Source organism: Rosa chinensis, chromosome 1 (genome assembly GCF_002994745.2).
Source record: "Rosa chinensis cultivar Old Blush chromosome 1, RchiOBHm-V2, whole genome shotgun sequence".
In the NCBI taxonomy this organism is placed as follows: domain Eukaryota; kingdom Viridiplantae; phylum Streptophyta; class Magnoliopsida; order Rosales; family Rosaceae; genus Rosa; species Rosa chinensis.
Genome location: NC_037088.1, coordinates 6089855 through 6161943, shown reverse-complemented (window position 1 = coordinate 6161943; position 72089 = coordinate 6089855). Strand labels below are relative to the sequence as shown.

General features: G+C 37.5%; 2 protein-coding genes and 4 long non-coding RNA genes across 7 annotated transcripts; 1 reads left to right on the top strand and 5 right to left on the bottom strand.

Moving 5' to 3' along the window:
- Positions 1 to 24141: 24141 nt before the first annotated feature.
- On the bottom strand, positions 24142 to 24966 carry LOC121050273. Its single transcript, XR_005802540.1, has 3 exons — positions 24895 to 24966; positions 24696 to 24809; positions 24142 to 24426 (listed from the first exon to the last, which is right to left on the bottom strand). It is a non-coding gene; the product is annotated as an uncharacterized LOC121050273 (long non-coding RNA).
- Positions 24967 to 24988: 22 nt separating this feature from the next.
- LOC121050279 lies at positions 24989 to 25847 on the bottom strand. Its single transcript, XR_005802543.1, has 3 exons — positions 25703 to 25847; positions 25231 to 25271; positions 24989 to 25130 (listed from the first exon to the last, which is right to left on the bottom strand). It is a non-coding gene; the product is annotated as an uncharacterized LOC121050279 (long non-coding RNA).
- An 8580-nt stretch (positions 25848 to 34427) lies between these two features.
- On the top strand, positions 34428 to 35448 carry LOC121051956. The gene is made up of 3 exons (XR_005807591.1): positions 34428 to 34559; positions 34686 to 34737; positions 35164 to 35448. It is a non-coding gene; the product is annotated as an uncharacterized LOC121051956 (long non-coding RNA).
- Positions 35449 to 35956: 508 nt separating this feature from the next.
- LOC112181797 (acyl-CoA--sterol O-acyltransferase 1) lies at positions 35957 to 37535 on the bottom strand. The gene has a single exon (XM_024320198.2). The coding sequence runs from the start codon at positions 37235 to 37237 to the stop codon at positions 36116 to 36118; it is 1122 nt and encodes a 373-aa protein (XP_024175966.1). The 5' UTR covers positions 37238 to 37535; the 3' UTR covers positions 35957 to 36115.
- A 2634-nt stretch (positions 37536 to 40169) lies between these two features.
- Positions 40170 to 53111, bottom strand: LOC112199131 (acyl-CoA--sterol O-acyltransferase 1). Its single transcript, XM_024340185.1, has 4 exons — positions 53105 to 53111; positions 52464 to 52694; positions 51733 to 52409; positions 40170 to 40247 (listed from the first exon to the last, which is right to left on the bottom strand). The coding sequence occupies exons 1-4, from the start codon at positions 53109 to 53111 to the stop codon at positions 40170 to 40172; spliced, it is 993 nt and encodes a 330-aa protein (XP_024195953.1).
- A 1475-nt stretch (positions 53112 to 54586) lies between these two features.
- On the bottom strand, positions 54587 to 57193 carry LOC112182276. Of its 2 annotated transcripts, none has more exons than XR_002929375.2 (4): positions 56868 to 57193; positions 55662 to 55750; positions 55349 to 55561; positions 54587 to 54928 (listed from the first exon to the last, which is right to left on the bottom strand). It is a non-coding gene; the product is annotated as an uncharacterized LOC112182276 (long non-coding RNA). The 2 variants fall into 2 exon arrangements; XR_005804363.1 differs by having other exon boundaries at positions 55419 to 55561.
- Between the last annotated feature and the right edge of the window lie 14896 nt (positions 57194 to 72089).

Genomic DNA, 72089 nt, shown 5'->3' with positions numbered 1-72089 from the left:
CACAAAACACCAAAACGACGTCGTTTTGGTGTCTGTAAAAAAAAAAAAAAAAATTCCCAGGCGTGCGCGCAGAACGCCTTGACGCACGCTTCCTCCGCCTTTTGCGCCTTCTTCTTCGGCTTCAATGCCTCTGCACCTCATCTGCAAAACAGGGGGAATTTCTCTAACGCCTCACGCCTTTTAAGCATTAAGGCGCGCCTGACGCGCGCTTTTTAAAACATTGGCTCATGAACAAGTTCTCCACAATGTATTGACATCGACCTTAAATGGTGATCCTTTCCGGGAACTTTGGAGAGAAAAAGTCCCGAGAAAGGTCCGAGTATGCATTTGGAGAGCCTACCATAATCTACTGCCAACTAGAGAAAGATTGCTTCTCAAGGGATATCATGGTGAAGTGACATGTGTGTTATGTAGTCACAGAGTGGAAGACACCGCACATTTATTCTGTAAGTGTTCAATGACTGAATCTATCGTATCTGCTCCTCCCTTTAATCTGCAACATACTCTTCTCCCATCGATTAATTTTAGAGAGTGGATGCTGGAGAGGGCGATGCAGTTACAACATGAGTTGTTTACAAAACTGTTAATGATCATTCGTGGGGTCTGGAGGAACAAGAATAGTACATTATGGCAGAACAAAACTCAATCAACTCAAGATTTGGTGTTGAGTAGCTTTACATGACTGGAGGAGTTTACTCATATCCATGCTATTAGTAACAAATCAAACAGACTGCAGCAGAAAACGTGGAAACCTACTACACAATGAAGCCTCACATTGAATGTGGATTCTGCTTTCCTACCGGATCGTCATCAAGGGGGCATTGATGGAGTGCTCAGGGACTACCAGGGACGATTCAAAGCAGCCTTTGCGTGTCCCATCCCCTATACTGCATCTCTAAAACAGTGTGAAATGTTGGCAATCCGTAAAGGGCTTGACCTATTACATTCCCTTCAAGTACACAAAGTGGTTGTTCAAAGTGACTGCTCAGAAGCTATTGCAGAAATTCAAGTGGAAGATCATAATTTGGTAGTTAATGGTGGTCCCATTGATGATATTAAAATAGGTTTGGCAGAAACTCAAGGGGATTCAATTAGTTCATACTCCTAGAAATTGCAATCCAGTTGCGCACCGACTTGCTGCAATAGGTTTTGAAGCAACTCATGCTTCTGTATGGCTGCATCGTGCACCTGATTGTATACTTGATGCTCTAAACTATAATTGTAACAAGCTCAATTGAGCAGCTCTTCTATAAAATTTCTTTTAATTCAAAAAAAGAAGAAGAGAAAATATATTGCTATCACAGACATTAGGATCCAATTATCCATTGGTAAATAAAAAAAATAAATTGATACAATAAAACTAAATACTATAATTTATATATGATTTAGCGGTCTGGATCAAGGGACACTATATTTTACACAAAATTTGACACACCTTGTGAGCCATTATATTTTAAAATGTTCAATGGTTCATATTTATTGTTAAATGATATCAATATAACACCAGGTGATGTGAAAATTACATGGCATTGCATATTTCTAATCTAATATAAAACTTTTCTTCAATAAAAGAAAAAAAACAAAATTAAAATTTAGAAAATTAAAATAATCAATGAGTGGTTCTATTCATACCTCCTAATTTAGGATTTAGACCTCCCTAAATTTTTGCACAATTTTAAACCCTGTTATACCCTTCCAGCAAGGAAAAAAAACAAAAAAAAAACAAAATCCGCAGTCACCCGTCTCAATTTCATAGGTCTCTCAGTTCACTTCCCCACCTCTCTTTAATTCTTCTCTATAATTACCATCTCTATTCATTCACTTCTTTCCCAAGTATCTCACACCTCAGGACTCGTCCACTTCCTTTTGCTTTTTTATTTTTTTTCCGTTCTCTCTAGTCATTTTGCATTGCAGCAACAATAGCATTTTTGATTTTGTGAATTAGGAAAACAAGATAACGATAAATCCCCCCTCTTTCTCTCTTCTCATCTCAATCACCTCACCCCCTTTACTCTTTTCCAAAATTGTTTGATTTTTCTCGCTGGTAGATTTATTTTGATATATATATATATATATATATCAAAATGAAAATACTAGATGAAAGCTATAACTCAAAATAAAACGCACGTACACAAGAATTGCTGATGCAGTGTAAACCTCTCCACTAAGGAAACTTCACTTCGAGGCTGTTTACATAGCCTACACGAAGAACAACTTCACTATGAATCAAGATTACAGATCATAGTATACAAGTCGTGGTATGTATTACCACTTTTAATAAGCAACAGTGCTAACTTGATTTACAACTGATTCCTCTATACTAAGCACTACTTGATTCAAACTATGCTAGACAGACGAGACTGAACTCGTCTTCTGAATCAGCATGTCAAGGTAACTCATTGATCTCAACCACTATGCAAATGATAAATGTCGTGAGCAAGAAAAATGAAAAAATCAGATATATCTATGAGGGTTGTTTTTTAAAAAGCAGTTTTGTCATGACTGTGCAACACACATATATTCCTTAACTTCAAAAACCTTAACAAAAATGCAGATTTGAAAACCTTTTATAGAAGATAACAACTCTCCCTCAATCCGATCGTATTGATCATAGATTGAGATAAACATAGAAATCTTTTTCAAAACTGATTTTGATACTCAATCAATCCTCACCAATAGTATGTAAGCAATTACAATCTTTATCTGATATGCAATTAAACAGTTTGAAATCAAATAGGACTTTAAGAGAAAATCCATTCCAATCACTCTGATAAGATTGCAAAACAGTTTAGATCCATTAAATCAACATAACACACATGAAAAATGATATGACATGCATTTACCTTCAGAACGAGATCAGTGAGCTTGATTTGTGCTTTTTATTGCTTGATTTATCAATCTCCTAGGACTGCCGGGAATACAGGTGTGAAGGGCTCTCCTTAATCTTTCAGTACTCAGGTCTCCTGGTACACTTAAGAGATCTATGTATTGAATGGAGACAGACCAATATACTTAGAATCTCCCCCTTTTGGGCATTCCCATTCAACACATAAATTTTTTCTTCTTCTACCTGCAGAATACAACTAAGCATCCAAGATAGATTTAGATCTCACAAGTATCAATGTTCATAAGATTTTACTTAGATCTTTTGGAATCAGTTTCCATCCTTTTCCAAGATCCAAGTGTATCAACAAAACATAATAAGCAAAACAATTATCCAACATAAAAACCAAGCATCCAAATATTATGATCTTATGCACTTATAAAACTAAAAACCAAATAAAAAAAAAATGTTCAAGAAAAATAAAAAGAAGAAGGAAAAAAAAAAAGCAAAATAAATTTAATTCTCTCCCTTTGAAGGGGAAGGCTCATGCTCCTCCATAAGTTTGGCCACCTAGTCCTGAAACTCCTCACTATCGATGGAGTCATCACTATTATCCTGCGCAGCCTCCTTGTGAGCAGCCATGGTGGACGGTCCTGGATCACCTCCAGCAGGAGCCCTGTTTGTCCCAACCTCCTTGCTTGTCACAGCCTCCCTCCTAGGAAAACCTGGGGGGTGGATTTACATGTTCTGGACCTCCATAGCGAGATTGTTGAGTGCAGTGTGACACCGGACCAGCGAGATGTTCATGTCAATCACATAGTCAATGAGGCTGGTGACCTTCCAGTCAGTCACCATGATGCCATTGCAGAGTGTGGAGCGTATCTCTTCAATGGATGTAGTAAGGCAGTCCAGGGAAGCCGGTGGCCGGAGAGCACTAGTAGGCTAGAAGGAGGAGGATTCGCCGGCAGGTAGCCTGAGAGACTGATGAGGAAGAGGAGGAGGACTCCGACTGCTTTCGCGAGAAGGACGATGTTCTCCGGGGTGCGTCAGGTAGGCTCTGGTAATAGCTTGGCGGCCCTCCTCCTCTAAAGAGAGAGGAGGTTGCAGCCAGTGTTTGCCAACGCGGGTGGCATGGTGATCTTGGTGCACACCATGCTTGAGAAGAAGTGGGAAGATTAAAAGACAAAAGTTTGAAACTGCACACTGGGACAAACCCTAGAGAAACAGAGCCTTTGAATAGAATAGAATATTAGGGTTAGGCAACTCAACAGACACTTTTTCAACTAAGAGGCATAGCTTTTCCTAGAAGGAAAGGAGTTATTGCAAGAATAAACGACCTCAATAAATGCAAAGGAACAATAACTCCCCCTAAGAGCATGCCTATTTAGAGACTTAACTACACCAAATTAGATCAATTTAAATAATGAGAAAAATCCGCTCAAGATGTAGAGAATATTCGATGCTAAGATGTTGGATCATAATTCATATACATATTTGTTGCCCTAAAACATGGAAATTACTTGTTCTAAAGTAATGTTGATTAATCCAATTCTATTATTTTTCTAATCTTATACTTTTGCTTAAAATTTTTGTTTATTTATATAAATATTTATTATGTTATCTTTATCATACTAGGAAATGATGGAGAAGCATGGAAATGAAAATTCAACTTTAGCACAATTCCTACTCCGGCTAGGAAAAACCGAGCTAAACAAAGAAGGAGGGGCGGAAGCCTAACCAAACGAACTCCAAATAAGCTGAAACTTTCTAAATCCATTCTATACGTTATAAGGATCATTTCATATGAATAGTTTAAGAGTGATTTAGGAGCGAAAAGCCTTCAAAAGATCAGTCCAAATTTCTGCCTAAAAGACAAAAAAAGCTGCAAAGGAGGACCTGTACGGATTCCTGTAGCAATTCCGGCAAGACCATGGAGCCATAATTTCTGAAATTTTACCAGAATAATATACACTTATCAACGAACATTTGGTATGAAGAAGTTAAAGGCAAAATATGAAATCTTGGTAGAGATTTAATTGAAGGAAGAAATGCGAAGAAAACTGTCATCTTGACTTTGCTGACCCAAAACCACTCCAACACTCTTCATTTTCATGTTTTCCCATGCACAATAAAGAGAGCAGCTGCTCCTCTCTTCTCCTAAGGCATATTTTTATACTCTACACTCTTATAGCTCATCATTATTTCCATCTTTTTCTCCATTTCTCCATAACTCTTTCCCTTAATTTTAGGATCTATTACCACTTTCATACTCCACCTCCATGCTTCTTCAATGCTTGAGCTGCTCCCTTTTGCTTCCATTTATCATTTTACTTCTCTCTCTCTTCTCTATATAAGCATCGCTTCATTACACTCTTGAGACATTACCCATATACCACTCTATTACATCTTTTTCTCTCTATATTCTCTACAATCCACCATCATCTCCTCCACAAAACCTCTATCACCACCACTATCAATCCATAACATTTATTACCACCACTACCACCAAAGTCATCATCTTTTCCATCTACCCATTCTATTTCATATACATAAAGCTTCACCATTCCATCATTTCACAACTTGATCATTTCCACTTCTCATATTCCATCATCAATCTTTGAAGAAGAAGGAGAGGAGTCTAGCATCACTTGAGGAATCATCATCACCATGACAAAACCTCCATGAGTTCATCTACACCATCCTCAATTTGATCATCACTAGTCACATCTCTATCCCTACTTTTTAGTTTGATGTTCATAAACATGTTGGAGCTTATTTATTTGATTATGAGTGACTAGTTAGTCTGTGGGCACTAGGGCTGAAAGCCCTAGCCAATCTTGTATGACTTTGATGTAAAGATTATGTTTGATGCACTTTTCTTTGGCACCTTAACATGCTAGTTCAAGAGTTGAATGTTTATGCTTAAACTTAATCAATTTGGGTATGAATATTTGCCATGACATGAGAAATAATTAAGGCTTGATTAACCTTGGTTGTTTGAAGCATGATAGCATATCATATGTGCATGTTAGGGTTGTGAACTACAATCACTTAGAGATAAGCTTGGTTGGTTTGCATAATTTCTTCATCTCCAAGCTTTATGCACTTAGGTAAATACATTAGATACCTAACCGGATTGAAATGCATGACTTAAGTAGTTAAGTACTACACCCGAGAGGGGTTACTTGATATCATCAAAGGAGCATGTCCCTTGTCATACCCGAGAGGGATGCAAGGAGAGAAATTGATTAATTAAAATGGCATCATTCATTATAGAAGCATCATTGTTTGCAAGAAAGGCTAGTGGTGAAAACCTTAAGTCCTAACTCTCATCCATTTTATTACATCTAATTTAGCTTAGGCTATTTTACATTTCAAGTATTCATTTAGCTATTTCCGAATCAAATCATCTCTAAAACTAAAATCAAAACACTACCCCATCTTGCATATAATCAGCATGAACTTTGGTTCACTTGTGAGCCCTTGTTTATAATTTGTACATTTACATATTCATCTAGCATCCTTTAGGTTTTCCTTAGCTAGAGTGGGTTTTCCAATCCCTTGGGTACGATATCCCCTACTCATAATCCCTACACTATAACTTGGCCCTTATACTTGAGGGTGGCTAGTTGGCTAACATAAGACCAAAGAGAGAAAAATCCACATAGCCATAACACTGAGAAACACATAGCAGATATTAGAAAGACATACTGTTCAAAAATCATGAGTTTGTGTCCATGATGTACTCTATCAATAATATCAATTTGATTCAACAAGGAATTGTGTCAGTCAACTGTGAATAAGTGAGCATACAACACAGATGAGGCTTATGAACTTTGCCTAGTGGAGAGGAGAGTGAAATTAAAACTAAACTAAACTCAGACCACTTGTTCATCCTTCTGTTGATTCCTACTGAGACTAGGAAACATTTTCTGCTTGTAACAACATATAAATTCAACCATTTTGACCTTCCATTTGATCAATGAACCAGTTCAACTCATGTAGCAAGGCACACAACAGTAGCTTCCAGATCAAATGATCTTAGGGTACTAAACATAATAAGAATGTTTAGAAGAAGTGTACCCCGAGTTGCTGGTCTAATTTGTATGGCTTATTTTCTTAACTGTGATCAAGCCATTCGTGTTTCTTGCAAGCCTTGGAAAGTTCACCACAACCAAGACTTGGTTACATTTAAGAATAGCTAGATCAGGCTCCTGTGAACTTTTGGTGCCTTTTTAACCACTAGAGCAAAGGAGACAACTTTGAGAGTCTGTCCAGTTTTTGAAATCACTCTCCCAGACACTAGATAAAGTAAATGCCACCACGTATGTAAATATGTTTAAGAGTGCTAATAGAGTAGAACTGACAGAATACCCAATAGAAGGGTGCGCAATTGCATTATCCAGAATAAGACATGAGCACAAAACATAGCTTAAGAAAAGTATATGGAACCAACGATGATTGAGTTCTCAGCAGGCTAAGATCAAATTATCACCTACAGAATATTGGTCAGAAAGTATGAACACTCAATATTTAGAACATATACCAATGTCATTTCTCAACAATTCGAATCTAGCAGTGTCTAGAGGTTTGGTGAACAAGTTAGCTAATTGACTATTAGTAGGTACAAAGCTCGATTCAAGAATATTCTGTTCAACCAAATCTCTAATAAACTGATACCTCAAGTCAATGTGCTTGGTTCTAGAGTGTTGAACAGGGTTCTTGGTGATGTTGATAGCACTAGTATTGTCATAGAAGATAGACAACTTACCTTGGGATATACCGTAATCCATGAGCATTTGCTTCATCCACAACATTTGAGTGCAACACCTACCATCTGCCATATACTCAGCCTCAGCAGTTGAAATAGAGATACAATATTGCTTCTTGCTGTGCCATGCCACTAGATTATTTCCAACAAAGAAACAACCTCTTGAAGTACTTTTTCTATCTTTTAGATTACCTCCCCAGTCTGCATCAGAATAGTCTGCAACTTTGACATTTGTGTCAAAAGTATAGAAAATGCCACAAGTCAAAGTACCTGAGATGTATCGAATAATTCTCTTGACGGCTTCCAAGTGTGATTCTTTTGGATTAGCTTGAAAGCGAGCACATATACCTGCACTGTAGGAGATGTCCAGTATGTTTGCAGTGAGATACAATAGACTCACAATCATGCTTCTATAGAGAGTTGAATCAACTGGTTTTCCCTCCTTGTCTTCACTAAGCTTGGCAGTTGTGCTCATTGGATTGTTCACCACCTTCTTCGATTCTAGTCTAAATTTCTTGATTAAGTTTTTAGCATATTTTGTTTGAGAGAGGAACATGCCAGTGTCAAGCTGTTTAAGTTGTAGTCCAAGAAAAAACATTAGTTCACCACTCATACTCATTTCAAACTCGTTTTCCATGACACACTGAAACTCATCAACAAGTGCATTAGATGTAGAACTAAACACAATATCATCAACATACTCTTGAGCTATGATAGTATCATTTTTGAATTTCTTGACAAACAAGGTTTTGTCTACAGATCCCCTATTGTACCCTTTGCTCACAAGATAAGTACACAATATTTCATACCATGGTCGTGGAGCCTGTTTTAAGCCATAAATGGCTTTTTTGAGCGTATAGATATGATCCAATTTGTGAGGATCCTTGAACCCTTGAGCTTGCTCTACATACACTTCTTCCTGTAAAATCCCATTCAAGAAGGCACTTTTGACATCCATTTGAAACAGTTTGAACCTTAGGTAACCAGCGATGGACAAGAGTAATCTTACTTAGTTTAACCTAGCAACTGGAGTAAATGTTTCATCAAAATCAAGTGAGTAGCCTTGAGCAACTAATCTAGTCTTGTTTCTAGTCACATTTCCTTTTTCATCACTCTTATTTCTGAAAACCCACTTGGTTCCTATCACATTACAATTACTAGGTCTTGGTACTAGATACCACACATCATTCCTAGTAAATTGATTAAGCTCTTCTTGTATGGCACTAATCCAATCATCATCTCCTAAAGCCTCTTTCACATTCTTAGGTTCTATAAGTGACACAAAACCACACTGAGATATAGCATTGATGTTTATCTGATTTTGTGATATAAAACAAAGAAGTACCTTTTCTTGACTTACTCTGTAGCAGTCTATCCTCGAGTTCTTAGCCCATCTGACACACTACCAATTATATCTTGACTCGAGTGATCCTTTTGAATGCTTGAAACCTCTTCTTATTTGAGGAGCTGGCTCAAAGATATAATCAACTTTTTTTTTTTCTTCATCACCTCCGAGTGCATTTTGTGGAGTTGTGCCTGAAGTTGATGGTGCATCTGCAAAGGAGTCTTTCTGCCTAACAAACTGATCATCGATAGAGATATTAATAGATTCCATAACAACCCTTGTTCTTTTGTTATATACTTTATAAGCCCTTCTGTTTATTGAGTATTCAAGAAAAAATCCATCATCACTTCTTGTTGAGAGAAGGGATTTGTTGTTGCTATTTCCATGTTTCCTGTTACCACAATCAGTAGAAATATGGCCATAGCCACCACATTCATAACATTTAGTTCTACTAGAATTAGTTCCCTTGAAATTACCCTTCCCATTCTTAGCATTGTTATCACTACTACCAATATTGTAGGAGTTTCTCCTGGGAGCATTAGGATTCCAAGAGGAATTCTTACTTTTCAGAAATTTTTTGAACTCTTTTGTTAGAAGAGCAAGATCAAGTGGTTCCTCTTCCTCTTCTGCCCCTTTCACAGCCTTGAAGTCTACACCCTTAGTTTTCTTCTCAGGTTTCAGCCTCATTTCATAGGTTTTGAGATTTCCAATAAGCTTATCTAGAAGATAGACATCAATGTCAAATAAGTCCTTAATACTCGTGACCATAGAATGAAACTTTTCAAGCAAGGCCTGAGTATTTTCTTAACAATCTTATCTTCATCAAAAGGTGCCCTAAAACTACGACACTGACCAATAATTTTTAAAATTCAACCATGAAAATGTTCCATAGTTTCATCATCTCCCATGATCATAGTTTCAAATTCATAAATCAGACCTTGTAGTTTTTGAGCACGTACCTTTTTATTCCCTTCATATGTAGTCTGTAGCAGATCCCATGCCTGCTTGGCAGTGTCACAATGACTAATCCTTAACTTTTCTCGTTCAGAGAGAGCAGTGAATATGTTGTTCTTGGCTTTGAAGTTAGCTTGAAGATCACACACTTCCTCTTCAATTCAATCCTTCCTTGGTTTTGGGGTAGCAGGAGAGGAACTTTCACCTTTGGTTGGAATAATAGGTGTCTTCCAGCCATTTTCAACAATATTCCATACATGCTCATCTAGTGCATAGAGATAAGACTTCATGTATATTTTCCATTGAGTATACTTTTCACAGCCACTATCGAACTATGGAGGACTGTTGACCGATCCGCTAGTAGCTCTACCACGAGAATATTCCATCGTCCCTGCGATCTCCTAGAAAATTCTAGAACCCACTCTGATGCCAATTGAAAATCTAGATGAAACAAATATGAAGACTAGAGGTAGATCTCAAAGCTATAACTCAAAATAAAAAAACACACAGGAATTGCTGAAGCAGTGTAAACATCTCCATTGAGGAAACTTCACTTCGAGGCTGTTTACGTAGCCTACACGAAGAACAACTTCACTATGAATTAAGATTACATATCACAGTATACAAGTAGTGGTATGTATTACCACTTTTAATAAGCAATAGTGGTAACTTGATTTACAACTGATTCCTTTATACTAAGCACTACTTGATTCAAACTATGCTAGGCAGAAGAGGGTGAACTCGTCTTCTGAATCAGTACATCAAGGTAACTCACTGATCTCAACCACTATGCAAATGATGAATGTCGTGAGCAAGCAAAATGAAACAATCAGATATATCTATGAGGATTTTTTTTTTAAAAAAAAAAGCAGTTTTGTGATGACTATGCAACACAAATATGTTAAGGCATCCAAAACTGCAATTTACCATTATAAATACGAACGGTTCTGGTTCGACAGATTCGGTCCGTTCGTGTAAATTGCAGTTTTGGATGCCTTAACGATCACCAAATTAGCTGAAATTTTGCAGAGATGATCTATATGTTAGGACCTAAAAACAGAATGGTTAAGATGTGAAAATGTGATTGGAAAGTGGTCGAAAATAGGAAATCCGTACTGAAATTTCGGTACGGACATCCGCACTTGAGATATATATATATATATATATATATATATATATATATATATACAGAGCTTCTCCATTGCGGATGTCTGCAGTTTTTCTTAGGTACATATTTCCATATCGGACCCACTTTCCGATCACATTTTCACATCTTAACCGTTCAGTTTTTAGGTCATAATGTATAGATCACCCCTGCAAAATTTCAGCCAATTTGGTGATTGTTAAGGCATCCAAAACTGCAATTTACAACAATGTATGCGAACGGTTCCTGTTCCGGTTCCTGTTCCGGTTCGTTCGTGTAACTTGCAATTTTGAATGCCTTAACGATCACCAAATTGGCTGAAATTTTGCAGAGGAGATCTATACATTAGGACCTAAAAACTGAACGGTTAAGATATGAAAATGTGATCGGAAAGTGATCAAATATGGAAATCCGTAGCTTTTTGTTTAGGTGTGGATATCCGCACCTAAGCAAGGTTATATATATATAGGATTTTTCTCAGGTAAGGACGTCCTTACCTAAGGTTTAGGTACGTATTTGGTGTTTTAACCCACTTTCCGATCACATTTTCACATCTTAACCATTTAGTTTTTAGGTCCTAATGTATAGATCACCTCTGTAAAATTTCAACCAAATTGGTGATCGTTAAAGCGTCCAAAACTGCGATTTACACGAACGGACCGAATCTGTCAAACCGGAACCATTCATGTACATTGTTGTAAATTACAGTTTTGGACTCCTTAACGATCACCAATTTGGCTGAAATTTTGCAGAGGTGATCTATACATTAGGACCTAAAAATTGAACGGTTAAGATGTGAAAATGTGATCGGAAAGTTGGTGAAAACCGGAAATCCGTACCTAAGGCTAGGTAAGGACATCCTTAGTGTAGCAGGACTGTGTGTGTGTGTCTATATATGTATATATATATATATATATATATATATATATATATATATATATATACAGATCCTATCCAGAGCGGAGTTCCGCTTTGAAAATCAACGTGTGAAGTTCGAGTTTTGGGTCACTTTTCGGTCGCATATCCACATCTCGACCGTTCAGTTTTTAGGTACTAGTGTATAGATCATCTCTGCAAATTTTCAGCCAAATTGATGATCTTTAAGGTATCTAACTGGCTTAAACCAATGGACGGACTGAATCTGTCAACCTGAACCATACTAGCTTTAAGGAAGTTATCAATGCCTTAACGATCATCATTTTGGCTGAAAATTTGCAGAGATGATCTATACACTAGTACCTAAAAACTGAACGGTCGAGATGTGGATATGCAACCGAAAAGTGACCCAAAACTTGAACTTCACACGTTAATTTCAAAGCGGAGCTCCGCTCTGGATAAGATCTGTATATATATATATATATATATATATATATATATATATATATATAGTGAGTAGAATTGGGAAAACATGAAGGTGAGTGAGTCCAGCAATTTTTTACGAAAGCTCATATTATGGAGATGGAAAATGGAGGAGTCACATTGGTTAAGAAAGAAAAAAAATAAAAGAGAAAAAGAGGTGTAAATGGAGGATTAAAGGGTAAAATAGTAAGTTTAAGCCAACAAATTATGCAGAAACGCAGTGTTACATATTTATGTCCTAATACATCACAACTAGGCCTGGCAACGTGCGGGTATAGTGCGGGTTCTTAACGGGTCGACCCGGTAAGAACCCGTTAGCTTAACAGGTTTCGCGGGCCAAACCCGACGGGTTTGCGGGTTTTCCATTGGAACCCGTTAAAACCCGTAAACTTTTTTTTTTTTTTTTTTAAACTTTTTACCAAAGCAATTAAAACCAATTAAGACTTATGTATATAACCCCTCATTTGCCATTTTCTCTATATGAACTTTTTTTGTTTTCTATTTTGAAATTTCTTATTTTCTACCTTTTTAGATTTTTTTTCATTTCCTTTTTTGACAAAAAATAATTCACAAATCACAATTATACGACGATCCAACGGTCGGACCATCACAGATCACCTAGAGGATCATCTTTACTGATTTATACGATGATCCAACGGTCGGATCCTCTTGGATCTCCCTTAGGTTCTTCTCTCAAAATTATACGAAGATCCAACGGTCGGATCACTTAGAGGATCATTTTTACCGATTTATACCATGATCCAACGGTCAGATCCTCACGGATCGCCCTTAGTTTTATCCTCTCAAAATTATACGACTATCCAACGGTCAGATCCTCACGGATCACCATGATGATCATCTTTACAGATTTATACGATGATCCAACGGTTAGATCCTCACGGATCGCCCTTAGGTTCATCCTCTCAAAATTATACGAAGATCCAACGGTCGGATCACCTAGAGGATCATCTTTACCGATTTATACGATGATCCTCATGAATCGCCTTTAGGTTCATCCTCTCAAAATTGTACGAAGATCCAACGGTTGGATCGTCCCGGATCGCCTTTAGAATCATCCTTACAAAATTATATGACGATCCAACGGTCGGATCATCACGGATCGCCTTTTGAATCATCTTTGCAAAATTATACGAAGATCCAACGGTTGGATCATCTCAGATCGCCTTTAGAATCATCCTCACAATTATACGATGATCCAACGGTCGAATCCTCACGGATCTCCGTTTGAATCGTCTTTTCACAATTATACGAAGATCCAACCATCGGATCCTCATGGGGAATAAGAAAAATTATAAAAATGCCCTAGTTGAAAAAAAAAAAAAAAAAAAAAAAAAGGGGAACCGGTATGGGTAAATGGGAAATGGGTTTTTGGGAAGGATTTTGAGTTAACGGATTTAGCCCGCAAAACCTGTTAATTTGCGGGTGTTTTGCGTGCGGGCTTTTTTTAGCCCGGATTAATAAACGGGCGGGTTTGTGCGGGTTTTTAGCGTGCGGGTTTGCGGGTTACGGGTTTAAATGCCAGGCCTAATCACAACTATAGTCTTTCACGATATCATCTACACTACAGCCGTAGTAAACAACATATGGGTATCTTCGATCAGGAGCCAAGTCTCCAACACGAGGATCATTATTCTCCAGTGCTTTTCTCAAACAACGTTCAGTTAAATTCAATCGGCGCTGAGGCTTACGGACAGAATGTCCAACAGGCTTTGAATTAATATCGATCATATCTGAAATGAATAATAAACGTTTCATTAATTATAATATTGATTACAATCAATTACACTCGCCTTGCATGAAGCAAGGTCTTTATTATAATCATTGATGAACACAACAACTCGTTTATCAAACGACATAAGAAACCTATCAAAATCTATACTTAATACAGAATAATTCTGACCATGATCAGCTCCAGTTGAAGGATCGACTACATTAGCATTAAAATTGTCATCTCTCCAGTCAGTCAATGAAATGGCCGTATTTTTATTCCCAGCAGGATCCCAAGCATGAAAATTCCAGTGCGTTCGATTAACATATTCATCGTCTTCTTCAATATCATCATCAGGAATGGTATCAATAACAGGAACAGCATGAACATAAGGAAGAGACCGGCCATTCGAGATCAAGAAGTCTCTAGATCTCAGAAACTCGATTAATTCCATACGATCAATATTAAATGGAATTAAAACAACGACGAACATGGAACTGAATATTTTAGATATAACATCAGACATCCATACCTTTGAAAACTTCACAACAGAATCAGACGTACCTGCCATCGGAGCTTCTCTCACTAGAATGCAAAGCTTCTCTCACTAAAACTCGATGAAATGGAACGACATACAAGAAATGAAATTATAAGCAAATAAAGCCCGCCAATTTAAATTCCAAATTCATTGGCGGGAACTTACCTGAGAAGGAACAACATCTCATTGGACAGACAGACGCTTCTGTCTTTAATTACTTTAGACAGCTGGCCATACTTTCATAAAGTATACTTCTTCACGCGCGAAGCAAAGCAGCGTACACAGAAAGAAAAGAATCGTATCGGATAAGCATCCAGCAGTGGATGACAGCTGTTTCCGCGTACACCAAAGTCAAAAGTTGCGGAAACCTCCGCTTAGTTTGGGATTGCTGTGTTGTGAGAGGAAACATTTTCGAATTTACTGTGAGAAGAAGCAGCTGAGTGTTTGGTAAACTATTTTTAAAAGTGCTGTGAGAATGAAAAGCAATTTCTTAGTGTTTGGTAAGTTGTAAGGCAAAAGTGTTTTAACTGGGTATAATTACCAAAATAGTCCTGAATGCTACAAATACTTCTAAAATACATGATTTTGTTTTTTATTTTTTTACCGTAGAAGAGCATATGCTCAATTTTTTCTTCTCTATTCTTTAATCCTATGCTTGCACAGAACAATCAATAAAACATAATTAATCCTCTGCTTGCACAGTTTTACATAAATTAATTGCATGTTCAGTTAGGCACAGTCGTAATGCGGCTAAAATAGCCTCACAATTTAATCCTGTAAAATGTAGTTGTCAGTATAGGATAAGCAGGGATCGTACACAAAAAGGTCAATTAACAAATAAAAGAATAAAATGTGGGTTTTGAAATTTGGTTCCTAATCTACTTAAAATAAAAACAAAACAAATAAACCTATATACAATGATTGACTTCCCTAACCTAGACCAATACCACTCGGAAATTACTAAGTGTAAAAACAGAAAATTCATTTCAACATGCTACAAAAACGTGGCCATCTTAAATGCCTAGATAAGAGCCCAAATGAAAAGCCTCAGCGGATCAATCCATTTATCTAATTCGTTCTAATGTAGTATTGAATCGGAAAAGTCCTTACCAAGCCTAATACTACTAATTTTCGAAAACACTTAGCGTAATTCTCTTAACTAGTAGTATTATCTAACCCTCGAATCAACTCACACGTGCAAATTAACCATTACACATAGAATTTAACACATAATTTCCAGAATTGTCTAACCATTGAACATGGTTTTTACCACTTTTTAGAACTAATTGCTACTTGTTTAACTTAGTGCCTTAACAAATAACAATTACTCTTGGCAAATTAAGTAAACACACAAGAACTCTTACCATTCTAGCATGCAAACTTATGAACCTAACTCTAAAAATTACCTAAACACGTAAAAGGGCACAAGATTGTAATATGCATCATAAAAGAATTCTCAAAATTAACTCAATAATAAACTGAAAATCTCAAAAATATTAATAAAAATATTTTGAAAATTTCATGTCTCCAATTACACAACTTGGAAATCCAAACACAAAAACCAGAAATAAAAATTGTAAGTAGAGTCATAGTTACAAGTTGAAGCTTTACTTAGCGGCTTAGCAACAAAGTGATAAACTCGTCTCTGCTATGGTAGTGGAGCGTCCTTGACTCAGCACCTAAGAGCTTCGTAGAATGATGGATGGATGCTGGTCACGGTCTTGTAAGTGTTGGAGGTTTGAAGAGTGAATTGGACAGAGTATTGGAATAGTTTTTCGCCAGGAAGTGATAGGCAAGGAAGTAATCGGCCAGGAAGCGATAAGCAAGAAAGTGATCTTGGCTAGGAAGTGATGATAATTCTGGTATGGACGTTACCTATTTATAGGGGAGCATTGGTTGACTTTTGTCGATCATACCCTTCATCATTTGGACGGATGGGATTGCATCATAATTCCTTTAATTTTTCAGTTGAAACATCTCCTTTATGGTCTTAATTCCTCTCATAATGGGGTTTCTTAACAAGCTGAAACGTCTTTCTCTTATTTATTTTCTAGTTGAAACATCTTTCTCCTTTATTCCCCAACTGAAAAACGTCTTTCTCCTTTATTCCCAAACTGAAAAATTCTTTCTCCTTTATTTTCCTTCTTCATTGCTTGGTCAAACGTCTTAAATGCTTTATTTTTGGATTCCATCATTGCTGTTTCCAAGAGTTCCACCAGGCAAGGTTTCCTACAATAAGCAGGAGAATATCAGATTTTTTTTAGAGAAAATAAAAGGGAATTAAAATGTAAAGATCGCAAAAACGTCAACGGTGAGGAATCCTGATCCAACTAGGATTTTTCATGAATTTTGCATTTTCCCCTTATTTCATGCCAAACACTCTACAAGACTCTGAAAACGACTCGATGACTCAAAACACAAAACTAAGAGAGAAACAAGGCTAAAATGGGGCATATACTCAATAATATTGTCGCACTTTTTGCTCCTATCAAGTCGCATAGATGCTACTTTCCTAAATCACTAAAGAAGTATTTGAACTACTTTATTATGGTTTTCTAGTAGTGGCTATTACTAAGAGCAACTCCAACTGATTCTACATTTCCTCATTTTTATCTCTTTTAGGGATAATTGAGTCCTTTTCAGCTCTAACAGCTTCCCTAAACCCTTTTCTCTAAAATAAAGATTTTGATGAGAGAGAAGATTACATTCCCTAAATCTACAGCAAACATTAAAAATATAGCGATAGCTTCTGGCATTAATTTTTCACGTGCTCCACTCTCCCACAATGACCCAAAATGTTTCAACTTCGACTGAAGCTCAACCAAGAAAGAAGAAGGTAGCGCAGGTGATCCATCTCCTCCACCTCTGTTCATGTCGATTCACTCCAATTCTCCATTAGTTTTCCTTTTTTCCAATGTCGCTTGTTTTAATTGATTAGAGGCCAGTCGAATTTTTGGGTTCTTGATTGTTCTTAATCGAATTTTCAGGTTTTCATTTTCTTAATCGTTCTTGATTGTGCATGTATCTATTTTAGATTGGATTTTTTGTGTTTTCGTTTTCTAAATGGTTCTTGATTGTGTATTTATCTGATCATGAATTGAAGGTGGTTTCTGTTTAGTTCATGAATTGAAGATGGGTTCTAGTTACCTTAAAATTATTGTGGTGTATCAGCCTAGTTGGTGATTATATTTTCCCTTGATTGATTGATTGCAATTTTGATATTTTGAATCTGTAATATTGTATTGACTTATGTGTGTTTTCTAAGAAAATCAAATGTAGCTGAGGCAAACAATCATAGCTAAGCCTGATTAAATTGGATATGATTCAACTATAAGCATCTAATTTAATCATTTAGATGAGGTTAACCTATTCATTTAGCTCAAGAATAATCGAAGGAATTTTTTAATTAATAATAAAAAGAGGAAGAAGATCGAGTGATCAAGCTAACCTCTTGAAGTGCAAAAAGTGAAAGAAAGTCCAAATAGAAGCAGCAATATAGTGAAACTGGTTAAACTGGAGATGGATCTAATGTTTGGAAAGAAAAGGTTTTAAATTGATTGCTTTTTGCTAAGGTTGTTCTGGTATGAGGAGGATGGTGTTGACAAGAATATGTTACTATTGTTGGTATTTAAATATGTAGGAAAGGAAGAATATCAGTAAATTTATTTTGTATCTCTCATTTGCCTTAATAGATCTTGGCGAAATGATTATAGCATTAGATAGTGATAATAATAATATCAATAAATTTAGTGTTAGTTTTCTTGTTCATGGTGATTTTGCTGTGGTTTTGAGATGAACTCATTTAGGTTTCTGCATCCAAAGACTGTGTGGGAGTGTTGCCTGTGCTTTAACTAAAGGCCCCCTATGTAAAATAACAATGTGACAATTACCTGATGCTGTCGAAGCTGCTAGTGGATTAATTCTTGAACCCACATATGCAGGACTGGAAGCAGATAGCTAGATGCCTAGATAGCTGCTAGAGTTTAATTTTAAAGGGTCCTCTCTTACCATCCGCTAAATGCCTTATATTTGTTTTCAAGTTTCCTGTTTTTCTTTTGCATTGTGCAGTCAAGTTTGAAGTTTGACATCTCTTTGTTTTCAAGTTTCTTCTTTTGCTTTTGCATTGTGCAGTCAAGGTTGAAGTTTGTGAAGTTTGCATTGATTGCTTTTGCATTGTACATTCAGGAACAAATTAGTAGATAGAGCTATTGTAGATATATAGCAGAGAGATTGTTTGACTGTTTATAACTTTGTATATACATATCTCTATCAATCTACAGACAATATATAATGTAGCTTACTTTTTTCATTGTTTACTCATGCCAGTATGCAATAGAATGCTTCATACAATTTGTTGTCCATATGGATTGATTCCAAATTGCATTTTTGCAGATGGCTTCGACGCCATTGAATTTCACTGATCTCCTCAACAATGAATCAACCCTCAATGACCTCAATGAACCACATTTGACATACGATTTCCCGGCGAGCCGTTGTAAACTAGCCGTTATTTTAAACTTGTTTTAAATGTAGAATATTTTATTGTTGTAATAAATGCAAAAATCTGTAAAATAGGGAAACTGTTGGAATTAGAGCAGAAAAATTATGGAGATTTTGATTTTTGCTTCCCTATAATACAAAAATTATAGGGAATCTGTTGCAGTTGCTCTAACACAATTGTAAGAATGGAGGGATGTAATCACTGAAGAAAAATATGTTGAAGATTACAGCTAGCTCATCCAAGGTTTTAAATCTCTGCGAAATTTCCAATATATCCCCCGATATCTCCTTTTTTCGACGGACCGATATATCTAGGGGCTAAATATCTTATCTTTTATCGTTTCTGCGAAATTTCTCCGACATCATCAAATATCCCCGATATATTAGATATTTACGATATATCCCCGATAAAGTGAAGAAATATCTGTAAAATTTGAGGTAAAAAAAAAAAACTTGGTAATTCTCTAAATAAAAATCTGTGTGAAGAGAGATCTCCTAAAGGCAAATCTGGCTATCTGAGTGAGGAGAAATCCCTTCAAGGTGAATCTAGGTGAGTAGAAAATCTCCTCAAAGCGAATCTAGGTGAGGAAAAAAATCCCCTCAAGGCGAATCTTTGCCCCGGAGAAATACCCACAAGGCGATTTTGGGTGAGAAGTAATTCTCTAAAAGTCTAAATGCAAATCTGCCTGATGAGATATTTGGTACTATGTAGTCTATGACTATGTCTGTAACTCTGTAGTTGAATAATAGAAAGAAGATAAAGTCATAAAGGTTCAATTATTCAAATGAGGCCAAATGACATTGCAAAAGGAAGTCAAAGAACCATATATGGATAACATGATGAGAAGAGAGTGCAGAGTACGGAGTATTAAATTTTAGCTATGCATCTTGAAAAAGTGAGGAGTAATGAATTTATTGTGTAGTATGTGAGTGTATAGTCTATAGTTGAATAGTATAAAGAAGCTAAAAGTTCAAATGTTAAAGTAACTATCAAATGGAATAAGTGAATAGGTATATAGATCTACTTCATGTTGCAAGCGAGCCGCTTGATAATGGCATTGATCCACTTCATGATTGGATTATGCCTACACACCTCGATGATGAAGCTGGAAGACCTCTTCTACAAGTTGTAGAAACTGCAACTAATGCTGGAATCAACGTAAAGAGAGTCTTATCTGAAGAAGTTGTTAAAAACCCATAAGATAATTCAGATAGTGATGGTGCGTGGGGTGGTACAGCAACTCCAGATAGTTCTGATGATGGTGGAGAGGGTGGAAGCGGAACAGGTGGTGGAGGTGAAAGATATGAATATGGACAATCTTCTGTGGATGGAGGATTCCAATTTACCTGTGAAGGTAATTTTGATCATGCCACCCAAGATGAAGACAACGGAGTGAGAACAGCTGGTCATGGTGCTCAAGAGAAGACCATATATGGGAGGAGGACTAGATGTGCAACTGATGATCAAAGTACCCCATATGATGTTTCTTCAATTGCCTTAAGTTTTGACTCTATCAGTTTAGGCACAGAGCGCAGTGAGATCTCAAATGAATTTCATAAAACAACAATCAATTTGGTTAGATGCTTATGGATATAATTAATATGGAGAAGTACATGATCAGTCATCCAGTTGGGTTCATTCTTATTATCTCCTTATATGGGAAATAGTCGGCAGCTCTAAAGAGATCTATAATTATCATGTTCATCACTACAATTCGCACTATATGGGTCATATATCTTGGTCTGATTATTGCATTTTCGTAGACCAGCGAGCGGCTTTTCAACCACCTAGAGTCTCTTTTTGGATGTAGATGAAGTTGACATTCTTATGTATTTATATGTAGTTCTAAATTTCTAATAAATTGACTTTTTTCAAAAATGATATTTTCGTACCTTGTGTCAGGACCCACCCCGTAATTACCCCCTAACTCCAAGATGGACCTGCGAGGCCCACTTTTCGAGAAAATTTGACAGAACTTCCCCTAAAAGTGGACAACCGAAAACCTATTGAAATACACTTCTAGGTATAAACTCAACTTCAATTCCTGAAGCCACCCTGCTTCCCAGCAACAACCCGCAAATTTCCAAGTATAAACACCGTAATACATAAACATAACCACTTATATAAATTACAACCCAGCAAGTCAAATCTTTCTACTTCCTCCAAATTATACAACTCTGTCACACTCATAATTATACAAATGTTTAAATTAATCCTCCCAAGGTCATCAGAGAAATCTATAGGAAACAAATAAAACGTGATACATAAGGTAGGTTAATAGATAACCTACTGAGGATAGATGGCAGTGTTGGTGCTAGGTCTCAACTCCTAAGCCGGACAGCAACGCTGCAATCTGGGCAATTGAAACCAAAGGGCCCAGGGGAGAGTACATAAAAACGTTAGCGTGAGTGGACAAAATAAATAAGCACAACGGAAAAAAGAGTCTATACTTTCCCACATTTATTTTATTAAAAACCGATGCATGCAATGTGAGTAAAGACAATTATCTCAAAACAAATAAGCATCCTGTAAAACCAAGCCAGCCCCGCTGGTAAAAGTGAAAATTGGACTAGCCCCACTAGTCAAAGATAAATAAAAGGTATGGGGAAAGCGTTTTCACCATACGTATAAAAGGGAGCCTCCCAGGCTCGGGTATGAGTATCCCACACTCTTGAGCATCTCATGCTCTGCTCTACTCACTCACAAACACATAGTAAGTGAGGAGGAGTACTAATAGGCTAGCTAGCAATATAATATAGCGACCCAGGTATGGTGGGTTAAAACCACGAAAATCGAAAACAGAAGGGCTTCCCCAATATTTCACAAGAAGTAAAATAATATTCCAATGACGTGGCCCCGCACGCTAAGACATTCTCGAATTCGTAAACCAATATGCGAGGTTAAAAAATAAATTCCAGAAATTACCTCAACAAAGAAAATATCACAAAATTCGCCACTTCTAATCGAGCATAACAAATTCAATTTGAAATTCCAAATCGATGGTGCAGAATACTCCACTCCAAATATTATATTCAATAACTTAAAAACAATAATTTAATTCACTAATCCATTTCCCAAATCAAAATCAAGATGAACCAATATCAATTGTTCGGAAAGTGAATTATAATGATAATATGATCATTAAATAAAATAAATACTTATTTCGGAAAAACAATTGCAAGCATCATTATTTAGAAAACAAAAGTCCACACACAGTGTACGGCTAAGCCTGTCGTCGATCCAAACCCTCCTCGAGGGAATCCTCCTCACGTCCTGTACAATACAACGTTCGTAAACCAATAATTACCGGATGAAAAATTAAATTACGATAAAGAAAAACCGAACCCCAACATTGTCTTTATATGCCCAAAACCTCCAAAACTTCTCCACTAACGTCATTCCTTTAATTTAAGGGATTTCGATATATTGTTCCAAGGGTGGAATTTGTTAATTTAATTACGAGGAATCCATTCATCGGATTTCCTTGATGCTGCCCTAGAGCCCTTAAATTAAGGGAATGACATTAGTGGAGAAGTTTTGGAGGTTTTGGGCATATAAAGACAATGTTGGGGTTCGGTTTTTATTTATCATAATTTAATTTTCCATCCAGTAATTATTGGTTTGCGAACGTTATATTATACAGGACGTGAGGAGAATTCCCTCGAGGAGGGTTCGGATCGACGGCAGGCTTAGCCGTACACTGTGAGTGGACTTTTGTTTTCTAAATAATGATGCATGCAATTGTTTTTCCGAAATAAGTATTTATTTTATTTAATGATCATATTATCATTATAATTCACTTTCGGAACAATTGATGTTGGTTTATCTTGATTTTGATTTGGGAAATGGATTAGCGAATTAAATTATTGTTTTTAAGTTATCGAATATAATATTTGGAGTGGAGTATTTTGCACCATCGATTTGGAATTTCAAATTGAATTTGTTATGCTCGATTAGAAGTGGCGAATTTTGTGATATTTTCTTTGTTGAGGTAATTTCTAGAATTTACTTTTTAACCTCGCATATTGGTTTACGAATTCGAGAATGTCTTGGCGTGCGGGACCACGTCATTGGAATATTATTTTACTTCTTGTGAAATATTGGGGAAGCCCTTCTGTTTTCGATTTTCGTGGTTTTAACCCACCATACCTGGGTCGCTATATTATATTGCTAGCTAGACTATTAGTACTCCTCCTCACTCACTATGTGTTTGTGGGTGAGTAGAGCAGAGCATGGGATGCTCAAGAGTGTGGGACACTCCGACCCGAGCCTAGGAGGCTCCCTTTTATACGTATGGTGAAAACGCTTTCCCCATACCTTTTATTTATCTTTGACTAGCGGGGCTAGTCCAGTTTTCACTTTTACCAGCGGGCCTGGCTTGGTTTTACAGGATGCTTATTTGTTTTGAGATAATCGTCTTTACTCACATTGCATGCATCGGTTTTTAATGAAATAAATGTGGGAAAGTATAAACTCTTTTTTCCGTTGTGCTTATTTATTTTGTCCACTCACGCTAAGGTTTTTATGTACTTTCCCCTGGGCCCTTTGGTTTCAATTGCCCAGATTGCAGCGTTGCTGTCCGGCTTTGGAGTTTAGGCCTAGCACCAACACTGCCATCTATCCTCAGTATGTTATCTATTAACCTACCTTATGTATCACGTTTTATTTGTTTCCTATAGATTGCTCTGATGACCTTGGGAGGATTGATTTAAACATTTGTATAATTATGAGTGTGATGGAGTTGTATAATTTGGAGGAAGTAGAAAGATTTGACTTGCTGGGTTGTAATTTATATAAGTGGTTATGTTTATGTATTACGGTGTTTATACTTGGAAATTTGCGGGTTGTTGCTGGAAAGCAGGGTGGCATCAGGAATTGAAATTGAGTTATACCTAGAAGTGTATTTCAACAGGTTTTAGGTTGTCCACTTTTAGGAGAAGTTCTGTCTAATTTTCTCAAAAAGTGGGCCCCGCAGGTCCATCTTGGAGTTAGGGGGTAATTCCGAGGTGGGTCCTGACACCCTGTATCTCCGATACTTCCGATATCTCCCTTTTTCGAAGTACCGATAGATATGACGATACCGATATTTAAAACCTTGAGCTCATCCTCTACTACAATGCATGAATATCTTTGTTCTTTATAAGCGGCCTTTGCTTGTCCACAATGAATAATGGATGACTGCAACGACTATAATCGGTATATATCTGCAATTCTTTCATATGGATATCTCTTACGGCCCCAACTTCAGTATTGACATCCACCTACACATGCATGACACTTACATGAGACTTTCACAAGTTGAGAATGGTCTAAATTTGGCGTGCATGCAATTAGGAAGATTGGGACAGTTAAGAACAATGCACAAGAATATGAAGATAGACAAGTGATGAGGAAATGGTGCAACCTATCGAAGCTAAGATAACAATACAGCTAATGTTTTGGGTCTTAATTGTTGAAGTTTAAGTGTTGTTTTGGCACCGTACCTACCTAAATTATATGTTCAAGAAACAAAAACAGAAGGGTCACTCACCCACCTTAGCTTCCTCAATGTTCTCACCAAAATTTCAGGATCACAATGTATGCCAACCCAGCAGCCATTAACAAAAATCTGTGTGGCTTGGGGAATAACAGCAGGGAAAATTTCCTACAATAAAGATACAAATATAAGTGTCAATAGAAAGAATATAGAGCACAGAGAAAGCCAGCATCAACAATATAATAGTGCAGACCTCAAAATTTTCTGTACCTCATTCTTCTAAAATTTCTAAGATTGGATATGCAGCTGATCCCACAGTTATGTAGATCATCAATGCCTGGTGTAACAGATTTAAGTGTCACATACAAAAACAAATCCTTTCACATTCAGAAATTTTAAAGTACAATACTTTCCTGCCCTTCAAGTGTCTCAGCAGGACACATCATTCCCCACTGTGAATTGTGCAACTGCCGGGGTTTGGCCAATTTCCTTAATAAAAGAAAGCTCCATTCAAGGGAAAGAAGACACAATAACAAGCCAAAAAATATAACCATATGTATATCCCAGAAAAACAAGAAAGTATTTTTACCTTCAAAGAGCAAACGTAAACAATAATGCTAAAATTATCCCCTGCAATGAACAAGATATCTGCTAATCAGAGGTGCACAAATTATTGAAAGAGGATATGCCGAATTCTGACATTAACATTGTGTTAAAAGACAAAGCTTTTCTGTCATAACAGTAGTGATCAAGTCTCTTTGGAGATCACTAGCTTACAAATTGATAATAGTACAACAACAGTCAAAGTTCAATAAGCATTTCAATTTTGTAATCTGCAGATGAAGCCTTTGACTGCATAGATATTATTTTCTCTTTCCATGATATACCTCTTATGGTGATCTAAACAATCCCTTTAACTTGTATATTGCTATTAGTTATAGTGATAAGAAATATTGTACTCTCAGATAAACAAGTTAAGAGATTTGTGTCAAAACAGCAAGCCACAATACACATTTCACTTCCTCCACCTACTTCCCAAAACAGAACCAATTTTATGTTACCTTAAAATTGACCTGTTCTTAATATCAGCATTTCCTCCATTTGCTTAACCTTCCAAAGAAACCTAGGGGATGGATCACATCCTCTCCCCTTCTTTGCCTACGGCCTCTGTTGCCTATAAACATCCACTAACATCGCCACTTCATACCTGCTCCTGATATTCGGAAACAAAACAAAATACAAAAATGGCATAGTGTGAGTAACTAGTTATCAACTACCTATACCAATATCCCTTACAACAGTTGCAACATGATTAAAAACCTCCATGAAATTTCATTCTTTCCAGACTCTGCAGAAATCCACCAAGAAAGTATTAAACTCAAATTGTGATTGTATATAATTACCAAAAGGGTATGAATACTAAGAGTTATTAAGCTCAAATTGAAATAAGATTTATATATTTTGCTCTTATAAACTAGTGTGCAAGGCTCTCTAATGCAAATCCTTGAACACATATTTTTCATATACAGCGAGACAATAATAGGCATGTAATTGTAGCAAGTCCTAGGCTTGTAATTTCTTAGCAACCAACAAGAATAACAACACAATAGAATGGCTTCCGTGTCCATTGTATGTAATGTCTGCCATTTGTCATACCCAAGCACAATTGCAGGCTTGCAGCACAGTAGCCCAATAGGTTTTATCAAAACAAAAGAAAAAGCTTGGAGACATGATATCTCCTTTTAACTAGTTTCTCTCCTATCGTCTCTATCCTTCTTCATTTACTCTTGAAGATTTCTTTTCATCTACACCTTGAACATACATGTACCTTACTAAACACACCGAAGACCTGAGACCGAACTGTGTAACTAATTATGACAGAATAGATTATACAATGTAATCCAATTGCTTTCATGAAATATATAAATATAAATACCAAGAACTCAAGAAGTATGAGATTGCGCTATGTCAAAATAGAGTATGAGGACAAACTCATAATAGTTAATTCTCAGCTTATCTTTATTAAAATAAATAGGGACAAATTGATAATGACAGAAATTATACAAACAATTGGAAAACACACACAAGTCCAAGAGCCATTTGCCGGGCCCAGTTTGCAATGGTCAGTCAAGAGCCATACAACTTTTTAGAAGTAATAGACATAAACATGAAGCCGATTTGAGAGCAATCACACTAATGAGAATGACGATTTTTGAGAGATAATAATATACCCAACAAAAAGGAAAGGGAAAAAAGATCATGTAGGATGGGTAGAGAAAAATGCATTGAAGAACCTATGGAGGTAATTCTACAAAAATTCCAATGAACACCAAAACTTCAAAAGAGAAATTGTCAAATAAAAATTGCAAATACATAGAATTAAACGCATTGCCCAACCACCTTTCTATCTAAATCCGCCCCTGAACTAGAATAATCACCATCTGGCTCATCTTGTTTATCGTTGCTTGAAACTTGAAATTGGGGGATGAGGGGTGTGTCCGTGATGACATGGTGATTCAAGAAAAGACTATAACTTGGGGATTAGATTGAGATATGCAGTCATTAGAATCCATGTCAAATCTCGAACAAAATTGCCCCTTTTCAGTGAGATAGAAGAATTGGTGAGAAAGAGAATGGAACAATGTCGAAGAAGGAGGGCGAAAGTGAGATGGGAATAAAGGACTTTCTAATGTAAATTTCAGAAAAGCAAGAGGACAGTTGAGTTAGTTCATTAATTTTCATTAAAGCGTCCGCGTCCTGACTTGATTCCCTCAAAAGCGGAAACCAAAAGCTACAAATTGTGCCTTCCTGATATTTTGCGGTTCAGCAAAGCGCTTCGGCCAAAAGCTACTCTCATAATGGTTTGCCAAAAAGCCCAGATAACTTTGAAAGAGCTTTTGGGTGCAGAAGCAGTTTCAAAAGCTATCCCAAATTGAGCCGACATCGGTTAAAGAATGAATATCAGCCGTTCGTTTCATGTCCCATACCCGCGTCACACCAGATCACAAATCCAACGATTCTCATTGCGCCACGTAGGTGGGCACGAAGTTAAGTGCTACAAGAGGGGGTGGGAAGGAGGTTACATGATCGAAATGGAGGTTAATATTAAATCTCAGTCGTCCATCCAAAAATCCAACGACGATAAGGCATGCCAGGTCAGTGGGTAGGCAGTGGGCAGGAGGTGCTTGGTAATAGAGGGGGATCGCACCTCCTGTTCACTCTCACCCAACTATAAAAACCATAGACTCCACTCATTTCTACACACCAAATCATTCCACCAAAATGGAACACGAACCACTCATCAACGAAAAGTAAAAAGTAAAAAAGAGGAAGTGTTTTAGAGAAACAGAAATTGAGAGAAAATTGCTATGTATTTTCACTGATAATAGGGGCCTCTTTATATATAAGATTACAATGCATAGAATCTGAATTGTACAAGGAAAGGTAATCATACATTGAATGGATATCTCTAAGATTCTCCAAGATTATCTCTAATTAGAACCCTATTACTACTAGCTCAAGTAACATAGAGTTTGGACCAGACATAAAATAGAGATTTACTTGAACACTCCCCTTTGTATCGCGCAAACATGGTGCTCCTCTCATTGCCTAGTCAAAAACTTTGCCGAGTAACAAAAACCCTGTGGGACAAAAATAACCTCGGTCGAAGGAGAAAAAAAGTACAACACACCCTTCACGTTTCGAGATGAACAAGTAGACATCTCTCCCTAATGTCTGCGCCTCCCCTTGATGACTACGATCATGGGAGTTTAGATAACTTTCGGAAGCCAATGCTTGCCACATGTTTCTCGAACGTGGATTTGAGCAATGACTTAGTGAATAAGTCTGCCACATTGTCCTCAGATCGTACCTGATATACTTTGCTCTTGAGGAGCTTCTGTTGTTGCTGATTGTAGAAGAATTTGGGCGATATGTGCTTGGTGTTATCGCTTTTGATGTAGTCTTGCTTTATTTGTTCAATGCAAGCAGCATGATCCTCATAAATGCTTGTTAGCTCATCTGTGGTAGACTTCAGACCACAATTACTTCGAATATGCGTAACTATAGATCGAAGCCATATACATTCATGAGCTGCTTCGTGAAGAGCAATAATCTCTGCATGGTTCAAAGAAGTAGCGACTAAGGTATGTTTTGTAGACGTCCAAGATATCACGGTCTTTCCCGTAGTGAATACATAATCAGTTTGGGAACAACCTTTGTGCGGGTCAGAGAGATACCCAGCATCAGCAAAACCTTCCAAAACAATTATACCGTTTTGAGATGGGAGAGGGAACGTAGACCACTATGTGTGGCGTCCCTAGCATATGATGTGTCAGAATCCATTGTCTCTCTACAGGGATAGAACAATCCGATATCAATCATGCCACTTAGGTATCAAAAGATATCTTTAACACCAGTCCAATGGCGTCGTGTTGGCGCAGAGCTATATCTAGCTAACAAGTTCACAGTGAATGAGATGTCTGGTCTTGTGCATTGTTCTAAGTACAATAATGCGTCTATTGCACTTAAGTAGGGCACTTCTGCCTCTAGCACTTATGATAAGTTTTAAATACACACCCCTAATTACTTAATACACACTCCTTACTCAATACACCTACCATTTAATTACTCATTCTAATATTTTAGTAAAAACACAACCCAAATTACCTAAAATATCCTTAACCTAAAAGACCATGAAATACACTATTATTTAACTACATTAAGGCTACTATTTAATTTGATTAGTATATATTAACATATTAGTACGTATTTTATAATTGACCATATTAATTACTTGTGTTAGTTATTGAGAAATCCATAAGGAATTATTATTGTTCCCTTCAAATAGATCTTAGAAATAGGTTTTGTATTATTTAAGTTCTCATCCCCCAAACACCATATTGATCAAGTATAAAATTTTGAGTCAAACATTCAACCAAGAATGTATCAGTAGTTTCTCCACAATGGCAGAACTACGAAATTGTCATTGGATGGTCAAACAATTAACAATTATAAATTTTTATACCTGTGATTTTTTATATTAGATAATAAATTGACTAATCATAACTTTTAGAAAAGAAAAAAAAAACTAAAAGTGGGAGTAAAGCGATTTGTTTTAAAAACATTTAATGCCATTGATTTTGAAATTTTAAAGGGTGCGGCTGTTGCCACCCTATAATTTTCTTTATTCACTCTATTTGCTCATTACACCGTACATTTTAATTTCAATTATTAAATTTACTTATTTAATCCATTTCTCTTTCCCATAATATCCTTATATGACATATCCAATTAAAAAATAAATATTTTTAACGAAAATCTCTTATTTAATTTATACTCATAAAAGAATTAAAATTTATTAAAGTTTTCAAATAAAATCATAATCTAATTTACTCCATTTTAAAAAAAATTTCTTTCAGTTCCAATGTTCTCTATTTCAATCTATGTAAAAAGATTAGTAAATTTACAACTATGATCAATGAAGAAGAGATTGATTTTTTTTTTCTTCGTGTTTTAAATTTTTACTTTTAGTGTTCACAAAGAATATTGCAAAGATTTTGATCAAATTAAAAGTAATGGTTTTGTGAATTGAATAACGAATTAAAAATGAGGAGGCAACTAAAAGACAAAAAAAAATAGTAATAAATTCAAATTTGGTGGAGAAGATAAAGACTAATATTATCCAATGAGAAATTAAGTAGTGTTTGTATTAATTAATTACTTATTTATTTATTTATTTTTTTCTTACATATTTGAATTTTAGTAAATTATCGTACTTATTAGTCATTTTGCACTTGGGTAATATAGTCTTTCAATAATTTAAATGTTTGTAGGGTGAACTAAGAAAATTGTAGGGTGGCAATAGCCGCACCCAATTCTAAATTATATGATTTCTCACCCCATTTAATTACAATTTATTTAAGGAAAATTTAAATTAGATGGTTTCTAACTTTATTCTTGTTTTAAATGAGGATGCATACATAGAAATTTATTGTGTTTATAATTATAGAATCATATAAAGAAGATATGATTATTATTATTATTTTTCTTCTAATATATAGATGTCTATTTTGGTCATTTAATCTAGTTATAAAATCTGATTTGAAATATAAAATAATAGTGATGTATTTAAAATTTCTCAGCACTTATTTGTCGTCTTCTTTTAGATGGAATGGATCATTCTTTGGATCAAGGCTACGGATGACCATTGGAGTGGTTAAAGGCTTAATTTTATCAGTATTGAAATGCCTAAGCATCTTTTGGGTATAAGCTGATTGATGAATCAGGATACCATCTTCATGGTGCTCAAGTTCCAAACCGAGGCAAAACCATGTTTTCCTAAGATCTTTCATCTCAAACTCGGATTTCAAGTGTTCAGCGGTTTCCCTCAACTCATTAAGGAAATGAAAAGCAAATACAAAGACTTTTAATGTTTTTATTATTTAACAAACAAAATGCAAGGAATTTATGAGTTCTTGGCATTATCTCCAAGCTAAATGCAAGGACTTGTATAATTCTTGGTATTATCAAACCAAATGCAAAGAATTTTGACTCCTTGCATATAAACCTGTTGCATATACCCAAACTTTTTGTAGTGGGGCCTCATGTACTTCCATTACCTTTCATACCACACCCAATCTTGTAAGCCCCAAAAGCATGATTGTGGCTTGAACCCACGTGCGTGGCATGACAATTAATAAGGCAGAATCGAAAGTGAATTGCAAGATCAAGAGTTCTTTCTAGCATAATGGGCTTTAAGCTATTAAAGCCCATAATTTGTAGTTTTGCGCATTTATATTTGTATTTGGGCCTCGATCAACTATTGGGCATAAATATTGATTTCTTGGGTATCAACAATAGTGTATTAATAGGTATTATGTAAAAAAATTAACTCGATCAGCCGTCATTTCGACATGAAATAAACCGGTCAACTCTTTAAAAGCTTATACTTCCCTAAGGGGAGCCGACCCTTAATGAGATACAATTCCATATATTTTTACATTATTTGATATAACTCCTACCCACGAGAGCGTGAGAGCTGACAGATCTAAAAAATAAGTTACGAGTGAGCGATTATAAGCATATTAGTTTTATGTGGTATTTAAGGTTTAGGGTTCACCTACTAGATTGAGACCCAAACAATCACGAAAATGGCTGAAATTTTGACCGTAATCATTTCTTCTTTTCATGATAACATCCTACGGTCGATTTTAATAATGTTTATTTCCTTCGCATTGTTCCTCATGAAAGGTATATTATTTGATATAATTAATAAACAAGTTATATTACATTAGTAGACATATGAGGATTTTGTATCATCTAAACAATCAAATAGATGAAATTTGACCATAATTATTTCTTTTTGTCATGATGACATCTAATGGTCGATTTTGATAAATTCCGTTTCTTCCATATATCCTGTTCATGATCAATACATTTTCTAAACAATAAGTGTTCTAATTTCCACTATTTCATCTTTACCAGAAAAATAAAATGTGATTGTTGGATATGACAAATAATAGTATCTGCTGTGAGTGAGCAATATGCATGTCAAATTGTCAAGTGCCAATAAAGGTAAAGAAATGTTCATGCTGGCCATAAAAATAAAGGTTAAAAGTAGCAGTGACTTTTCAAAATAATTGTGTCAATTTTTACTCTCTTTATAGCAACTTAAATCTTTTTTCTTTTTATTTTTTTTATAGAAGAAAGAAAATTACAAAAAAAAACCTGCAACTTATCTCTCTGGTGTTGTTATTTTTGTTCTTACTTTTTGTTTTTTATGTAAATTTTTGCAACAATTTTGAATTCATGAAGTTCTTTTTTCTTTTTAATGGAATTTTCGAAGTTTTCAATTACTGAAATTTATTTTTAACAAAAATAAAATTGGTGGCTGGATCTGGATCATTCAAATCATCACCGCTCGATCTTAACCGTTGTTTTTTTCTACATATATATATATATATATATATATATATATATAGATCGGTCTGGAAGGAACCAGTCCCATCGACCCATTTCATGAACTAGGAAGCCCCGACGGTATCTCCCCTGTTCGGCTGTATCTCGGTGTCGGACCAGCGGCATCTTAATCACCTTGGCGGCACGAAGATGAACATGGCTTTCGTCTGGTCAATCAACGACGAGAGATGACAAATAGAGCTCGAAAACTCTTGGTTTATAGGCGGTTTTGATGCATTTTCCAGCATCTTCGATCGTTGTTGGCTACAAGTGAGGTATGGAAATTTCTCCTCTCCCCAAGCTATACATGATGGTATAATCGAAGTCATCTTTTGGTTCCAATTAAAAATTTGGTGTTTAGGCGACTTCGGCTGGGTCGATCAATACTACCGCGGCTGGGATAGTCAAGGAATATTGCCGCCGCTAGAAAGTTGCTGCTGGGACTTAGGAGGGATCTGTGACCAACCACTGGGATCTATATATGATTTTTATTCTTGTTCAAGTGGCAGTTGCACTCTACTTTGACCACATGCTTTCAAGGTTTAAAATGGTTTTGATTCTGTATGTACCCAAACAAAGAAGTTGAATGAGAATAAATCACTTTTGAATTGTTAAACATATTCTTAAAGCTCTGTTCATATTTTTGTGCAGTAGTAATCAGAGAAGATATGAAGAAGATGAACTTTGCAATAACATTTACGCCTCCTTTCGATCACTTAACCGGGAATAGGCTAAGCCTTTCCCACCTACATTTCCTCTTACTGAACTGACACGTGCTGCTCACATGGCTGGGCCCAAATAAACCGAGCACTCCAAACTCCGAGCATGGAGGACATCCCAGGTTGAAAGTAGAAACAACATAAAGGGGAAACCTCAAGACGTACAGTTGTTCATTGCAAAGAGATATTCTTTTCATCAATTCAATTCCCACAGTGTAAATATCCGATTCAAATGAGACTAGTTAGCTAGCTACTATCTATTGTAGGGAGCGCACTTGACTTGCTCAATCAGCTAGAAAAATACCTTTAATAGCCACAACATAAGAACTTGTCCTATATAGGTCACATTGAATCCTTGCTATTTCTGGAAATTAGTTCATCCCTAGAGAAGCTAGAATGATCATATCCAAATGAATGAATGTGAAAAAGTTGGTTGATAACTTCTGTTTTCTAACCCAACTGGAATTTGGTAGAAAAATTGATAATCATATCATACTGTCATAGTGTGATCGAAACACCGATTAGCTGAGAGTCCCTCATTCATCGAGAAAAAAGAAGAGCGCGCGGCTCCCTCGAATTTTCATCCATACAAACAAGGCTTCACTTTACCTAACCTTTTAAGACCCCCACTGTGGAACCCAAATTGTACAAATCAAGAGGCCCAATTAAGGTGTAGCTTATTTGCTAACAAATCGCTAGTTGACAAAGGTGGAAATTTAGTAGCTTAAAATAAAAATACAATTGTTGCCATTTAAAAAAAAAAAAAAAAATTGATCTATTTGAAGGGTGTATTATTTATGGAATTAGTGGAACTTTTAAATAAATTTATAGAATTTAAAAATCTGGGGTGTATTCAATATAGACTTTTAGCAGTCCATGAAAGTCTCAGGATATTCAATTAAGATTTTTAAGAACTTTATGAATTCTACCAAAGTCTAGGCAGGGCCAGCCCTGGGTATAGGCCATGCAGGCTTGTGCCTATGGCCCATAACTTTCACGGGCCCCCGAAATTAAATCAAGTTTTATATATATATATATATATATATATATATATATATGTAAAATATTCTAAAATACATATATATGTAAAAAAAATGTCTGAGGATATATTAGATTGATATATTGTCGTTCTTTACTTCTTCTTTGATGCAGCAACTCAGCCAGACTTGTCGTCTTGTTCTTCCCCATCTAAACTTCTCCAAAATCTCAAATTCTCACAATCACAACTCAAACCTAACAGGTAATTCATCATCAAATTCTCAATTTCATCATAGCCAACAATCATCATCATCTGCAATTATAATTTTGATTTTCTTGCTCTTCGTCTGTTTGTTGTTTTTTATTGATTTTTCTGAATTTCTGGCAGATTTGAGAATTGGCAAGAAGGAATTTTGAGTCTAACACAGCAATTTCGTTGGGTAAGTCTGTAATTATTCTTTGCAAATTCAAATACTTTTCAATGAATCAATGATTAAGATTTTGGGTTTGTTTTTCTTTACTTTTTTTCCTTATTTGATTCGTCTGAACTGATCATAACTGATTATGATATAAGTGCATCCTTGATTCCTTGTTAATTGTAAATGGAATGGTGGTAACTGGTACTAGTGCTGCCGTAGCGGTACTAGTGATGCAAGCTAGAATTTTTTTTTTTTTTTGTATGCACAGACTACAAACCTAGCACTCTTCTTATTTTACATATATCATGAATATATGATCCACCTTCTTTGGTATATAGTCATCATATTTTAGTCATATATGCTAAATTTTGAAGCTTTTTGGGGAACCAAAATAAGTTGTACAGAAGCATATTTTTGTTGAGTGGGCTAAATTTTTGTCCTTTGTAGGTTATAATATCACGGCTCCAATTAGAAATATCCTTCTGGTGCTCAAAAAAGAAAAGAGAAGCAAAAGAGAGATGCATTGGTTAAGCTTCAAGCCGGATCTCTTAGTAATTACTTCAACGCAAATAATAAACAAGCACAGACTTTAGCTGATGCAAATATACGTGAGAATGAGAAAAAAATTGTGAATATATTTGAAGATGGGGAGCCCCATTTTTGTTTTTCGCCTAGAGCCCCTAAAAACTCAGGCCCGGCCCTGAGTCTAGGAATATTCAATTAGGATTTTTTTTAAAGGAATGAAAGTACAGAGGTATTCAAAATATCATTCATACTTATGGAATTAGAAAATCATGGATAATCATGAATTTTGTAGTGTTAACTATACATACTAAATTCCAATAATTTTCTAGCTACCAAACCAAAGATTGGAAAAAGTCTGTCAAAGTTCTTCTATCTGCATGCGAAGAGGTTGATACTTCATCATCTCTCTTTCTTGGTCTTTTTTTTTTTGTGTTTTCTCTAATCTTTTATGATATCAACATTTTCTAATACCCACCATGTTCATTGTAGTTGTTAAATGTGATATTGTTGTTTTTCAATTGTGATATTTGGAACACTAATAGCAATAAAAATGAGTTATGAAACCCTAAAACTGAAATATTGTAATCGTGTATATAATAAATAAGGACAAAACACTGATCATAATATTACCTTACTGATTTGAAAAATCAAAATTGCACGAATGTTTCCAAATTGATTTTGATAAGAATCATTTAATTACCCATTAGTAGAAAGCCTCAAGATGGTTTCATCACGAAATATACGATCCCACAGCTTTATAACTCCATAAAATGGGAATCAATTAAATACCAAATTGGACAATGGTTATCGGAATGTTCGACATTCTTAAGCATGTCACTCACAACAAAGAAACTTGTGTTACTAAACCAACAGATCATGAGCTAGGCAGCGATTTTTGGAAAGTTCGAGCCACATTCTTCATGTACGCACCAAAAGCAACATACTCTTCGAGCATTCTAACGTCAGCCTTGCTCCGAAGAAACTGCGGAAAGAAGAGCCAGAAGCAAGTCGCAACCACAAACCCAACTGTCAACACCACCGAGACCACCGTCGGCAACCGGAACCTGCCCCTCAACGCCTTCTTCAAAACGATCTCCAATGTCAAACACAACCCCTGCAGAATGAAGAACAACGTAACCTCCCACGTGGGCTTCACGCGCCCCTGATAGTAGTAAATCAGCTCGTGCATGAGCCCGGACACTACGAAGCTTCCCATCACAGCAGGGAGTGGAGCCCATTTCCGGCCAATGAAGCGCGTGGAGAAGTCGAGGACGGGTTCGTATACGGCCGGGCGTAGGATACTGGTGGCCATGAGGTTCCATCTTCTGCCCCAGAAGTCTTGTAGCGATGTGGAGAGGTAGGGCTCGTTGAAGTGGGGCTTGAGTTCCAATCCCAAAAGGGCTCGAGCCAGGACTCCTACCATTGCTAGGAGGAACTCTAGGAGGAGATATATGTAAAGACAATGAAGGACTAAGATGAGCTTTGGATGGAAATGCTCACTATAATAAAGGACCCCTATTAGAATGGCCAAAAGGAAGCCCTTGATTACATGATTCAGGGACCTTGATTTGGTGCTTCTGGGATGTTGGTTTTTCCCATTTTGGCCATTCAGATGGGGTTTTGGTGGAGATGGGTTGGTTTTAATTTGGGCATTTTCAGGTTTTGGAGGTGGGTTTTCTTGGATTTCGATTGGGAGGCAAGCAATGGCCATGAAACGTCCAATCGAGATTGATGGGTCTGAAGCCAAAGGACCTTTGTCAAAGGCGAAAAGCAGAAGCTTGAAGCTGCCAAGCCATGAAATGAAAAAAGCAGTAGCACCTCCGAGATGTACAGAGGAGAGGTGAAGAGGGAGGTACAAGAAGAGACACACAACTGGGAGAACACAAAGGAGTCTGGTTTTACCTTTGGGGACTATTTTGCCAAGGGAGTAGGAATAGAATATGCAAACAAATATTGAAGTTAATACCTCAACGAAGTTGCCAAATTCACCTTCCATTTCTTCTCAGATCTTGATTTCTCTTTGTTGATCTGAGAAAATAGAAGGTTTTGGGGAGGATTAAGAAAGATGAAGGCTGATGAAAAGGTACTTGAGTTGATGACTCATTAATTAACCACAAAGAATCAACTGGTGCTTTTGGAGCGCAATATAGGCATTTGATTCGATCTAAAGCACAAAAAGCTATAACTAGTTTATTGGGTTATTGACCATTGGCTTCAAATAGGCATTTGATAATTTGATTTGATTTGATTTCGTGCAAGAAACTGATCTTCAGTTTGTTGGTTGTTGACCTTTGACTCCATTTTATACCAGTGTGAGACAAATTGGCATTTCTTAAATTCTTATAATCTGGCTGCAAGTCTACAACAGAGTGACAAACCAATCTTGGTTAATTTATTGGGCTTTTGAATTTTCTTTTCATTTTGAAGCTTTTTTGCCAGCAGTATGAGAGCAACAATTTAACAAATTAACCAAATAAAGAACATAGATTCTTTATTATCCAAAAAAAGAAGAACATAGATTCTTTGGGTGTGAGGTCCTTATCCGACCTATCAATTCAAGGTTTAAAAAGATTTCATCTAAAGGATTCTGTTGCGATTCCACTGGGGTTGATTGATTGAAGTACATATCTGCCTCGAGCTAGATAAGATGTGCATAGAGTATGAACTAGCTGTTACATGTTAAATGTATTAGTTAAATGTAATACAAGAGCGTGAAGAGGTAGACTAGACGGACTGGTCTAAACTTCTCCGATACCTAAAAGTTAGATTTTTTGTATTAATGAGTTAGATTTCTTGTATTAATGTTGTTAGAGTAATTATAAGTAGTGAGTTACTGCCTACCATTAATGTTGATTAACGAGACATTTTGTAGAGTGACCTGTGTGGTCGGTAAACACCTAATCTTCAATGTGGGAGAAGGTATCTCTTCCTAAGTACGATGTATTAGGTTAGGGCCCCTCTTGGTGTGGCGTGCTGATTGTTGTCTCCCAGATGATACCCGACTAAGGTACCGTCTTGGTGGTATAGCCCTTACTTCAGACATGGTCTTGCCACAGTCGCTGAGTGTCCCAGATGGTAAACCAATCCTTGTGCATGTATCATTTATGAGAAATTCTTAGGTGGGGGTTTCCCACCACGTAGCTTTAGAGCCACCCGATCAAAAAAAAATGAAATTTTCAATCTTTTCTGAAACTATCCCTGCTTCCTCAAGTGCAATACCCAAAACACCCCCTTACTGGACAGTGATTGGTCCTCCCCACCACGTGTCCTTACGACTGTCCCACGCGAGACTCTCTCATCATTTATACTTGATACCAAGTTGGTACGTACATATTGTAGATAAATCAAATATTTTATGTTTTCAATTATTTTCTTATTCATTTTGGCGTATGATAGATTTGGCATGTCAATTCATTTTGTGGTAGGATGAAACATACTACATATTATTTTACTTGCAGTGTCGACAATGTGTCATCTCTTAATTATTTTTTTGAGATTTGACATATAACATTGTTGTATACTGTCCACGTTTTTATATCTATGTCAGTACTTTCTGGAGCAAGATAAATTATATGTTCAATGAGAATTGAACATGAACTTAAAGCCTTTTGTTTAAGGCTCTTAGAAGTTGGCACTTATAATTTTGACTCATAGTTTGGCTGTCATATACTCATAGAGGATTTAAAATAAAATTATATATATATATATATAAGGGAATGAATATCGTAAATTCGCACGACATCGTTGAGTCATTGACTTAAAAAAACAAGAGCCTAAAATCCCTAAGAAACAGTCTACATGTCTATTCAGCTTAATTGGGGATGAAAACCTAGCAGATAGGGGCATCTCCAGCCCGTGATGTCAAAGCTAAAATGTCCAACCCCATAAAAAGAATAGTCAAAAGTCGATCTAAAATGACGAATGATTGAAAGACGAAAGCTGAGTGTATTTTCAAGTATGCTACCTCTTCACAATTCGCTATAAAAATACTTGAAAATACACTCAACTATGCTACGAGATAGCACGAGAGATATAAAGAAGCTTGCCAAGCTGTTACATTTTCTAAATTAGCCCAAATCAGTAAGAGAAAATGAATGAAGACTATGGGCCGTGGACCTATGCCCAAGCCGTTTCCTTACAATTTGATCCAAGCTAAGCAAGGAAGAGAGAGCATATCCAGTTTAGGCCCAAAGACCCAGCCCTGGCAATGCCGTGAGGCCGAGATGCCTCCGCGCATAATTACAACCACCGCCGATCAAATCACCGTCCAAGAAAAATTAAATGGACTAGCGATCTTTCAATAGACAGTTGATCAAAAAGCTTAAATATAATAATTTAATCAAATATTAATGATTTTCATATGAGAAACTTCTCTTAGCTTGATTAAAAAAAAAAAAACAAAACAAAAACTTCTCTTAGCTAGCTTGATGTTTTATTATCGTCATTGTCAGTTTTTGATTTGTTTATATGGGCTGTTATATTTTAGTTTATGCTTGATGTTAATGTTAGAAACCGAAGGCTCTAATTAATGTTAGAAAAGAAAGAGGTATAATGGAATGATGAGTAAGTGGGAAGGAATCCCATTTTATAGGGAAGAGAGGCTCATTCCTTCATTTGTTTTCCAATGTGGGATACAAAAACAACTATTCTAGTCTAGAAAGTATGTTGTTGAAGGCAACTTGGCAAGGTTGGGAACTTGGCTTCCCGACAAGCTCTTGAGCACATCCGACCATCGTAGCGTAGCTTGGACGTCGGGCTACGGGATGCATATCATCGTTGGGTCCCACCATAGCTTGTGGGCCCCCCACGAGGGTGTTGTTTATACTTGGTGACATAGATATTAGTCTTGTTAGTAGAGGTATCTACAAGTCCCCGAAGTCCCCAAGTGAGAGAAGCTTCTTGGTTCGGGAGTTATAAACACGATGTCATCAAGCATAAACAATGTCCGAGAGGCGCCTAACTCCTACAAGTCTCTGAACTTCATAAGCAAGAAGGGACTCGTTAACCTGTACAACAAAGACAAGAAAAATGCTCATATGTACAATGTTTGTTGTATTGGGCAACGTACATGAGTTGCATTGATATGCATTGGCATATCCGAATGTACGAGGTGCACGATACATGTTGATGTATATATGTAAATGGTGCCGAGTACGATCGGTTTATGGCATATGAGCTCGAGAATGCACATGATTGTGTAAGCATAGTAAGAATGATCATGTGAGGTGAATACGATGCACAAAATGCGTGATGTGCGCAAGGAAATGGACTAGGTTGAGTTGATGAGGTTACACCCGTGAGGCATAAATTGCTCGAATGCCGTGAATGCGAGAGTTTGTAACTTAAATGCGGACGTTTATGTTAGTTTGGTTTTCGCTCGTATTAATGGAACACGAAACAAATTTGATTTGTGGCAAATGAAAAATGGTAGAAGAATTCAATGTTCCATTAATGTGCATTATGCCGAGGAGAAGCGAGTGTAAAGCTCGGGAATGCCGGGAAGTCAAGCGCATGGAAACTCGGGGATGCCGAGAAGGCAAGAGCGTTTGAGCTCGGGGATACCCTCGAAGGTAATGCCTTGAGTCATGAGCGTAACCGTTGTTAATTATGCTGGGTCGTACGCCAGTATGTACAAGTCCCCTAAGTCCCCAGTGAAGGAGGGTTTTCTTGCAAGGTTGATACTAAAGCGTGGCTTTGTGCCGTATATAAAGCATAATAAGTACGAGTACGTTGTCCATCTAGAATTTTGTTGGAGCGAACGCTTTTTCCCTTTCGGGTGGGCCCCTGCTAGGCCCGCCAAGGAGTCCACAACTCCTGGTTATAGACTTCCGTATGGTCGGAAAACTGTTTGATGAGGGGAGCTGTGTTTGAGCAGTGGGTGTTAAGTGGCGAACCTAATCTTTCATACCCAAGCGTCGAGGGTTAACTGCCTGATCAATGGCTGCCATGGGCTGCGTTAACTGATCTCTTTACTCTTTCCCGGAGGAGAAAATCTTGACTGCAATGCCGCGTAGCGGTCATTGTCATTATGAGGTGTTGCCTTACTGCTTGGCGGTTGGTCGTAGACCACAGACTCGTGGAGTGTAAACCCGTTTTAGGTATTTTTCCCTTAGGGAGAGTTTGACAAAGTATGGTGCCTGGAGGCTAGACAATATGTTTACATATAGTGTACGTGTAAATCTTGCTAATTGTATAAAGGACAATAAATGAGCATAGCAAGTAATATATGCAGATCTTATGACCATGTAACGTGCATACTAGATAGTGGCAAGTGTAATGGGCGTCCATATAAAATTTGAGGGTAAGTTCTCCGTGAATAGTATGAAGCATAGTGAACTGTTAGGACTTAGCTAAAGCATGTTGGATATGTTCGAGCGAGTTGGGTGTAGTTGAGTGGGTTGGCGCTGTTCTAGCATGTGGGGCTTGGCTCAAACAAGTCGTGGCCATGCTCGATACCCAAGTGAGTCGTTACCCAAGTAAGTCGTAATCCAAGCAAGTTTAGTTAAGTCATAAGTGTCACAAGCTTCTAAGCATGACATAGTTTTCTTAAATGAGTGTCACATTAAATTGACTTAAGCATGGCATGTGTATAGCAAGTACTTGTAGTAAAATTGCTAATAACATTTTTGTATTGTTGTAAACATGTTCAAGGATCATGGAAATATGTTAAGGCATGGCAATAATATGTAAGCATATACAGTAGGTGTGCTACTAAAAATTGATATAAGTTGGAAGCATGCTTTAAAAGTTATTAGAAACATACAAGGCGTGGCCTTGACATGGAAATAGCTCTAATTGAAGAGCATAAAGAATGAGTTATAGTTACTTATCTTATGCTGATTTGGAGTATATTGGAATTGGAATCAATGTAAGTACCCAAATCATGTTGGAGTTGTCCAAGCATGACGCTCCGTTGCTCCAATGAAGTTCTTTAGTAGAAGGATGATGATTTCTCTAGTTGGAGAGGTGATTGGTGATTATGTATCCTTAATATAAGATAAAGTAGATGATTAGTAACTTAATCATATGATTTGGTTGACTACATGTATGTAGTGGGGATTTCATGTAAATGTGTTGAAGTATAGTATAGTTATGACTTTATGACATTGATTGACAACTAGATGCTCGAATCTCGAGTGTAAATTTGTATTTCATTTGAATTGTGTGAGGCCAAAAGTGAGAATTGATTAACTTTGTGGACATGCCATATTGAGCTTTGAATGATATGAGGAGTCATAAGAAAGTGGCTATGTGACAAATACATGTAACAAAGAGTACAACCATCGACTATGAAGCATATAACGTAAACTCACAGCAAGGCTACTTATAGTTTGGTATTGATGTTTAATTGAAAATACGAACGTGTTTGGGGGAAGCAAATAATTGAAATGCTAACTCAGATAATTGGCTAACCTATCAATTAAGTATATGTGTGTTGTAGTAGCACATGCGTGTAGAGCATATTTAAATTAGCTAGACTTGTGGTGTAAGTGTGCACAAGCAAACACGTGTACTATGTTGTTCAAGTGTGTCACTAATTTAGATCATGGCATATCATATGTAAAATTGAACCATGGCAAGTGTATTTCAGTACCTTAGATGTAATGGCATAGGGGAAATGATTGTCAAGACCTTTGTATATTATACAAATTCATATATGTATTAGTGAGCTAACATCAGTAGTATATGCTTAATGAGTCGCACGTCATGTTCTTGCTATGCGGCAATGATAATTTAGTCATGTTATTTCCTAAGTAGGCACGTAGTGTGCGCTGGTGTCGAGCTATTCTTTGGACACGAAGTATGAATGTGCAGCAATAGCGTATATGTTTGACTCCAGAACATATGCAGACTCAACTGCATATGAAAAAGAAGAGGACTTAGCTTTTTCTTCGAGGTGCTGTAGGTCCAAGCGAAGGCTCGCTGTGATGATTCGTGGGTGTCCATAGCAATTAAGGTATGGCTGCAATTTCTGGTTCTGCAGATTTCTTGCTCCAATCCATCCCAAGAGCCTTCCCAAAAGACGACCCAGCAATCATTGATGGCTATGTGCGTATATATTTGTGAATTGGAAGCTTTGACCACCATAAGAGCTGGAAAACATGATTGAAGACCAGTACTTGGTTAATTATTGGTCAGCGTTGACGTTGAAATGGTTGAAGCTTGATGGGCTGCCAAGTTGGCTTGACTGCTGTGCTGTGCTTGTGTGCGTTATCGGAAGGAGGAGAACGCAAGGAGAGATTGGCGGGGCTCTGTTCGACGGCACAAAGGTGGGGGCTCGATGAAGAGTTTTCCTTTAAGTGAAGCTTGGAGCTTGGCGGCCGTCAACCCGTATTTGACGGTGGAGACGAAGCTTGGTGGATGGCGGACAACGCTTGGAGGAGTTTGTTTGGTGGAAAAGCTTGGAGGTGCTGATCGATTAGCCCTTGTTGTTGTTGGAGTTATGATCGATAATAGATGACGGAGTTTGACGGACCGACGCTTGGGGTTGCTCTCCTTGGCGGATGGTGCTTGGCGCTGAGTATTGATGGATCACAGTTGCTGATCGATGGTGAAGTCTGGGTTTGTCATGGGTGTCGAGAGCATTTGTATCTATATCCAGAGTAGATACTGCTACCTTCTTGACGAAGTGCAAGCCGCAAACCTGCATTGAATTTTGGTATGGCGGTGGTTCTTGTTGGCGGTGCGACAAGAAGGTAGCTTTGATCAAATCTTGGGTGTTGGATCTCGTTATAGTTGCTCCATTGACGTAATGATGACGTGCTATATGGTGCCTTGACGCGAGATTGAGCGATGATGCTGATCAAAGAAGATGAACTATTGCAAATGAATAAGGATGTCGGTCCGTCGTTGAGGTGCATGTCGGTGGTGATCGAGGAAGAAGATTGGGTACACGCCAAAGATGGAGGTGACGCGGTGTCAATTCACTCGGTGGGTTTCATGTTCAATTTGGGGGATTTGCGTCAATGTGAGAGTTGCGTCAAGTGAGTAGCCGAAGGATGTAGTGTTGAGCCGGAGGATGTAGTGTTGATGACGGAGTGCATAAAGGATGCCGCAAATTGTGCTTATGTTTGCCATTGGGTGGCCAGACTATATTTCTGGGTGTCCAGAGTAAATGGGCACCCAAAGTTTTGTTGTTGTTGTTGTTGTTTTTTATTTTATTTTATTATTTTATTTTTTTTTCACCGCCAAGTATAGGACTCTTTTGTGTTTTTACCGCCGAAGATGGGATATTTTGTTGCCATCCATTAAGTGAGTTGTCGGGAAGGATCCTCTAAGTGAGTTGTCAGGAAGGATCCTCTAAGTGAGTTGTTGCCGCAAAGGAAGGGATGGGGCAATTTTTTTTTTTATTGTTGTTAGCGTCTGTCTAGCCTTGATTGCGGTTGACCAGCCTTTAGTTGGCGTTGACCTGCCTTTAATTGGCGTTGACCTGCCTTGATTGGCGTTGACCAGCAGTTTGACGTCTTGCACTGGGGGCCAAAGATGATCCGAGAAGATTGAGAAAGTGTTAATGAAAGAAGATGATGCCCAGTGAGCAACTTTGATAACTCAAAGAAGAAAAGAAAAAAAAATTTTAAGCTTCGTTAAGCTGACTTAACGCATGGTATGTGACTTAACGCAGGCTCTAATTCATGTTAGAAAAGAAAGAGAGAAAGAAAAGACACAATGTATAGTGGTTCGTCTCCCGCCAAGGCAGGAGACTACGTCCACTTGAATATTGCACTATATGTGTTTGGGCCTTGTGGCTCAACATGATTACAAGAGGTATAATGGGTTGATGAGTAAGTGGGAAGGAGTCCCATTTTATAGGGAAGGGAGGCTCCTTCCTTCACTTGTTTTCCAATGTGGGATACAAAAACAACTATTTTAGTTTAGAAAGTATGTTGTTGAAGGCAACTTGGCAAGGTTGGGAACTTGGCTTCCAGACAAGATCTTGAGCACTTCTGACCATCATGGCGTAGCTTGGATGTCGGGCTACGGGATGCATATCGTCGTTGGGTCCCACCATGGCTTGTGGGCCCCGCACGAGAGTGTTGTTTATGCTTGGTGACATAGATATTAGCCTTGTTAGTAGAGGTATCTACATTTGATGTTGCTATTTTTTTTTTGGATTAATTTCAGTTTACCCCCCTGAGGTTTGGGGGTGAAATGATTATTTCACCCCCTCTACTTTCAATTTTGAATTTTTACCCCCTAAACTTTTCAATTTCAATCAATCTTGTCCAATTTTTACTGTTCCGTCCAAATTGGATGTTAAGTTTGACTTTTGAGGGCTAAAATGGTCATTTCAACATAAAAAATTAAAAAATAAAAATAAAAATAAAAAATTTCTGTTTTTTATTTTAATTTTAATTTTTGTCTGTTTCTTTGTTTTTTTTTTCTTTTTTGTTCTGTTTCTTCATTTTTTTTTATTTTTATTTTATTTTATTTTGTCTCCAACCTATACACCACAAGTTATAATAGGTTTATAAAAAAAAAAAAAATACTCTAGGTAGTTGAAAGCCGCTCGCTGGTCTACGATATTTGTGACATATCTCCAATAAAGTGAAGAATTTAGGATATATCCCAAATATTTCTAAAAAATAATTTTATACTTTATATATAAATAAATATCTGTATATCCCCAATAAAGTGAAGAAATATCTGTGTAAAATCATTTTTGGTCTACGATATTTGTGATATATATCCAATAAATTGAAGAATTTTAGGATATATCCCCAATAAAGTGAAGAAATATCTGTAAAAAATGATTTTACACTTTATCCAGTAAATATCTGTATATCCCCAATAAAGTGAAGAAATATCTGTGTAAAATCATTTTTTATAGATAAATATTGGATATATATCACAAATATCGCAGACCAAAAATGATTTTACACAGATTTTTCTTCACTTTATTGGGGATATACAGATATTTATTTACAGATAAGTGTAAAATTATTTTTTACAGATATTTCTTCACTTTATTGGGGATATATTCTAAAATTCTTCACTTTATCGGAGATATATTACAAATATCGTAGACCAGTTAGCGGCTTTCAACCACCTAGAATATTTTTTTGTTTTTATAAACCTATTATAATTTGTGGTGTATAGGTTGAAGACAAAAAATAAAATAAAATAAAATAAAATAAAAATCTAAAAAACTAAAAAACAGAAGAAAAAAAAATTTAATTTTTTTTAATTTTTTATGTTGAAATGACCATTTTAGCCCTTAAAAGTCAAACTTAACGTCCAATTTGGACGGAACAGTAAAAATTGGACAAGACTGATTGAAATTGAAAAGTTTAGGGGGTAAAAATTCAAAATTGAAAGTAGAGGGGGTGAAATGATGACACCCCCAAACCTCAGGGGGGTTGATGTGCTCATATTTTTCTATATTTCTTTACCTCTTAATCTTAGTATTTATGCTTAGTCCTCCTTATTTCGAGTCATTTATGTTGTTATAGTGTTTTTGTAGGTTTGCCTCATAAAGAGAAGAAAAGAAGCCAAAATGAGCTAAGTTGGATTGAAAGACAATGTGCAATCTGAGACTGGGAATCTGCCTGTGCAGAACCACCAACTTCGTCGAATTACTGGGAGTTACCTAGATCGAATCAGACAATGAGCCTTATATCATTGGAAAGCTACGGATGTCTACTTTCTATAGAATTTTACGGATCTCGCTTTCGATACTTCTAGAGCAAGTTATGATTATTTGAGTGAAGATAGGTCGGACACAAAGTCTGCTCGGGAATTTACAACCATTCGTTGAGAACTCAAGTTCCGTGACACAAGTTGGTCAATCCTAATGTTTCAAGGAAGTTAATTCAGATGAGGATTCAAGAATACATGTATTCCTACTTCTACAAGAGATATTTCAAGGTTTTCCCATTCCAAATGAAGAAAGGAATCCAAATCCAAGTCTTACAAGGAAACTTAAAGCCAAAGAGAGCAGAAATCTTCCCTATATAAGGGAGCACGAATTTACATGAGGGGAGAGTCTCAGGAGCACAATGTAGACGCCTAAGGAGTAGAGACGACTCATCCATCTTCCCCATCTTTTCCCTTCCATTATTTTTATGTTTTTCCTATGTTTTACTTAGTTATCTTTTGTTAAACTTTTTCTAGGGTTAGGATGATGCCCTATCATGATTGTTTATGTACTTTGATATTATATTGATGGATTTATAGTTTCTTTATGAAGAATGCTTAATTACTATTTGAATTGATGCTTTATGTTTAAGTTCTTTGATTGATCACCTTAGGGCTTTGCATATAGTAATTGGAAGACAAATTTGAAGCAGAGATGCAATATAATTTGATTAGCTTCTTGTGATTAAGTTTGGTAAATTACATTATTACTTGAGAAAGACTAATGGTTTGCTTGGTTCCCTTGTTTTCTAAAGCGTAATGAGTCTTGCATGTTAAATTTATACCTGAGAAGGATAAACTGCATAGTTAGGATATAAGATCTTTACCCGAGAGGGAGAGCATCATACACTTAAGGAAAACTATGGTCTAGAGTACCTGAGAAGGACTTAGATACGGGAATTATCATCTAGAGAAACAAAAGAATCTGTTAATTGCATTGAAACATAAATATGATTGTTAGTGGTTGATTCTAAAACCCTAGGTTTTATCATTATTTGTTTGTTTCTTTAATTTTCACATTATTTGTTTAGTCGAAAACCTTAAAATCAATATCTTCTTTTGCTTGATTGTTTATGTGATTTTGTGTTTGGATTAATTAGGTTAGGATTTAAATTGATTATCAATTCTCAGTTGGAACGACCTCGTACTTGCACACTATACTAACGACGATTCGTGCGCTTGCGAGTTTTAATTAAAATTTCACAACAGGGGTAAACTGAAATTAATCCTTTTTTTTTCAATAGATTAAAATTAAGAAAGCCTCTTTGGTAAGTTATAATTTCAACATTGTAAAGTTCATGGGTTCGATTCTCACTTACATGTGTAAAGGTGGGGTGGGCTAAGAGTTATTATTATTTATTTATTTAATTTTTTTGTCTTAGGCCTCACTTTATCACGAGACAACTCTGGCTTTAAATCTCGACATGCAAACTACAAAAATGTTTTATTTGAAAATACAATAACCCACTACAAAAAAAGCTGTTTTTACCGCACGTAATTTACGGAGCACATTGATGTACGCCGTAAAAAATATGCTTTTACGTCACACATTTGACTCATGTCTTAAAAGTTATATCAATTAAATATTGATGTGCTCAGAGAAAGAACTTGTTTTTTTTATAAGAAAAGAAAAAACAATTTAGAAAAAGAAGGCTCTTGGCAACCAAAGTTGTAAACAAAAACAAAACTAACATTAACTATCTTCTACACCTCCACGCACGCGGTAAAGTTCTATCTCCGCAAGTGCTCTTTTGCAACCCATTTTTCCTTGTCAGCACGTCACCCCTTCCTTGTATATGGAAGTGATGAATAGATATAGGCATGCATGCAGCCCATGCATACAAGTTTGATAGTACAAGTTTATTAGTTGAAGTTCAAATATTGAGGGTGGGGGTCCTTGAGTGATTTGGGAGTTGAGCCATCTGGATTTGTATTAATGTAACTGAAAGTGAAATTTATAAGGGCTACGTGAAGATGAATATTGATTTTGTTGGTATTATTGTATCACTACATTTCTCCAACTCAAAGGAGGAAAAATGGTTTTATGGACATTTACAAACAAATACATCGATAGCAAAACAAAGATGAACACAGTAGCATCATACCAGGATCAGTACATAATGTCATTACCATCTTCTCTATTTTTTTTATTTGTCTTTACGTATGATGTGCTTCTACAATTAATTTAAATTTATCTCCATTAGATAATTAAGGTATAGAACATAAGTAATTATAATAATCCTTCATACATGCTACTACACCAAGTAGCACCTCGTACGTGTTACTGCATCGAATAATATCTTGTACATGCTACTGCATGCATCGAGTGCTTTTTCATACGTGCTATTGCAAGGAATAACTCTTTCCACGTGCTACTACACCGGGTAATTTCTCGCACGTGCTATTACATTAAATTAGGGCTGTCAATTCCAACACGACTTGAAACCCGCACGAAATAAAGCGGGTTGAACCCGCATGATTAAAAAGCAGGTCGACCGCGGGTCAACCCAACATGACCCATTTAATAAACGGGTTGGCCACGGGTCAACCGGCCAACACAAAGTAAACCCATATAACCCGATTATGTTATACTTTTTTTTTGTCATAGATTATGTTATACTTCTTCTTGAAATTTTGGAAGTTTGGAGTATTTGATCCTACGATTGGACAATTTGAAATATTTTACTTCATCATTATTTGATTTAATTATTTATGAATTATATATAATTATTTATATTATTTGTCTCGTGGATTTTTTAGTGAATTTAATAAATTTATGCATTTTTTTTAGTTTATGGGTCGCAATGTATCCTTAAATGAGTCATTTGATCCAACATGACACGACCTATTTATTAAATGGGTTAAGCGAGTTGGAAACGGATAACCCATTTAGTAAATAGGTTGAGTTTTGGTTTAAATTTTTGACACGATTATTAAATGGGTTGAGTTTAGGTTTATATTTTGTGACACGACAAATACCTTGACCCGACACGAACCCAACCCGACACGACCCATTGACAGCCCTACATTAAATAACTCATCGTATTTACCAAATAACTCCTATAGGCTACTGCATCGAGCAATCCCTCATATTGAACCAAGCACTACATTGGATGCACTAGTTCGATAGGGCCCAAGTAATACTTCACCAAAAATTACCACGCCATGCTACTGCACCGAGCAATACCGCACATATCGAACCCAAAAATAAGGTATATTGTATGAAACAATACTATATACCTGCTACTACATTTAATAATACCATATGATTGCTATTATACATTGATCAATACCGTATATTTGCTGCATATACCAATTAATTATGATTGCTCCCATACCAGACTCTATTGTAGAATTATTGTTTCACTATATCACATAAGTAGTATTTCACCTTTAAAATATCACACTTACGTAATTATAAGTAGTATTGTTTCATTTTGTATAAATAACTGCAGCAAAAGTTTTGAGAAACAAGTAGGGTCAGCAATTATTGTAAGAACAATTCTTAGGTTCACCTATAAGGTGAATGAGCATATTCACTCCCATTGTCGATTAACGCATAATAACTTTATAATTTTCTAATCCAACCATTCATGTTGTATAACATAATACAAAGATTAGCTTTGTAAACAATCAATCAAATTGAAGACCTTTCAGTTATTCATTTCTATGAAATACATGAACGGTTCATCATAATAGTAGTAAGTGTTGTTAGAACCATCTATTTGTTTGATTCAATTAGATAATTAAATGATTTCTGATTCGCTTAATTTTTTACAAAGATGATCTTTAAAGGTTAATTTAAGATATGGACCATTAGATTATAAATTTATTAAATAAAAGTATGTTAATCGACAATAGGGGTGAATATGTTTATTCACCCTGGGGTGAACCTAAGAATTGTTCTTATTGTAATGCTTGTTCATCATTATAAAAAATAAAAATATAAAAACAGGAAAGACCAATTGAAAATGCATAAAGGTGAAGATAACTACTTATACGCTGTGTGTGAATGTATGAGAGTTTTTTTAGGTGTAGTGTCTTTACTTGTATAAAACTTAGAATTATCGATTTATTGGTGTTTTTAAATGCTTTGCTTTGTAGGGTGTATAACTGTATATGTCAAAAGCTATAATGTCTAGGAACGTTAACTTGCTCAAGTGCCTCAAACTAGCGAGAGAGAGAGAGAGAGAGAGAGAGAGAGAGAGAGAGTCCACATTTTAAACCGAGGAAGGGAAAGTCAAGCCTCAATTTAGGAATACAATGTATAAAAATATACCTTGACTAAAACAGTGTGTTTTTCCAGTTAGATACACAAAGCATCTTGGTGTATTCAAATTAAATTTTTCTCTACTCATTTCTAAATGAGGTTAATCAAATACCTCCTAAAAGTTGAGGTTAAGTGGCCTAAGAGTAATTCTAACAGCTTCCCTATATCTTGATTTTTCTCCATTTTGAAGAAAATTTTGGCTGTTTTGCTCCAACAGATTCCTTATAATTATCTCTAAAATAGAGATAGTGATGAGAGAGAAAACAAAATTCCCTATATTTACAGCAATCTATATAATTTTAGGGAATGATTTACGGAATAATTATGGAATCTGTAAAATAGAGAATCTGTTGGAGTTGGAGCAGAAATTTTTTTAGAAATTTTAATTTTTGATTCCATATAATAGAGAAATTATAAAGATGCTGTTGGAGAAGCTCTAAGAGATAAGAAGGGAAAGGTGTGACTGCAACTTCCTGATGCCAAAATAATAAGTTAGTCATTGTGCATCACCCCCTGGCTAATCCTAAAAACAGTCATGTTCATGAGATTCTTAAAAAATGTTCCCAACGCAGCACGAACGCCCTAACATCAACCCCAATCCGAAGAAATTGCGGAAGAAACAGCCACACGGACGTCGATATCACGAATACAATGGTCATAAATCGAGAGATCAACATCGGAAGTTGCCACCTATTTGTTAGTGCCTTGTTGAAAAAGATCTCAACCGCTAGGCAGATCCCGTGGAGCGTGAAGAAGCATGTTACTTCACCCGTTATCGGCATTCGGCCCATGTGGTAAAAAATGAGCTCATGCATCAACGCCGATACACCAAATGTTGCAAGTACGGCAGGTAATGAGGCCCACTTACGACCAACGACATGTTTGGAAATGTTAAGGGTGGGTTCGTATGCTGTTGGGCGTAGAGTACTTGAGACCATGAGATTCCATCGCTTGCCGCAAAAAATTTGGAGTGAGGTGGAGAGGTATGGATCATTAAATTGTGGCTCAATCTCTACGCCTAGCAAGGCACGAGCCATGGATGCAACCACCGCTAGGATGAGTTCAAGGAGCAGATAAATGTGCAAACAATAAAGAAGTAATAAGGCATTGGGATGAATGTAGTTAATGAAATCATAGGCACGTAACAAAATGCCCAAAAGCAAAACCTTAGTTGCATAATTTGAATGCAATATGTTACCCTCTTTGGACTTTTGATGGATTTTGTTTCCTTTAGATTGGTCATCAATATGTGATTGTGGTGAAGACGAATTCTTTCCATTTTGTATTTTTCTGGGTTTGCCTAATTGATTTGGAGGGAGGGACTTTTGGACCTTGATAGGAAGGCAAGCAATAACAACAAAACGTCCAAGAGTGATGGATGGTTCAGAAGATAAAGGTCCTTTATCGAAAGCAAAGAGCAACAGCTTACAGTTTGCAAGCCAAGCAATGAAAAAGGATGTGATGGCTACAAGATGTATAGAGGAAATGTAGATAGGAAGATAGAGAAAGAGGCACACAATTGGAAGCAGACAAAGAAGTCTTATGCAACCTTTACGCAGTGTTTGGGTAGGGGATTTGAAGGTTCCACGGAATTTCAAGATGATGGGATTATGAAGTCATGGGAGCTTGAAGTGAATGGATATAAAGTGATGGAATATACAAATGACTTGTTTGGATAATTTTTTTGAGTGAAAGGATTTAATTATGGGATTATGTATAAAAAATTATTTTTGACAAAATTAATTAATTTTTTTAAGTATTAATGTTATTTTCTATTTTGCTACTGAATTACTGCAATATAATTACTTTTATTTTTGAGCTTTTTACCAATAACTACAAAAAAAAAAAAACTATTATTTACCAATAGCAGAGTCTAAAACTAATATCTCATGCGGCCAACAATTGCAACGGCCTGTTAGCTCATCTTAAAGAAAAACACTCAAATATTACAAAAATTACCAAACATGCCACTCTCCCAAAATCAGAAAGATTCCAAAATTGAAACGGTCCCAAAATCCAGATCCCCAAATCAGAATGGTTCCAAAATCGAAACTGTCCCAAAATCCAGATCCTCCCTAAATTGAAGCAGCAGGCGAAGTGAGGGCGCGAGCCAGCAGCGAACCAAGCGCACGACCCCGGCGGCGAACTAAGCGCGCGACCTTGACGGCTAACCAAGCGCGAGACCCAGGCGGAGAAGTGAAGCCTTTGACTGCCGAGGAATTGGAGCAGTACGAGTCCGTTTCGGAGTCCTCCGACCCTGACTCCGACGACGTCTTCAAAGACGAGGAAGGGGACGGCGACGAAGACGAGGATGATGACAACGACGACGAGGACGAGGATGACGATGAGGATGAAGATGACAACGACGATGTCCAGGAGGTCGTACAGTCCTTCGGTGGCCCTCTGGTTCAGTCAATAGACGATGAGGACGACGAAGAAGACTAGGAAGACGCTGAAGGAGGCGATGACGACGACGGCGGCGAGGGAGATGACGATGACGGCGAGGGCGAGGATGAGGTAATTAGCCGAATCTTTTGCTTTATTTTCCTTATTTGTTAAAGTAGCTTTCAGTACTTTCCAGTTGAAAATTTTCAGATCTGGTCCTATTTGTTGTTTTTTTTTCTATTTTATTTTATTCCATAGAACTATTTGATTTCACTGGTTTTTGATCTGAAAGTATGACCAAATAATTGGTGCTGAATAAAATTGAATTTCAATTTTTTTTTCCCTGTATTTGGTGGATTCTCAGTTTTGTATTGAGAGTCAGTAGCTTTAGTTTTGTGTTTATGGTACTTTCTTATTGGATTGGTGGTGTTGTGTAATGCTTTTGTTTTGTGTTTATGGTACTTTTTTATTGGATTAGGATGGAGCTAATGAAAGCAATGCTGAAGTGAGCAAACACGAGAAGGCCAGACTAGTATACTACTGGGGGCCAGTACACTACTGTTGATCAGTACACTACTGAGGGTCAGTATACTGTTGGGGGTGACGTAGTACTAATCCTCAGTACACTACTGCTTGTATGCAGAAGCAGCAAAGCCAGAGATAAATGATAGTGTCCAAGTTTCATATTGTAATATGTACAAATAGTTTTTGGAATTATTAAATAAATGAGTTGTTTCTACAAAAAACAAAGATGGAATGTAGAGATATTCTTTTTTCATAATGCTACTGACATTCAGCAGTGTTAATTCACGTTATCCAAATCACAATGGCAGTTTCGTAATTTACATGTCAGTAGAAATAATTAAAAAATGGAATGAATCTGACCGCAAGGGATAATACCTTGCACATGGGCCTTGCACACTAGCACATGGGAATTAAAAAAAAAACAGGTTTGCTGCTGGTAATTTATGGGCTAAAAGTGTAGGTAGTGGTAATTTGCTATTTATTTTTTTAACTAAATTATGTTTTAAAATTTTTTTTTGGCTCACCAATAAATAATAAAGGGAGCATTAATGAATGAAATATTGATTCCAAAACTTCGATTAAATGGAAAACAAAGAAAAACACTAGAAATTTGAAAAATGCAACTACAACAAAATTGATGTCGTGACCACACAGTCTTTTGTTGGCGATCTAGCATGCAAAATTCTCAGTTTCTCTCCATTCCAAGCTTGAAGGGTATGTCGTGTACTCGTCTTGCAACCTTTGATCCTTAGATCTTTTGAACCTCGATTGAGGTCCTTGGCTCGTTTCTTTTTGCGATTTCTTCGGTTTTAATTTGGGGCGGCAACTTACAAGGTCGTGAATGTGGTTCCTTTCCATGGCCGATTCAAAAATCTAGTTTTAACAGAAACATAATGAGAATAATGAAAAGAAAACAAACATAGAAAATTCAAAAAAAAATTTGGGTTGAAAACATTATCTTCATTGATTTTCATTATGAAAATTTGAATGCATATAGATCAATCTAAAATATCATTACTATGTAAAGAAAAATACTTGCCAATACATAATTAAAGCTAGCATTAGTACATAGTAGGGAAAAGGGTGCAGACCAATCTAAGACGTAATGCGTATACCTTCTACATAACCCAGTCAACAATTAGCATATCAAATAAACCGTATATTTAATTCTTTATTGCTATAATCAAATTCAAATTATACCAAGTTCATTCAATTGCTACTGTAGGCATAAGAACAAAAACAAATCAAAAGAACAAGTTGACTGATTTGATAGTGGGATGCAAGTCTCATTACCATATCCAATCCTAGAGTAAGTCGAGGGGTCTGCCAAGTCTCATTTCGTAAGTAGTCTTAAAAGTCTTACCCATAGCTGAAAGAGGGGAAGCATATGCAATCATGCTGAAGATTACACACCAGATTCCAGCAACATCGATCGTTTAATCAACAAAAGCCTCACTACATCTGTTCTTTGGCCTTAAATAGCTAGATGTAATGGCATCACCCATCCTATAAAGTGAAAAGAATAGCTCTTTTTAGCTATGACTCTTCTGAAAATAATTCAGGACACTAGATATTAACTACATGAAAGAATCATTCCCTAACCTACCAACCATCATCGATATGGAATGCCGATTGGTGTGGGCAACATAGATTGATCAAGACTAATGGAGTGTATTTTCTCAGAATAATGTCTAACTGTACATGAAAAATAATGAGAATATTCAGTTCTGTGAAAGTGCGAGTATGCAGAACATGATTTTTCTGTTAGTATTGGTCTAGTATAACTGAGCAAAATGGAACTAAAATTCATATTACTGATATTAATGTGTTAATGGCATTTGTCTATATCGGAATATATGCACACAAAGTATAGTACTCACATAGTAACATGCACCAATAGAAAACTCATCAGTGATAACACTCTTGAGAATAGTCTCAAGCATAATCTAGCATTAGTGGCATCTCCTTAACATGTTTTTATAATTTGAGCCTAGAACCATCTAATTCTCCAGCTTGAAGGGTTGCCATTAAATCAAACTCTTTGCCATAAAGAATTACAACAGTTAAAGGCTTGGACAGGTGCCCAATTGCCACACAAACACCAGCTGCAACCAAATCCTATATAAAAACACAGAGATGACCACAATCTTAAACTTATAAGTCTTTGTGCTGCAATAAATAAAGAGTTTCAGCAAACTACATCAATACATGATAATTAAATCCAGTAGCCCAATTTTTTTTTAAAGATGATTTTTACAAGTAATGATTTGTAGTCAACTTCATCGTACACTTATTCACAATTCACACATTTTGAATTCCAATTCACACATTTGTAATCTCTGATTTCAATTCAGAAACTAGCAAAAAAGGAGCAAAGAAACCATATCCAATCCCACCAAAAATATTCAAATGCAGACTTTATGGCCTATCTAGATGATTCTGGAGTTAAACTTATGAATATGTCAATTGGGTTAACTTCCATTTGAAATGTAGATATCTCACATTGAGAAAGAAAAAAACACTGAGCCTTTTTAAGATCGAAACTTAAACACTGAGCTTCTTGTTTACTCGACATGTATGAAACTCAAAACTCAAAACACCGGCAAACAATCAACATCCCTCAAATTGAACGAATGCAAGCTAGCAGGCCAATCACATCAAATTTGATGAAGAAACCGCAAAAGCAAATGAAGAATTATCAAGAATAATAACACATGATTGAATCACCCAAATTGGAAGTCCAAAATCCCAAAAACTAAACGATGAAACCTAGATTACAACGAGAAACGAAAGCCCAATGTGTGGGAGAAACCTGGAGATCAGCGATGGAACTAGAAGAAATCGCGAGAAATCGACGCGTCGTGGTTGTTCTTGGGAATTTCAATTTCAAAGTTACACCTCTTCAGGTGTAACTTAGAGGAGGGATTTGCCTTAATATATATCCTCCGTAAAGTCCCGGTTCTTTCAAATTCCTTCTTGTTTCTTTGCCAAACAAGGCACTTATCACGTGGGATTCTAAAATCTCTGTTAATTGTCATCTCCCACCTCAAAATCTCCTACCCAAACACTGCCTTACGGACTAATTTGCCAATGGCCAATGACAGAAAAATACAGAGCGCCATGCCTTAAAGAAGTTAGTAGTATCACCCTCCATTTGATGTTTGATATTGTTTTTCTTTGTTTTTGTACCACCTCGGATGAAGAGTCCTTTTTTTTTTAATTAATTAAATTATTATATTTTTAGTTAGATTTTTTTTTTTGACTTTGTCAAAGGGAACCCAAAGGCTTCCTAGGCCCAAGATAAACCCCTTCAACGCATGTGAAATGCTTCAACTGTGCATTGCAGCACAGTGCCTGGTCACTTTGACAGCTTCAGGGTTCTAACCTAGGTTGGGGAGCACACTCAATTAGACAATAACCACTAGGCCACTTGCAGTGGTTAATTTTAGTTAGATAAAAATAGGCCTGGCAAAAGAAGATGGTGATAAAAAATAGATGAAGACATCACATATTCCTTAAATCATGTGGTATCCCTTTATTTATGGATGAAATTTAGGTTAAGCAACAAAATTTAGTAACTCTTTAACTAAGCGGGCATGTCATGAGTGACCTTGCAAGTTGAATTCATATCTCTATATCTCTTGATGGGGTAATTTTGCATGACAATACGAGTTGAATTTTAATTTTTTTTCATATTGCAATTTCTGCTTACAGAGTGAGCTAACCCAATTAAAAGGGGCCAATTGTCCATTGCAATTTCGATAAGGGCTTAGGCTAAAGGTTACGTGGGCCTCGGCTGTTGCTTTAGGCCTGATATGTTTTTTTATTTATTTATTTATGCTGTTTGTTTATTTTAGTTAGACGTGGCATTATGCCGGCAATAAGTCCCTATCGAGTATTAGGGAAACGTGGACTCTGTCCCGGACTGCACACCTTGTGTGCCTTGTCTGTCCTAATTAGGCGGTGAGTTGTCAAATGGTCGCAACTTCCTAGTGGCAGGATGAAACTAAATGTCACTTGATTTATTTTCCGGTAGCAACATAATGGGAAAACTGATCTTATTAGTATATTATGGCTTCGAGTAACCATTTACTTTCCGGTATGTCACTACCTTTGTAAATCTAATGGAGTAGTCAGAGATGCACTCTTCGCTAATCGGTGCATGTTATAATACATACTTATTGTTGAGACTCTCGTTATTATCTCGGGATGTTCTCCCTATGCTTATTGTAACCTGGTGTTCAGGTTTCATGTCCCTCCCCCCCCCCCCCCCCAAAACAATGTATTATGCAGTTTCATTAACTGGGGGTGATTCTTAATTCTAGGTGGAAGAAAGATGGATAATAGTTTACTTTTATTAGATCACCTCGTAGAGTTACTGGTAAGCAGCCAAGTATGATTATTATTGTCCATTACAAAAGATTAAAAGACAATTGAATTATAAAGTTCAGCTAATATTCTTCTAAAAAGCATTTAAAACAAAAAAATTATTCTAAAAAAAAAAAAATTTCTTTGAAAAAGAAAAGAGAAAAAAAAAAAAAAAACTCCTCAAGAACAAATGATACATGTATAAATTGTAAAAATCAACTTATTCGATATATTTGAGTCAACTTTATCTATTACCAACTTTTTTTTTTTTTTTTAAAGAATAAATGATAATTTTATTGATATAAAGCTATTGTCAAGAAGGCTATTACATACCTTCCTGCTGCTTTGTTATGGACAGATCAAGAATTCGTGGTGAAAACCACAGTGGTACATAGGGATAGATTGACTATATTCGAACTGAGCATGCACTTATTTAAAGTAAGCCTTTTAACTATGCAAAGTACACATAGTATCTAGGCATACAACAAATAAAAAGCTACGTATACACCTTTTCCTTGCCCTTCAAGGTAGGTCTAGAAGACTTTCCTGAATACAACATACTCAAAACCTCATCAGCAGGCACCTTCTTCGACTTTGGAGGATTCTTGTTTTTAGAGCCCAGAGGCCTACTCTTTTCTTTTTTGGCTGCTCATCTTGCATAGCCTTCGGCATAAGGGTGAGCAAAAAAGCCCAAAAACCTGAAAAACAGGCCCTAACCGACCGTTCGGTTTAGATTTCTCAAAAAGATTCCACAAACGGCCCAGTCTGAGTTAAAAAAAATTTAACAAACGAGCCAGTCTCGATTTCGAATTTTTAAAAGTAAAAAGCTTGTTTGGCCCCAAAGTATCAGTTTTATTATTTTTTTTATTATTAATCTTCTTCTTTAATACTTCTTGGGCATGTAGCCTGAAAGTCTTAATTAATACCATTACTTCTAGTCTTTTCTTTTTGAGAATGCAGATCCCTCCTCTCTTTCTCACTCCCACCGCCGTCTCCTCTCTCACTCCAACACCACCACAACTCCAAATCCAAATCCAGATCTAGATTTTGGTGGCAATAAAGGCAGACAAGATCTAAATCAGGCCCGCATCGCAATCTGGGAGAGATTGCAAAATCACTTTGATTATCCACGGCATTCGCTTTGACTTATCGTCTTTACTTCTCAACACTACACCCCCGGTCACCGACTCGGACCAAGTCAGTCTCTTTATTTCACTTTTCGGTCACTACAATTAAATCTTTCTTAGGAGTTTGATGAGAGATTGTGTTGCATGAGCTTGATCGAGTTGCTGAGAGAGTTAAAGAGGTCGGAGGATTGCAAGGAAATGCTTCTAACGGTGTCATTGGCTGTGAAGATTGGATGATTTGTAAGAACTTGAGCAGTTAGATGATTTGATGGTGGTTACATTGGGTTCGCCTTCTTGTGGCAATGATGGCAGAGATGATATCTAAGAGCAAGTTCACCCGTTGGGTCACCAAGTCATCTACTATTCACTGCCTTTTAGGCACAGTTTCCAATAAGACCTAGGACACTAGGTCAACTTACAGGTCACTAGGGTGACCCAGAGTGACCCAGGGCACGAAATACATTGTGCCTGTGGCCCAGAGAGTGAAAATAAACATAAAAAGAAGTGAATAGTAGGTGATCTATGACAGGACCCCACCCAAGAACACCCCATAGTCCTGGATACGAGCCTACGAGGTCCACATTAAGCTAAATCCTACCGAAAAATCGGCAGAATCTCCCCTAAATATGGGCTACCCAAAAAGTTTACAAACCTGGACATAATTAAAACTTTAACTTCTACTCAACCCACAATACCATATTTACATTCCAAGCACATATATTACATTCAGAAAGTTCAAATCCCAACATAACCTCCGAAAACAACATCAATCCGAACAAAAACATCCATCAAATTAAAAAGCGTTATCAGAGCAACACTAATAACTAAGCCGATATCATACAAGGTAGGTTAAGTAATAACCTACGGACAAAACGGAAGCGCTGAATCCAAAGTCTCTAGAGCCTGGACGCGATCTCGGCAAATCTGAAATCTGGGCATTTGAAAACGAAGGGCCCAGGGGAAAAACATATAAAATCCATTAGAGTGAGTGGACCAAAACCGAAACAAAATCTGAAATAATTTATGGAATGCTTCCCCATTTCTCTTTTCAACAAAAACAACATACAGCGAGACTCCATAAAAATTCCATCTTAACACTTTTTCCAAGAAAACTCATTTGATGACTAGGAAGGACTGCTTCCTAGGCATCTCATGCCATCTGGGAGGGACTGCCACCCAGATGACGCATCGGATGGGACTGCCAACCGGAATAGGAGGCGGTGGTTAGATGGGACTGCCAACTAGCCACAGGTAGTAGACGGGACTGCTGACTAACTACCTCATGTCATCTGGAAGGGACTGCCAACCAGATGACGCATCGGATGGGACTGCCAACCAGACTATTACCTATAAGGGACTGCCAACTAGGTAAGATACGCATGCGCCAAAACTGGCCTCCTTGTCAACTGCTTCCTTTTTAAATCATTTACTTTCCACAGAGTCACATTTTTTCAAACAATAAACCAACTGAAAACTTATTTCCATGCTGCATGCATTATTTAAAAAAAATAAAAGTCCACTCACTAATAAGTCCCGCAGCTAATCCTGCTGCCTGCCTGTGTCCTCCTCGCTCGAGGGCTCAGTACGTCCTGTAATAAATGGACATAATAATTAACCTTAATGATGAAACAATCTCAAGATCAAAACTCATTTCTTCGAGAAATTAGTATTCATTCTATAAAAAAAATCTCATTCTTCGATTTGGAATTTCCATTCTTGAATACGAAAATTTCCTTACAATTTAACGTCCACGCTTAATCTTTAACCTTCATAGGGATCGTTTCGATAATCTAATCAATTTAAACTCGATTCCTTGACCATAATTGATCACCAAATTAAACATAATATCCTTTCCAAAATTTCCGAATTCTTTCTTAACTTTCCCTATTTCCATTCACAAATCCATCTCTAAATCTCAAATCCTCTCTAAATTTTTTTTTTTCCAAACCACAATCTCAACTCCAAATCCCTCAACAAAATAGAACAATTCCGCAATAACATTAATAGTAATTTATTAAGAGATTAAGACAAAAGATTCATCAACTATAAAATTCAAAACATCCAAATCCCACATTTAATTTCCAAGAAACTCCAAACAATTAACCTCAAGTCTGAAATAAAACTCAAAATCAAATTAATGGGTTTTGGAGGGGCTAACAGAGCCTCTTCAGTACCACCACCACCACCATCAGCAGCGTGTGGTTTCACGCGCCACCACTCAAATCCGGTCACCAAAATTCACCAACACAAACTCCTCAACAAGCCCAACAATCTTTATACTTGCAATATCAACCAAAACTAAGCAGGAGTGGTCGGAAATTCACTCCAAAATCTAGAAATTCGATGTTTACTATTCATTACCACCGTTCAACATCAATCTCACTTCCTCAAGCTGAAATGAGGTTGAATACATGTTTAGCACTTCACAGGGAGCCAAAACCAAGAGGATTTCCGGCCGAAACAGCCGGAAATCGAAAACCTAGTCGAAAATCCCCAAACCCCTGATCGGTAATCCTCCAAAATTCACTCAAAACAAGGTTACCCAACGGAAATCTCTTACCTGAGGTGAAGGAGGAGGAAGATAGGAAGCTTGCTGACTGGTGTGACGACCTGGGGTGGCTTGATGGTGCCGGATTTGCCAGATTGGCTTCTCCGGTCACTGTGCGCATGCGAAGAAAGGGGAGGAGGAAGAACAGATCGGTCTTCCCGATTTTTCTTTCTGTTTTTAACTCTCTCTCTCTTCCCAAAAGGGAAACCCCCTTTAAAAAAAACTTCCAAGAACAGTAATTTTCTATTTCCCCTTTTCATTAAACAAAAACCAATATTTTAATAAGGAACAATACATTCCAACACATAAATTACAACTTTCCCGTAAAAACTCCGATCAATACAACTGCGTGTCCACGAACTAAATTTTTCGTAACCTACGACGTACTCAAAGAATATTCTAACTTAACAGACAAAATAGAAAGTCAACTCCTCGGTCAAAACCGATAAAAACGTACTTCATAAAAATATTAAGGTACGGGGCCCTACATTCTCCCCTCCTTATAAAATTTTGTCCTCAAAATTATACCTGTCAAGGAAAAAGATGTGGATACTGTTGCCTCATTTGATCCTCTGGTTCCCAAGTAGCTTCTTCAATCAGGTGATTCCTCCACAATACCTTAACCAAAGGTATGACCTTACTTCGGAGTACTTGCTCACGACGATCAAGGATCTGTACTGGTTCTTCTTCATATGTTAGATCTTCTGTAAGTGTAATGGGTTGAGCTGGTAACACATGTGAAGGATCAGTTATGTACTTGCGAAGCATGGAGACATGGAAAACATCATGTACTTGAGATAGTTGTGGAGGTAAAGCCAAGCGATAAGCGAAAAGACCAATTCGTTCCACAATCTCATAAGGACCAATATACCTTGGACTTAGTTTCCCTCGTTTACCAAACCTTACCACACCCTTCCAAGGAGATAATTTCAAAAATACCCAATCACCAACTTGAAATTCAAGATGCTTCCTGTGACTATCGGCGTAGCTCTTCTGTCTGCTTTGAGCCGTCTTGAGCCTCTCTCTGATCACCTTAATTTTATCTGTTGTGATTTCAATAATCTCAGGACCAATAAGTTGTCTTTCTCCCACTTCATCCCAACACAAGGGGGTCCTACACTGTTTCCCATATAAAGCTTCGTAGGGAGCCATACCAATACTCGAGTGATAACTGTTGTTATATGCAAACTCCATCAAAGCCAGGTGCTTATCCCAACTTCCTTTAAATTATAGAGAACAAGCCCTCAACATGTCCTCCAAAGTCTGTATAGTCCGCTCAGATTGTCCATCAGTTTGAGGATGGAAAGCAGTGCTAAATTGTAATTTTGTTCCCAAACATTTATGAACCTTCCTCCAAAAATTTGATGTGAATCGGGCATCGCGATCAGAAACAATGGACTCGGGAACACCATGAAGCTTTACAATTTCGTCCACATACAACTTTGCTAATTTATCCAAACTAAAGGTTTCCTTAACCGCCAGAAAATGAGCTGATTTGGTGAGTCGATCCACAATGATCCAAAAACCATCATTACCATCCTGCGTACGAGGTAACTTGTAAATAAAATCCATAGTGAGATGTTCCCATTTCCATTCCGGGATTGCCAAAGGTTGCAACAACCCTGACGGTTTTTGCCTCTCCGCTTTCACTTGCTAGCACACAAGGCATTTACTCACAAAAGCTGCAATTTCTCTTTTCATGCTTGGCCACCAATAGTACTCTTTGAGAGTCCGATACATTTTTGTAGCACCAGGATGCAGGGCATACGCAGAGTTATGAGCTTCATCAAGTATTTCTCGTTTAAGTGCTTCGACGTTAGGAACACAAAGTCTCTTTCCAAACATCAATGTCCCATCTCTTTGAATAGAAAACTCAAGTTGCCAACCACCACGAACACCTTCTTTAATCCCTTCAATTCTTGGGTCAAGAGGCTGAGCTTCCCGTATTTTATCAATGAATGCTGGTCTCACATGAAACTAGCCACCAGAGTACCAACCTCATCAACCGATAACTCAACCCCCGTAGACCTCAACTCTGACAATAGGGGTACTCGAGTGGCCCTCAAATATGACAAGGTCACGGATGGGTTCCTACTAAGTGCATCCGCCACCACATTCGCCTTACCGGGGTGGTACTCAATGGTACAATCATAATCTTCAATCAATTCCATCCATCTTCGTTGTCTTAAATTTAAATTTGGTTGTGTAAACACATACTTAAGGCTTTTATGGTCAGTGAAAATCTGACATCTGGCTCCATACAGATAATGCCTCCACAGCTTAAGAGCAAACACAATAACTGCCAATTCTAAATCGTGTGTAGGGTAATTCGACTCATGTGGCATCAACTGTCTAGAAGCATAAGCAATCACATTACCATGCTGCATTAAAACACAGCCTAAGCCTTGTCTAGAGGCATCACTGTAAATTACATACTCCCCACTATCATCAGGCAAGGATAGAATTGGAGCACTAGTCAACCGACTCTTAAGTTCTTGGAAGCTCCGCTCATAATTTTCAGACCAAACAAATCTAACACCCTTTCTCGTTAACTTGGTAAGAGGAGCGGCAATTCTAGAAAAGTTTTGCACAAAACGTCGATAGTAACCAGCAAGACCCAAGAAACTACGAATTTCCGTTACATTGGTAGGTCTTCCCCAATTCAACACTGCTTCTACTTTTTGGGGATCAACACTAACACCAGTAGCTGTAATGACGTGACCCAAGAATGTCACATGGTCGAGCCAAAACTCACACTTACTAAATTTAGCATACAATTGGTGTAGCCGCAGAGTTTCCAACACAATATTCAAGTGCTCAGCATGTAACTCCTCACGCTTAGAATAAACCAATATGTCATCAATGAACACAATCACAAAGCGGTCAAGATACTGGCGAAACACCCTGTTCATGAGATCCATGAAAGCAGCGGGTGCATTAGTCAACCCAAAAGGCATAACAAGGAACTCATAATGACCATAACGTGATCGAAAAGCAGTTTTGGCTACATCCTTCTCTTTAATCCGTAACTGATGATAACCAGACCTCAAATCAATCTTTGAGAAAACTTTAGCACCCCTCAACTGGTCAAACAAATCATCAAAGCGGGGCAAGGGATATTTATTCCTTATAGTCACCCTGTTTAGTTTCCGGTAATCAATACAAAGCCTGAAAGTACCATCTTTCTTCTTCACAAACAACACAGGTGCACCCCAGGGAGATACACTAGGTCGTATAAACCCTTTATCTGTTAACTCCTGCAACTGTATATACAACTCCTTCAGTTCCGCCGGTGCCATTCTATAAGGTGCTTGAGAGATGGGTGAAGTACCTGGAAGTAAATCAATGGTAAAGTCTATCTCTCGCACCGGGGGCAAACCAGGCAATTCATCTGGATAGTTACCAACAATCGGAATTTGGCTAAGATCCATAACTTCGGCATCTGAATTCACTACATGTGCCAAATAAGCTTGCCAACCCTTACTCAACATCTTCTTAGCAGTTAAAGCTGAGATTATGCAAGATGGGAGAACCTCCCATTCACCATAAAAGGTGACAACTGGCTTACCCAGACTCCGAAATAATACAGTACTACAAAAGCAATCCACTAAGGCATGATGCATCCGAAGGAAATCCATCCCTAGGATTACATCAAACTCCATTAACTCAAATGGAATCAAGTCTGCCTCTAAGCAAACTCCTTCTACAAACACTCCACAAAAACGATACACCCATTCAATTATATGTCTTTCCCCCGATGGTAGAACAACATGCCACTCTCCGAGTAGGAGAGATGGGGGCACATTAGCAAAGAAAGAAAACCTCTTAGACATAAAGGAGTGAGAGGCTCCAGGATCAATCAAAATGAAAGCTGGTTGGCCAAAAACAATTAACATACCCATAATGACGTTCGGTGCAGTGTGACCCTCCTGCTGGGTCATAGCATGAAGACGGCCCTGGGTCACTGGACGCCCTCTCTATCCACGACCCGGCTGAGTGCTGCTCCTGCTTGACAAACTGCCATGAGAACCTGTACTAGCAGCACCCACATGGGTCTGACCCACACTCTGACTAGTCGTAGTGAGGACTCCCCAGGTCAACTAAGGGCATTCTCTCCTGTAGTGACCCCACTGGCCACACTGGTAACAAGCCCCCACACCTGCCTGACACGGGCCCGCATGGTGTCTACCACAAGTAGCACACTAGGGATAGTCTCTCAGAATCGCCTGTTTACCAAAGCCACCACTAGAACTAACAGTGCCACCCCGGAACTGTCTCCTACCTGTCTGCCCAGGCCTCCTGAAGCGTCCCTTGAAGCGCTGACGAGAGCTAGAATCTGAATTGCTCGGTCTACTACCTGATGACGATGCAGAACCCAAACTAGAGGCAATTCTCTTGGATGGCCCCTGACTGGGACCGCCACTCTCCAAAGGTTGGGAACCGTCTAGATATCTAGCCTCACACCTCATAGCAGCCTCCACAGCTAATTTAAAAGTCGGGTAATCGTGAGGCGCCAACCAATCTCGATATATAGGCAGGAGGCCATTAATAAACTGATCAACCTTCAACTTTTCTGTCGCCATCAACTCAGGGGCAAACCGAGACAAAGCAATAAAACACTCCTCATACTGCAACACAGTCATCTCTTCAGTCTGCTTCAACTGCATGAAATCAAATCGGAGACGGTGCTGGGATGCCTGATTATAGTACCGATTTGAGAACTCCTCTTTGAACTCTTCCCAAGTCATGGTAGTTGGGTCCAAACCCATATTCCTGGTACCCAGCCACCAAAGCCATGCATCCCCGTCTAAGAGGTCAATAGCCAAAGGAACCCTCCTAGCAGCTGGACAATCCAAGGATTCAAATACTCTCTCCATGCGTGTAATCCAATCTCCTGCTACGGACTCCGTAGGAGCACTGGAAAAAGTATATGCCCCATGGCGTCTGGCGCGCTCCACAGTATAGTCAGTCCTAGGATTGGGGAGGGCCGTTGCAAAACGCTCAAACAACCGCTCCACGGTCCGTAACAACCCATGAGGAACCTGCTCATCATCACCCTCACCAGCGGGTGAATGGTTCCTACCAGCACGAGATCTGCGTCCGCGTCTCATTCCACCTGAAATTCCCATAATTGAGTTACACCGAAGTATTTACACCAACAACAACTATCTTACATACTTGATTAGTACTTCAGCACCGAAGAGTATATGATGGGGAACCGCTGTAGTCGGGCCATCACTCGGAAGGTACTGAATACTATCTAGTATGTAAGACAACTATAAGAAGATATCGGCCACAGAATCTAATAACCTAGTGCTCTGATACCAATTGACAGGACCCGACCCAAGAACACCCCGTAGTCTTGGATACGAGCCTGCGGGGCCCACATTAAGATAAAATCCTACCGAAAAATCGGCAGAACCTCCCCTAAATATGGCCTACCCAAAAAGTTCACAAACCTAGACATGATTAAAACTTTAACTTCTACTCAACCCACAATACCATATTTACATTCCAAGCACATATATTACATTCGGAAAGTTCAAATCCCAACATAACCTCCGAAAACAACATCAATCCGAACAGAAACATCCATCAAATTAAAAAGGTTATCAGAGCAGCACTAATAACTAAGCCGATATCATACAAGGTAGGTTAAGTAATAACCTACGGACAAAACGGAAGCCCTGAATCCAAAGTCTCTAGAGCCTGGACGCGATCTCGACAAATCTGAAATCTGGGCATTTGAAAACGAAGGGCCCAGGGGAAAAACATATAAAATCCATTAGAGTGAGTGGACCAAAACCGAAACAAAATCTGAAATAATTTATGGAATGCTTCCCCATTTCTCTTTTCAACAAAAACAACATGCAACGAGACTCCATAAAAATTCCATCTTAACACTTTTTCCAAGAAAACTCATTTGATGACTAGGAAGGACTGCTTCCTAGGCATCTCATGCCATCTGGGAGGGACTGCCACCCAGATGACGCATCGGATGGGACTACCAACTGGAATAGGAGGTGGTGGTTAGATGGGACTGCCAACTAGCCACAGGTAGTAGACGGGACTGCCGACTAACTACCTCAAATCATTTGGGAGGGACTGCCAACCAGATGACGCATCGAATGGGACTGCCAACAGGCTGTAGTCTGGAAGGGACTGCCAACAAGACTATTACCTAAAAGGGACTGCCAACTAGGTAAGATACGCATGCGCCAAAACTGGTCTCCTTGTCAACTGCTTCCTTTTTAAATCCTTTACTTTCCACAGAGTCACATTTTCTCAAATAATCAACCAACTGAAAACTTATTTCCATGTTGCATGCATTATTTAAACAAAATAAAAGTCCACTCACTAGTAAGTCCCAAAGCTAATCCTGCTGCCTGCCCGTGTCCTCCTCGCTCGAGGGCTCAGTACGTCCTGTAATAAATGGACATAATAATTAACCTTAATGAGGAAACAATCTCAAGATCAAAACTCATTCCTTCGAGAAATTAGTATTCATTCTATAAAAAAAATCTCATTCTTCGATTTGGAATTTGCATTCTTGAATACGAAAATTTCCTTACAATTTAACGTCCATGCTTAATCTTTAACCTTCACAGGGATCGTTTCAATAATCTAATCAATTTAAACTCGATTCGTTGACCATAATTGATCACCAAATTAAACATAATATCCTTTCCAAAATTTCCAAATTCTTTCTTAACTTTCCCTATTTCCATTCACAAATCCATCTCCAAATCTCAAATCCTCTCTAATTTTTTTTTTTCCAAACCACAATCTCAACTCCAAATCCCTCAACAAAATAGAACAATTCCGCAATAACATTAATAGTAATTTATCAAGAGATTAAGCCAAAAGATTCATCAACTATAAAATTCAAAACATCCAAATCCCACATTTAATTTCCAAGAAACTCCAAACAATTAACCTCAAGTCTGAAATAAAACTCAAAAGCAAATTAATGGGGTTTTGGAGGGCTAACAGAGCCTCCTCAACACCACCACCATTAGCAGCGCGTGGTTTCACGCGCCACCACTCCAACACCCAAATCCGGTCACTAAAATTCACCAACATAAACTCCTCAACAAGCCCAACAATCTTTATACCTGCAATATCAACCAAAACTAAGCAGGAGTGGCCGGAAATTCACTCCAAAATCTATAAATTCGATGTTTACTGTTCATCACCATCGTTCAACATCAATCTCACTTCCTCAAGCTGAAATGAGGTTGAATACATGTTTAGCACTTCACAGGGAACCAAAACCATGAGGATTTCTGGTCGAAACAGCCGGAAATCGAAAACCCAGTCGAAAATCCCCAAACCCCCGATCGGTAATCCTCCAAAATTCACTCAAAACAAGGTTACCCAACGCAAATCTCTTACCTGAGGTGAAGGAGGAGGAAGAGAGGAAGCTTGCCGACCGGTGAGACGACCTGGGGTAGCTTGATGGCGCCGGATTTGCCGGATTGGCTTCTCCGTCACTGTGCGCACGCGAAGAAAGGGGAGGCGGAAGAACAGATCGGTCTTCCCGATTTTTCTTTCTGTTTTTAACTCTCTCTCTCTTCCCAAAAGGGAAACCCCCTTTAAAAAAAAACTTCCAAGAACAGTAATTTCCTATTTCCCCTTTTCATTAAACAAAAATCAATATTTTAATAAGGAACAATACCTTCCAACACTTAAATTACAACTTTCCCGTAAAAACTCCGATCAATACAACTGCGTGTCCACGAACTAAATTTTTCATAACCTACGACTTACTCAAAGAATATTCCAACTTAACAGAGAAAATAGAAAGTCAACTCCTCGGTCAAAACTGATAAAAACGTACTTCATAAAAATATTAAGGTACGAGGCCTTACAATCTGGAGACCCACGGGTGGACTTGCTCTAAGAGCTTGGCTAAAGTTGACTGGATTTGATGATCTAATTTTGGAAAGAATCATCATATTCTAATCTCTAGATTCGCTCTGAGTTGCGCTTATTTCGATTTGATTTTAGTTGAATCAAATTGATCAACATTGGAAAAAACTGAAGAAAAAAAAGTTGTTTGGGCCCGAAAGCCCAAATTTTGGACCCGAAAGTGTTCGGACCAGTCCTTGTTGGGACTTAAACTTGTTTTGGACCAGAACTGAAAAAAAAAAAAAAAAAAAAAGGCCTGTCCCGAGCCTAGAAAAGTTCTTACTGAGCCAGGCTCGTGCCCAGTTCTACTTTGGCAGCATCACATTAGTTCGAACCATCATACCTCCGGTGTTTCCACAGATCCCAAAGATTTAGCTGTGAGCCTGGCATTAAATTCAGGTGCTTTCACCCTTTTTGTGGGAGTAGTTGCAATTGGTTTTTCATTTAATACATCTGACATTACGAACTTGAGTTTCTTTGGGAGGAAACGGGAGAAGCATAGTGTTCTCAAGTTGGCAATGCTAATGACAATAGGCTTCTTCCATCTTTGTTTGACTCAGCACCACCAATAAAGGTTCCCCCAACATAAGATAAAATGGGAATAGTTGCACCCTGAAATCGAAAAGTACTATTCTGAAAATGGTTACCTGTGAAGTTATGTATAGGGATGCCCAGTTCAAGTCTGCATGCCACATGTACATGGCCTCCATAGTCTGAGGTTTTTTAAGGGTTATAAGACAGACCCATATTCATGGAACACAAGATCGCATTGTTTACATTTACCAACTGTATTTTCAAAAAAAGAAGTGTACCTCTTATTCAACACCTTAAGCAAACTTGAAATTTCTTCTCTCTCTCTCTCTCTCTCTCTCTCTCTCTCTCTCTCTCTCTCTCTCTCTCTCTCTCTCTCTCTCTCTCTCTCTCTCTCTCTCTAGGAAGGGTGGTTTCAAAATATCATGTAAAATCCTAACACTAATGTAACCTATAGAGTAAACAAGTTTGTGATCAAGATCAAGGTACTTGCCTGCCACAGATGCGACATTTTTGATAGACCTTTGTTGCTCAAAAGCCGAAGGTATGTTTGTGATCCAAACCCAAAAGAATAAAGAGTTCATAACCATATCATTCAGCTGAGCAATCCCATCATATGGCTACATGACCACCAGAGCTCGATTGAAACTCCAAGGACCACCCATAAGAACCTTGTTGCAATCCTTTCTCAGATCAAGTGAAAACAAAAACCTGTCAGGGATCGCTGTTGTTTCTGTTGGTTTCTTCGGTGTAGCCTAATAGAATGCAGTACTTATAACTTACCTAAGAGGATGGCTTCGTGACCCTATTAAAGAAAATACATAACGTCAGAGGGACAAACCAAGCTGATTAGTCTATACCATTCTGGTGCTTAAGTCAGGTTAAGTATGTAATTTGACAGCGTAACAGTAAGAGACAAGAAGTTATTACCCTTAATAGGGATGGTTGAGTTGACTTATCTTCTGTAACACACTTTAGATTGGGAAAGCAATGCCCCCTTTTGTATAACTTCCCATTGATAATGGTATACCTGGCTGATCTCAATTGTAGCCTTCTTTCCTCCACCTTAACTTCTGGTGTCAGGTCATCCACCATGTACTTGTAGATTGGGACCATCTATAATGGGTTAGTCTGATGACGAATATCTCAGATACAGTCTTAGAGGTACTTGGTTTGTCCAATATCTCTACGTTTGTAGATTCGTAGGATGTGCCTGATGGGGTCATGGCCAATTTTGCAAAGGCATTAGCCTTGTTATTTTTTTCCCTGGATATCTATGTGATTGTAGCTAGAGAAGCACTTCACTAATGCCTTGGTGAATGCCTGATATGATGACATTTGGGGATCCTTGGCCTCGAAGTCCCTGTTGATTTGATTCACAACCAGCTATTTGCAAACCTGCAATGAGGGCTTCATACTCAGCTATATTGTTTGATGCTTTGAATGTGAGTTTTAAGGCGTACTCGTAGAGTTGGTCGTTAGGACTGATCAATAAAATACCTGCCCAACTAGATATTCTGTTGGAGGTACCGTCTACATAGAGTTGCCA

Coding starts and splice junctions, on each gene's coding strand:
- LOC112181797 (XM_024320198.2), bottom strand. CDS start 37,237: ATGGAAGGTGAATTTGGCAACTTCGTTGAGGTATTAACTTCAATATTT.
- LOC112199131 (XM_024340185.1), bottom strand. Junction 52,410..52,463: donor TATCAAGGTCCAAAAGTCCC/TCCCTCCAAATC, acceptor GAAAGAATTCGT/CTTCACCACAATCACATATT. Junction 40,248..51,732: donor TTCTTCGGATTGGGGTTGAT/GTTAGGGCGTTC, acceptor TTTGTTGTACAG/GTTAACGAGTCCCTTCTTGC.